The sequence below is a fragment of the Ixodes scapularis genome, unplaced genomic scaffold (genome assembly GCF_016920785.2).
Source record: "Ixodes scapularis isolate PalLabHiFi unplaced genomic scaffold, ASM1692078v2 PGA_scaffold5__190_contigs__length_132052651, whole genome shotgun sequence".
Taxonomy (NCBI): Eukaryota; Metazoa; Arthropoda; class Arachnida; order Ixodida; family Ixodidae; genus Ixodes; species Ixodes scapularis.
The window spans coordinates 59,786,434-59,858,522 of NW_024609880.1; the positions used below are offsets into that span (position 1 = coordinate 59,786,434).

The following is a 72,089-nucleotide window of genomic DNA, read 5'->3' on the forward strand; positions in this document are numbered from 1 at the left end:
ATGGGTGCTTTCCAGTGAAAAGTAACGCCGGGTTCCCGAAAGTATTTACTGGGTCCGGTGAAAAAAAAATCCAATGATAAGAAATAAGTTCTGGAAGTCAAAAAAAGTTGTAGGTGAGCAAAAAAAATTTTCGAGGACATGTTAAGTGCCCACAGTGTCATAGATGGATAGTCCATGCAGCAGAGTGAGGGCAAGTGAGGCAGACGCCCATTGCTGTGTTTCTATATTTCGCTTTCCCCAATTCTCACTTGATTGTGAAGTGTTTCGTACGGTGGAACCGGTGCATCAGGGTGTCTACCTCTGATTTCAAATCCCTTGACTTTTCTAGAATTTACCTTAACTATTTTGATGAAAACTTTCTGACCACTTCTGGGTGGAGCATCATAATTCTGAAACGTTATTCAGCATAGCCGTGCCCATGCGCAATTGTCAAGCTTTGTTCCGTATCGCCGTTCCACTTTCCGAGGTCATTTTCCCCTGTGAAGCCAAATTTTGACGATTTCCCAGAGAATTTCAGGTTGGTAGACACCCTGATAATGTATCAAGTTGCAGATGGACACCATAAAAATGCAGACCATTGAATTCAAAATTATTTTAGCCATCAGGAGGAGCCTAAAATATTCCCATTGAGAGAGATAGAGTGGAGGGGCGGGGGAGGCTGCTGCTACTATTGTCTACTTCTTCTTTTAAAAGAATATCGATTTAAGGCTCAAAGGGAACGTAAGTAATAAATCAGTAAGTGCACTGAGAGCACTTGGAGCATAAGGGGCACGGTCCTTACTGAGGAAACAGGGGAGGGTACTAAGTCTAGCTGAACCTGTTCTGCAGCACCCTGCATAAGCAAGGTGCTAGGCAAGACTGGGGCTTATCTACTGAGAGTGTCTAGTGCAGTCAAAGAAAGCATTACAAAATTCTTTGCTGGGCAAGCTGCTTCGTGGCTGCAATGAAAAAAAGAGCACATTGAGACAAGGACAAGGTAGGAAGGGAAGACTTTTTTTCTGAATAAACTAGTTGGTAGTGAGCGCTTGCTTCTTCCTTTCTCGTCCCCGTCTTATTGTGCTCCCTTTTTAGTTGTAACGAAAGCAAGCCACGATGGAATTTAGAGAGGGCTTAAAGCTTGCTTTAACATCGGTGTGCATAAGGGAACGCTTCATGTATAGGGCCTAACACAAGATAGTAATCATCACAATTTTCCATCTGAGTAACAAAATAATGCATACCTGCAGTCCAAAGTATCCTATAACTTTTTGTGTGCTGTACCGATATAGGCATCTTTTGCATGCAGAAATGGCGGGACACTAAAACTAATAGTAATTTGGTTATCATCCTTGCTTAGATAAATGTTTCTGAAGTTTGGCAGGAAAGAACCGCCTTCCAACATGAGCCCGAATCTGGTCTTTGGTTTATTTTAAGTCATGGCCAACTACCTCTAATAAAATATTTAAATAACCAGTTGAGAAGACAGCAGATGATACTTATCTCACTTGGTCTCCAGCTTTACAAAAAAAAATATGTTTACAGATTGGCATAGCGAAGACGCCCTTTCAAACAGATTTATCTTAAACAACCATAGTTACATGTGATTTATCTTTAGCATGAGTAGTTACATCGACCACGCAAACGGCACGGCTTTCCTCCACTCTTGTCGCTTCCCCTATCTTGTTTTCTTTTGCGAAGATCGGCATTGATAAGAATACCGTAGGCCCTGACGACAGCAAACCGAGCTTGTTAGTGGTTGTCCGCACCAATTTAGTCATAACAGTCTAACCCTCTTTTTTAAGAATGCAAACAAAAAGATGCCCTCCTCCTTTAAAAAAAGGAGTAAAGTGGATTAGAGTATGTCCATAGCACCTCCATACTCACAAAGCCTGCCAGTTCCTGCTTTGTGAGTTTGTGAGTATGGCAGGTTTTGTGAGTATGGAGCCTGCCAGTTCGACGACGGAGTCGTCGAACTGGCAGGCGTTTTGAGTATCACCGATTGTGATACTCACAATCTGTGATACCTGTGAGTATCACAGATTTGTGAATATCACAAAGTGCCTTGTCACAGATTTGGAGCGTGAGGATTTGGTAGCACAGAGCATTAAAGATCAATTCCTCGGGGAACCTGGACGTCAGCACACATCTTTTACAGCGGCGACTCGCGAGGACCCGAAACATACTTTTTTCATGTTTCGCGTCCGCTGCGGCGAGACTTCTCCGTTGTATGCCACTCCACCTTTTCCATTTCGGCGACTGCTTCTCGTGGCAATCTGGCAGGTTTTGTCAGTACCGTGTTTATCCGAATATAAGGCGAAATATTTTTCCAAACTCCGGAGTCTCAAAGTCATACCCCGCCTTATATTCGAAGCTAAGTATAGCAATATGACGATTTTTTTGGGGTCCTTCAACTGTCCCCTCGCCTTATAATCGTGACCGCCTTATATTCGAATAAATAAGGTATAAAGAAGGCCATGGCACGACATATACTGGTGCTCTCTAGCGGGGTGCAATCCTGCTGTGTAATCTTTGGGCAGCCCCTTAGTCCACAGAACTCTGAGAATGTAGAGGTTATCTATCCTACCTGTGACATTATCTGCAACTCTCAAATATCAGTGCTGCATTGGATTGTTTACAGCAAGGGATGCCAATGAGTCATGTTTTTTTTTATCCGCAATACTTTAAAATGGCCCAAGTGTTTACCTCGGCAAAAACTGCACGGTTCGGGGCACAGCCACGCAGGCGGCAGGGCGTTGACACCAAGAGGTCCCGTTCTCTTTCCCTCGCTGGCTCTTGTGGTACCCTTGTCTCCGTCGACTGAAAGGAAAGTCCCTTCAGTGTCGTGCATACTTGAGCCTCCACTGAAGCAAAAATGATTCCATATGAGCCTACTTGCCATTAAAGACCAAAGTTCACTTCTCCACTCTTATTTTCTACCCACCTAATACAATGGTTTGTTAACAGGAACACCACCTTTAACTAGAAAACTCCTTCGTAATGCAAGTCCTCCGTAGTAAGGAATCAAATTCAAGGTCTAATTAAACAACAAGCATGGGCACTAAAGACACCCTCCTAGATGGGTGGGTATTAGTGGACCCGAGTCGGCTAACATTTGCGAGGCCTAGCTTGACAACATAATAAATGACATTGTTTCTGGTCACATTATTATTGTTTTAAAGGCCTTGGCATTAGTTCTGACCTTGGACTGGTTTGAGCGCACCAATATAATGTTTGCAACTTCGCCGTGGGAACCAAGAAGTTCTTTCAAAAATAAATAGCAAGCTTCAAAAGAAAATAACAAAAAAAGTTGTACAGATGCACGAATATAATTACCATTGTCTATGCCCGTACCTGCTGGTACCTGTTTCCAGAAAAATCAACAAACACCAAAGTAATGCACATATTATACATCGTGAAGAGGCCTGCCGAAAACCTGATGAAATGCAAAGAACGCATGCACTGTTAAGTTTTCCGTTCACTGCATGGTTCTCTAAAGGCCCGTTCACTCTTGCGACCTCTTAAAACTGGGTTCCTTAAAAACTCTTACAACGAAAGAACACACTGGCGCCATCTATTGGGTAGCAGTGTAATTTACGATTTCTCGAGCGCATTATCCTTTCTTTCATGGCTCGAAAAACTTTCAACGTTTTAAACAAGCCTTTCTTACATGTATTACACACGTTTGCCCTCGGAAATCCCGCTAAACCTTCGCTTCTGTAAAATGCAGTTCCAGGGTCACCGCATAGATGGCGCCAGAATGCCAGTGTGTACCCTCGTCCTAAGAACTTTTAAGAAGTTTTAACAGATCTCGTGTCTCTCGGTCGTACTCGGTTGCAAGAGTGTAAACGGGCCTTAAGACTCAAGTTTTTCCCAACTGTGTTCATTTTCTTTAATCTTGGAAAGTGCTTCTAAGATTGCAGTGCCCATGTATCCTCCCGAAGTTGCTGGGGCATGCTTGGGACACCCTCGGAAGCTTCTGCCGTTGACTTTGGAAACCTGTGGACGCATATATACTGCGGTTTCATCCTCCAGCCAAGGCTACCCGCTTGTGCTTGCACAGCTTTCGCAGTTAGTTCATGCTAAAGCGAGACGAGGTGTAGTGGCATTTGCACATTCAAGATAGCAAAACCCACCATATATAGGCTCCGAACGGCATGATGATGATACCCAAGAGCTATTTCGCGTATGGTCTATGAAACCTATATAATGCACGATGCTGAACCTTCCAATTGCTACATAGTTTAGAGCCGGGAACGTGGACATGCAGCAAGGCACGCACCTGCAATTGCATCCACTTTGGCAGGTGTAATGGGCTTCCTTCTTATGGCGCCATACTTTGTCACGCCTAGATGGTTGGCCTGTCACACTCCTATTGACCCGGTCCTCGCCCTTGTAGAGGCACCGGGAACACAGGATCAGCAGCGCGAGTCGAACTTGGCCTTACCTATGGCCCGGTCAAATTTTTCTTCTGGTAGGGAAACGCCGCTTCGGAGGTAACGCTGCAAGTGTAAACATAATCATAAATAAACAGGTGCTCAAACAAATTTTAGTACAGGTATAGTGCCTGGACGAATTCCCCATTGGTGCAATTGCCATCCTGTTCCGCCCATGTATTAAGAGTTGTCCCAAGGAAGCAACAGTGATGTTACAAAACCGAAAGTGTCATGCTGTCGAAAGTCTGCAGTTGGTCTTAACCTCTAGTGAATAAGACAAGCAGGCAAAAGTGCCGCTGTCATCATGGCGTCCCAACTTGTTACTGTAAAGTGACTGTGGACTGTCGAGGCACCGAAAAGAATGGTGCGGCAAACACACCGGATGGCTAACCCCGCCTAAACACCATTGACGAGTTTGTGCTAGTTTCGTAAGTGACATCAAAGCGTCTGAGCAGGAGGCCCGTGCAGGACTTGGAAGCATACGCAGTGTATAGCCCTGAAATGAGAGGCACTTGGAAGTGAGTGGCAGCACGGCACTCACTCGTGACACGTGTCTCTCGCTTGCAGACAATTAAGGCTGGACCGCATGTAAGCGATTTAGTGAGCAACAAGACGAATATCGGCAGCAGCGACGGAGATTTCTCACTGCCGCTTGTAACGCTGCTCGGTTCTTGAATTACTAGAAAACGTCGCTCATCGCATTGGTCGCTTGCTCCTGCCGCCTTCACGCAGTGTACCTCGTCGTGCGGCTGAGCGATAGCAAAAAGGGTCGCCATTGCTTGTCTCGTCGCTCCCTTCATGGTTGTCAGCGCTTGCAAAAATGTGAAGTGTGAAATTTATGTAGGGCTTTGTCCATGCGGCTCTCAGACTGCTGGCAGAACTTTGGGTTTCTGTCACAAACTCTGGCGCCGACCGACTCTCCTGCGAACTTTTTTCTTTGTGTTTTCGCGCGGCTCGCCGTGCCCCTTCGCCAATTTGCCTTTTCGGTGAGCCGCCTCGGGTGGCGGCGACACAAACAGGAAGACGAAAGCCAGTTCTGTTTGTTTCTTCTTTTTTTTCCCCCGGGGGGTACCCTCGACGCCGACAAAGGCGGGAAATACGCCGCCGAGGAGAGGGACGATTCGGGACGGTCTTCGTGGGGAGTCGGGGTAGTTTTTCGGGAGAGAGCTTTTTGGATCGTCAAGGGGACAGGACGTTCGTGGTTGCGGGGTTAAGTCGGCGGGAATGGCGGTCCGGCAACGCGATTTCTTCTGAGGCTTCTTCATCGTCACCGCCGCCGTCCTCCTGCCAGCTCACCACCGCCGAGAGCCCGACGATGCCCCTCCGACACCAAATTTGAGTGAGACCCGTCCGTACACTTCGGACTTTACTCTTCCGGACGTTTTACTTTCACTTGCTCTCCTTCCGTGGCTTGGGTCCTTTGTTTCATTGTCTTTATTTTGTATTGCTGTAGAGCGCCAACCGTTTCTCTATTGTTTCATTTGGTTTTAATACTGATTGAAGTTCCGTGTGGAGCTATGAGGTTTTCTTTTTTGTTGTGTATCGTTTGCCTTTGTGCCAACCTTGAATTTATATATCTTTTTCTTTCAAGTAAATATATTGTTCATTGGTCAGTCTATGTGTCCGCCTGAACTCATTCCGTTCTTCCCCAACTTGAGCACACGCACCAACCGCGCGGACTGACCGGCCTCAACAAAAATAAATATTGTTCTCAGTCGTTGTAGAGGGCCGGCGGACGAACCGTCAAGGGGGAATCGCGCCTCTAACCTCCAGGCGGGGTCGACTGTGACAGTTTCAGTGAAATACGACCACATGGTTTCTCACTTTGCTTATGTACTGAGGAGGAAAGCTGACGAGGAAAGTGCTGAAAAATCAGTTCATGATCTCTTGAAGAAAGTTGTTCGAAACACCTCGTTTTCTGTTGTTTTTCTGGCTGTCTACAGTGCCGTCCGACGACACTCCCCCCGCGCCTACAAATGCAGTCCGAAACAAAGACGAACAGGACATGTATCCCTGGGGAGCTCGTTAACCAACCCCCCGCATACGGTCATGCAGCCTCGCGGCAACAGTATGCGGCTGCTAATTACAAAACTATTAACCTACTTGGCCCCGTTGCACATGACGCCTCGCAGCGTCCAGCCCCTCTGTCCCATACTAAGCCCCGCTGTCCCCCAAGTACCCCTGGAAAGAGACGCCCATACCATTTTGTTAAAGGGGCCCTGCAATCATATTTAAGCGCCTACCTTCTTTGCGGTCTCCACGTCTCTTGGGGTTCGGGCAAGCCAGCGGGCATGAAGAGAGTGACTAAATATCAGTGAGTCATATTTTAACCGGAAGACGCGGAAACCTCCTCCACCTACGAGGGCGACCCGCGCTGCCGAAAGCGCGCAATATGTGACGTCTTTGTTCCTGGGCTTACAACTGGTCAGAGCCGCTAAAACCTTTTTTTTTAGTAGAAACACAAAATATAAGTGTCCCGAAGCGCTTCAATTATGTGTGAAAGTAGTTTTTGTTCGGTAATTTAGATCAGAAAAGAAACAAATGCAGTTTATAAAGTACGGAAACAAGAAAAGACTCGTCGACAAACCCGCCACCAAGCGGCGGAAAAAACGGCACATGCTAGAAAAGGCTAGTGGGATGAGGCTCCGACGAACACCGAGCGTAGAAAGGTCCCAGATGTACGCGGCGGCGCTGCGGTCGTATACCGGCTCGAGGGTCCGACCGGTTCCGAGCGTTCCGAAGGCTTTCGGCGTTGGCTTGGCTGGCGATTTGGCCATTTGGCGGTAAGGCAGCGCGAAGTGGCTCCCGTTCTGAACTGATCTTTACACCGTGTTTGCTGTAGTTTGTGGTCAATAAAGTGTTATGCCAAATTAGTCCTTAATCGCGCAGCAAATGCAATGCAAGCCGCACGCCTCATACAGCCTATCCAACACGTGCTTTAGTGGCGCCCTCTCGAGCCGTCGACACGGAGTGCGGAAGCTATGAGCGCTCGATGAGCTCACTACTCCTCTAGTTCACGGCCACTCAAGCCAGGACCTACGACGCCATGAAGGAGGTTATTTTTTGTTTGTTTTTGTAATTCTAAATTGCCTGTAACTTTAAAATAAATAGAAATTTGAGAAAAAAAGTTTTTTTAAGCTACTACGTTCAGTGTGCTCAAGTTCGGTGTAAATTAAAAACCAGTCAAGAAGTTGTTACAGGGCCCCTTTAAGCAAAGTTTCGTCGACAACATCCTTTTTTTCCCCCAGTATTAATGGTAAAAAAGAAATGACGTAATAATCGCCTAATGCCTCGACGAAACAAAATGTTCGAGAAAAAGATTTAAAAAAGTAAGCCCACACTGTGGATCGAACCAAGGTCCGCTGCCTATGAGGCGAGCTACACTACAATTTCCAATAATCTACGCCACAACTTCGAAAAACTCGTTTTGGCAATTCGCTTTACATGAGACATTCGGACGGCACTTGAAGACGCGAGTGGAGTGCCATTGCATGGCACGTGAATGTTCTGCAAGAGTGCCGTCCGACGGTACTCGACATATATATATATATATATATATATATATATATATATATATATATATATATATATATATATATATATATATATATATATATATATATATATATATTTTTTTTTTTTTTAACTACTCAATGCGCGTTTTTTTCCCCCAAACTTCACAATAAACTACAGCCAGAGGGCTAGCAAATAAGTGCAGCATATACAGCATTTTCTATAAAACGTTCGCGCCCTAGTCAAAAAAGAACTCTTCGCAAGTAACATCATCAATGAAGAGAATCGAACCTAAATTCGAGCACACGCAGCGAAAGCAAACGGGGTGCAAATACGAGCGCCAGCACGCAATGGGTACCTTTAGCAGTCAAGGGTTCCGCGAAACACACCGCCTAGTTAGGTGGTACCAAGGCGCCACCCGATTTGTAGAACTCGTCTTGTCCAGCGATCCACAAGATAAAGCTCCCGATACACTTACAAAGTCCCGTCCCCCCCCCCCCCCCCCTCCGGCTTCGGTGGGACCTACGTCTCTGTGTGCGTTACCGCAATCTGACTGCTCGCTCAGTGACAGGTCGGTTTGCGGGACTTCCTTGGGAAAAGCGCGAAGGTCACCCCATGCGCAAAGCACGTGTGGGACAAGGAGCCCCACACGTTCGCCTTCACGCTTCCTGCACACACACACAAGGACACTTTACATACGCTCCGAAACGAAAGCCCTGAAAAAGTCCAGCGAATAGGCGACTACTCACCAAGTAGACTCAAACCCACAGCTGGTTTCATGGGCACGCTGGCACCTGGGACACTTTTTGTTTTTCGGAGAACGTTCTTCGATGTTTTTTTTTGAAAGCCTAAAGGCCTGAAACCACTCGAAAGTTTGCAGCTTGCTTTGTTTTTGATTTTGGTTACAGTGGCGATGGCGATGCGTCCGATGCGGCGGCGTTTGCTGGTTACGACAAAACACATTTGATGCAACGTGAATGTTTCTGTTTTAGTCGACATGCATTATAACTTTTAAACGTAAAAAAAAAAAAATTGTTTTAAGATTTATCTATTTCGAAGTATGTTGGTTGTATACTAAACTGAACCTTGGCCTGTCTCAGCTTCGTTGGGTACTAAACTGTAGCTTGGCCTGCCTCAGTTTGGTCTTATTTCAACATGGCGGCGACAATCCTCTGTGTGTCAAGGAGATTATAAGTACTAGGAGGGAGCACGTTGCAATATTGGCGAAGCCTAGTCATAAAAAGTTTGAACGATTTTGTGCCCAGCGTGACCGCAGATCTCTCTGACGATTGGTGCGCGTGACATGTCACGTGTGAGATGGATGGTTGATTGTAGAAGGACTCCCAGCAGGCTTGCGCGCGCTCCGTGCGGTAGGTTTTATCAGATCGAAGTCTAGAATGTCGTGTATTCTAGTACCCTATAGCCAGACGAAGGCTAGCTAAGGTCACGTGATGTGGTCACATTGGCATGGTAAGTGAAGAGAGTAAAAAGGAAAATGAGAAAGGGGCGAGGCGTCATGGGAGCATGGCTTGTGGAGGCTACGCGGCCGACGTCATGCCCTCTCCCACACTTCTATCCTCCTTGCTGTGCGTGCTGTGTCGTGCTCAAACTATTTCCTGTGTGTTGGTTGTCCTATTATCCACCTCCTGCAATCCACATCAGCCGCAAGCATGCTGTCTAGGGATGTCGCGAACCACCCCAGGTTCGATTTCGAAAGGTTTCGATATTTGCGAAGCGAACTAGGTCCGATTTTGAAAAATTTCGATATATTCGTACCGACCGAGGTTCGAATTCGAAAAATTCGTAACTTTCGATCACAGTGGAGTTTCGAATTCAATAAGTTCGAAGCTTTCACGGTTTATAAAATTTCGGATTCGAATGTTTCGAATATTTTTTACTTCAGGTTCGATAAATTCGAAGGTTTCGAAATTCTTTGGAAATAAAGTTCGAAAACTTCGAACGCTTCGAATTTTTATAGACATCAAGTTTGAACAAATCGAAGATTTCGAATTGATTTCAGCATAAATTTCGAAAAGGTCGAGGGTTTCGATTCTCTTTTAACGATATATTCGAGAAAAAAAAAACTTTGGCGATTTTCAATTTCTTTTTCGGTTTTCAATTTCCTCCACAGTTTGTTTCAAATAACGTTTTCAATACTCACTGGTTTTCACAAAATCAAGTTTAGAAAAGTTAGGGTGTGATATCTAGATTCTGCGAAGTTGGTCAGGCAATTAAATGAGACGACAAGCGTCTCGGATGTGCTAGAATATTTGCCAGTGCAGACCATAGATCAGTAATTGTGACAGCCAGCCCGGGGGGGGGGGGGGGGGTCTTTAACCTGCATCATGCAGTAGTGATCACACGAACACACCGTTTTACGAGACTCATCCAGTTTGAAATGGCCAGGGGCAAGCAGGAGGTTGAGGCTGGGAAAAACCTTGAAGCGATCTGGCAAACTACTTCGCCACCCCTTGCACGCTGGTAGTAATACGATCGAACGCCACCCGAGTGACGCTGGCATATAGTAAGCTAAGTTTGTAATTGTCCTGGAGGTTTATTTTCTGGGACGGAGGAATCCCCTCGCAAAAAGCCGACACAACTCGAGGTCGAGGAGCGTTCTACCATACAAGTGGCGTCGGAAGAGGAAAACGGTTGAAAAGAGGGTAGCGGGGGGGGGGGGGGGGGGGGGGGGGGGGGGGGGCTTCAGTTTCCTTCCTTCCCTTCCAGATATTTCGGACTGTTGAAGAAAATAATACGGGGAAAGAGGGCGTGGTCGAGTTTATTTTAATCTGAAATTATTTATGCATGTGTTTAGCAACTGTCGCTCTTCACAGCATAAAAGATTGCGTAGATGGTCATTGTTAGAAACTCGTTGTCAGAAGGCACTACTCGTCACATGCTTACTGGTTCGGAAGTTCAAAGCTTTGTCTTTTCGACCTAAATACCTATGCCAATAGTAAAAAAAAAAAAAAAAAAAGAATAAATGTGGCAATAAAAAGCTGGAAAAAAAGAAAACTATCAAGAATTCGCCGGAAGTGTTGTATTCTTGAATATTAAGAGGTTCAGAACTTCGAAACAAGTTTCTTTTACCAAAATGTGTACAGGCTAAAAGAAACACGTCCCAGGAAAGTGAAGCGAAAAAAAATGTTTTCTTTTAATGACGTGCTGAACTTGAACACTATTAGAAATCTTCTCCCATGAGTCAATTTACTACTTAACGCGAAAAAGACAATAAATACATTATTTTTAATTCTGCAGATGGCAATGATATGTACTGTTTGTGGTGTTAATTTAAATGCGATACCTCAAACAACTTAGAGATACATGTTTGGACATTTCTTCGAAACTCACGTTGAATAACAATACTCACATCTTAAGACGGGACTTCCCTAGGCTGTACATAGATAATTTAAAAAAAAAGTATAACATCTTTACCACAAATAGCTTGGGCTACAGCGCGCTTCAAATCAGGCACAATCGATAATCGTCAAAAATCCGTCGTGCTTCCTCGATCCTTCGGGAATTTAGTTCTTTAAAACTAAGCATGCCAAAACATTGAAACAAACGGCATTGTCTTTCGCAAGGAACGCAGCACCGCGTGTAAAAGTTCGAAAAAAAACAAATTGCGAATGTACCTTACTAATTGAATTCAAATGAAACCGTCCGCTGATCTTTCGAAGTTCGACGAACGTCGAACATTAATCCTAAAATGTCGAAGTTCGTCGAACTTCTGACTTTTCAGGATTCGGAAGTTCGCTACTTTTTGATTTATTTTGATAAATAAGTTCGAAAGTTCGAAATTCATTGAATATTTTGGTCAGTCAAATTCGGAAATTCGACAAGCATCGAACTTTGCAGCGCAATAAGTTCGAAAGTTCGAAAAAGATCGAATTTTGTAGCGTAATAAGGTCGACGGTTCGAAAAGCGTCGAACTTCTTAGCTTAACAAGTTCGAAAATTCAACTTACGTCGAATTTTACTTTGTAGGCAATTATAAATATCGAAAGCTTTCGAACCTTTCGAACCGCTTGATTCGATCATCGAAACTTCGATTCGAAAAAAGTTCGCGGCATCCCTAATGCTGTCGGAGTATTGTGTGTCCGCCGGAAAGAATATACAGTCTTCTCGGAAGCAAGGCTGCAGCGACTAGGGCTGCTCGAATCGTGGCTCGGACGTCGTCGGCTCCCACGAACCGCGCCCGCGAGCCTCAAGTCGTTTGCTTGGTTCCTTTACGTTTTCGGCGATGAATTCCCCAGCCTTGGCCTTTGCCTCATCCCTACAGGACCTAGCTGGTGAAAAACAATCTACGACAACGCGGCGTTTTTGGAATGCGATTACTACGATCAGTGGCTCTTAAAGCCACAGTGGCCCCCCTTTCAATTGTGAGCTCGCTGTGTGTGTGTAGGCGTTGTAAAGAAAGCTCTTCGGTGTGAACGCTCTTACCTGCACAGTGTGCAAACTCTTCGAATGGTTCTTCAACAGGCGGCGCTGCGAAACGCGAGCCTTCGGTGTTGCTTCAACTCGCAGTGTGGTGGTGTGATTCTCAAAATAGGCACTTATACTCTTTTTCATACATAGCGTGCAACGCTGTCAAAGGTACTGAAGTGAGGCGCATGAAAATACAGAAAAAAAAAGCGTCCCTGCGCGTGTTTCGTGGACGAGTGGTAGTGCTGCTCTGGCGATACCGACGTCTCGGCGGCAGTGATTCGAACCCACTAGACGCGGAGTTTTTTTTTTTTTTTTTTTTTTTTTTTTTTTTAGACATACTTTTTTGTGCAAGATTGTGTGCATTGCGGAGCTGCATATTTCAATTCCTCCTTTCTTCTTGCTTTTTATTTATAAGTCGCCGAGAGGCCACATTTCTACCATCTGCTCTGCCGCTTTGCAAGTGTTATTTGTCTCCAGCACCGAGTTACATTTTTTCTTGCGTGCAGCGTATAATGAGGAATCTCACTGTTAGAAGCCTTGCCCCAAAATTTATAATAGGACGTTGATCGACAATAGTTGTGGCCTGAACAGTTTATTTTCACATAGCTGTCAAGGGTAGGAGTCCCCCTGTCGGGGTATTTGCGACGCCCCCTTCAGGTGAATGGCGTTGTGTGAATTCCGCATGCTTGACAGTCCCCGTGCTCGAAACTTCTACATGGCGAGGTCTTCATTTCGGGGACGCCATATTGCCAGATAGACACTGCGCCTTGTACTTCGCGACAGTACGGGCGCACACTCCGGTGTTGTTACTGACCGTCTCCATGACTTCACGACCGACTTCTCCGGGAATCGCGCTCTTGTACTCGCGTACATTTTGGCGATCACCTGCTTGCACTCTTTCAAGGTCTGCGCACAACGAATCCTCGAAAATATCCGACCAGGAGATATACTTGAGCTTGTTGCGTAAGACGCCATCTTCTCAAAACCAGCCGGTGCCACACAGCCCGAAAACCCGCAGCGGCTGCCGCACGGACGAAAACGAAAACAATTTAAAGTAGTTTACATTATCTTTTCCCTTTTATTGAAAACATTTGTGCCCCGTCGAATTAATAACCCCGGTATCAGTTACAAGCTCCAAGGAGGTACATTTTTTTACTTTTTTATAAGTGTTTTTGCAGGGGACTCACTATTTTATGGGGTGAACGTAGACACGGTCGGCGATGCAAACCGGTGCGCTAGCTTTGACTGCGTTGCATGCTATGTATGAAACGGAGTATAGTCTTGAATAGGCTACTGCACCTTCACTCACTCCCAGAGACGCACCCCACGACAGTTCTAGAAATATGTAAAATGCAGGTGCAGGATTCGGTTTCGAATAATATGCACGACGCGAAACTTGTTGAATCTCGTATATAACGAATAATCAAAAGGAGCACTCGCAGGTGTAGCTATGTGGAAAGATGCCCGCATCATACGAAGCGAACCCAGGTTCGATGCAAAAAAAAACATACGTTCTTTTTTTTTTTTTTTTTTTTTACAATTTTTCTTAAGAAAAATTAATGTCGACGAAACTTCGTGCATATTTTTCTCCTTTCATTTTTTTTTTTGCACAATTATTATTGAAAAAAAATTATGTCGACAAAACTTTGAACTAATTGGTATCGAACTCCCTTTCTAGAGGTGCATAGGGAAACGGCGGGGTATGGGTCGCCGGCTGGACGCCGCGAAGCAGCATTCATACTGTTTTTTTCAGTAGGGCAAATGCTGCTGACCGGCGACTCTCGTTGAAAAGGGGAAGAGTCAAAACAGAGTCACACGAATCATTGAATATGTAAGAGAGTCGTGAAGTGTCAAAGGGAGTCATGGAAGCAGCGACTCCCTTTGGACTCCTTTTATTTTAAGAGTGTATGCTTCTTCGTTGGCGGCAGTTGGTGTCGCGACCGCTTGCGCCATCTCTTGTCTCCTGTGCGAAACGGCGCCGTGTTGTTTGTTCACACTGTTGTTTGTTCCCACTGGATAAGTTCCCAATCATCCAGTGTGAACAATATTCGAGGCGCCACAACCTTGAGGTGAAGGGAATTCCAAAGACTAAGACGCAAAGCATCACGGATCTGATATTTCAGATCGGAAATCTAATTGGAGAGCAAATTACCTTGACCGACATCAAAACTTGCCACCGCGTTCCGATTAGGGAGATGACGAAAAGTAACTGAACATAGTTGCAGTTGCGCATACGGGGACAAGGAAAGAGAAGAGGAACACGCAGACGACAGACAAGGGCTAGTTGGTATTTCACGAAATACCAACTAGCCCAGCTGTCTACTCTACTAGGAAAAGTAACGTCATAGTCCTATTTCAAAGACAGCAAAAACGAGACGCTGTTCTCGATAAGGCAAGGACATTATTACTGTTGATTGGAGTCATGAGCTGCGGTTTAATCATGTGAATGAATGCTATGACATTTTCTAAAACGAGCTGAAACTTGCCTACGGCACAGCGTTTCCATATAAAACAATTTATGTCAACAAAAAGTATTGAAAGCCATGGATCAGGAGACAGCTCTTGAAACAAATTAAAAAAAAAGTTTTCTGTATAATTCCTTTCTTAAAACTCCAGACGAAGTAAAGTTACGTGAATTCAAACAGTTTAGGAACTTCGTAAATACGCTGTTAAAACATGCAACACAACGTTATTTTGCTGCCAAATTTGATGAGTTGTGTTTTAGGCAGCCCGAAATTATGTGGAATCGTTTGAACTCCCTAATGCGGAACCCGAACCAGGACGGTATTGAAAGCATGATCATTAATAATAGGGAAGTATCCGGTACCAAACGTAGCAATTCACCTACTATTTTGTAGGTGTGGGAAACAGTACTTCTAACAGTGCAGTCATAAATAAATTTACCACCTGCAATGAAACCGTTTTTTTTTTAAATGCTACTGATAAACGCGAAGTTTGCTCCACATTTATGAACATAAAAAAATAGCCGTAGTCATGACTGTGAGGACTCCAAATTGGACCTGTGAAATTTGTCTTGGTTTGATACTTCCATGCTTAACTCATTTGCATAATCTTATATTATCATCCGGCATATTTACAAAGAGGATGCAGGTGGCTAAAGTTTCTGTTTTTTATAGAAGTGTGGATAGGAATGATCTGAGTAAAAACCGTCCGACTTCCATCTTTCCGATTTTTTCGAAGCCCATTGAAAAAATCATGTGCTCTCGACTTTTCAATTTTCTGGGCAAATAAGCCTTATTGAGGGAATCGCAATTCGGCTTTGTGAAGCATACGTCCGCAGAAACAGCTTTCATCGCACAGAAAGAATTAATATTAGACAATTTTGAGAATGAACTTTTAACTTTAGGGATTTTTATAGATTTTAGGAAAGCGTTCGATCGAACAAACCACCAGACTCTTCTTGACATGTTAAAAAGTTACGGTATAAGTGGTATTTCCTTATCACTTCTTGCGTCCTTCTTGCGTCAGATTGGAAACTCGTCATCCAACATGCAGCGCATTTTCTCTGGGGTTCCACGGGAAAGCATAATAAATCCCCTGTTGTTTATTATTTAGATCAATGATATTGCAAAGATAGAAACTTCCCCCAAGCTGATTATGTATGCAGATGATACTAGTATCTTTTTTCTGACTCAAGATATGACACTCACTTCCAAAGGAAACTATTTTTTACGCAGGTTAAATCACTGGGTCACCATAAATACCCTGTCTAATGACCCATCCAATACAGAGGCAGTCCTTTTTAAATGTCCAGGATCACGGATTGCATTGTCCAGTGATTTGTACTTTGGGCCAAATTTAGTAGAATGCTTTGACAGCGCAAAGACCCTCGGCGTTGTGTTCTCAGAACACATGTCGTTGAATCCCCAGGTTTTTACATACATAAAAAAGCTTTGTAAAGTAGTAGAGATAATGAACAAATATAAGAAAGTATTTCCTGTAACTATAAAAAAAATTACAATTCCTTTTTTCATTTAATTGTTTGTTATTGCCATCTGGTCCGGGGACAACACCAAAAACGAATCTTTGACAGGTTGAGGTTAATGCGAAAAAAAAGAAAGCAATAAGGATAGTTGAAAATGTCCCATGTGATTATAGTTCTATTCCTTTATTTATAAAGGATAAAATACTTGCCGTATCTAACACGCACTCTAATTGATTAACTATCACACATAATCGTGCCTTAAGAGAATATATTGCAGTGATTTTTGACTTCGCTAAACTTTAAAATAATCTATCATTACATCTCACACGTCATTGCCATCCATGTCAAATCCCATCATCTAGAACTAATTTTGGCTTCCAGAGGTTGAGTTACAGATTACCGTCAGTCTTCAACACCTTACATTCCCAAAAAGTTGATTCACCTTGATTAAATGCCCATACAACTCAGGCTTTCTTATATTGAGTGAAAATGTTTGTTTTATGCTTATCATACCTTCTACTTCAGTCTATCTTGAGGCGCAACCTGTTTTCAATGACACTTATTTTATAATCTTATATAAGTTATCTTTATTGTGTTTTTCTTTCGTGTCTGGAGGAGATGTGTTGGTAAACTTTCGTTAGATGTCCGTAAAACTTAAAATTTCCTGTAATAAATAGAAACTTTGTTTTATGTTTGCTATATCTATCTTTTTAAATCTGTATTGAGAGGATACTTATTACACTGCAATATATAATGTTATGTAAGTTATTTTTGCCGTGTTTTTTTTGTTTGTTTTGATGACAGTGCCGCTCTGCCCTGTGTTTTGGAGGGGGGGGGGGCAGGAACCCGTCAAGCTGCAAACCTGCAGATATTTTTTTTCCTGGCGCCCCTTGTCACATATGTGTAAATGCGCTCTGACAAAAATAAACTGATTCTGATTCTGAATATAAACCGTTCAAGCCAGGCACGCAGGCAGGATTTCGTTTCGGGGGGGGGGGGGGGGGGGGGAGGGGGGGGGGGCCGCCGATGACAAAATGTTATATGAAGGGAAGGAGGAGAGGAGGTACCAGCAAAATGAAAAATTTCGGAGGGGGGGGGGGCGGGCCCCATGGGCTCCCCTCCCTCCCTGGCTACGTGCCTGATTGGAGCGCACTTCAATGTTGAAACCCGTTTGGGCAAAACCTTCAAGTTATAAAAGCTGTCCTAAACTACGATCGACAAAATACCGCCGAATAACCAAGTGTGTCAAAAAATATGTATTTGCCTTATCCCTGTAGATTTATTTAATTTTGAATTATTTACTTTTTTTAGCTCGTTTGGCCTTCATTACTTACAAGGTATATATATAGATATATATGGACGTATGTATGTATTTTGTGAATAATTCTAGATAAATCTGGTTTGTCTAGTTAGGAGGATATGTCCTATTCGCGTCTCCAGCTCGACGCTCGCCCTCCCGCGGCGGAAACGGGGAGCACTCTAATGAGGGTCCCCCAATTCTCCTGCTCAGCGGGCACGGCGGAACTGCTCGCGATCATGGCTCTCGAAATGTCATTTCCGAATGGAAACAACACTGTTCACTGTCCCAACGTAGTGCTGCAGCCGGTATGAGATTGTACCTTACTGGAGAGTTTTAGTATTGCGCGTAGAAGCAAACGCAAGCGGTGTGTGTTGCGTTAGAGTTGCGTGCCCCACGTTGTGCGTGCGCCTCATCGGCGCCATCCAAGACCGCAATTTTGGGCTCCGCTCACGCGCAGTGCAGAATACGCAAAGCTAACGCAAACATAGCGCTTCCGTTCGCTCGTGTACGCAATACTAAAACTCACTACTGTTTCACCAGCGTCCAATGCCAACGAAACGTTCTGCAATAAGCAGACGTGCAAGCAGGTAGGCGTTCATTCGAACTGGAAAGGTTGGGACTGTCAAAACGTCGGAGCGTAAAAATGAAAGTAACTAAGCGTTATGTAAAAATTGGTAATTAAAAAAGTGTTTCATTTTTTCTTCTTCTTCTTCTTATTATTTTTATTATTTTTTTTTTTTTTTTTTTTTACTTTTGGGCATTTGGTCGGGATATTGTCGACGATTTGGGACGTTTGGCCGATTGACAAAGGTCGCGACTTTGATAGCAAAATATACTCTACCCACAATTAATGTAATTTTACATGAATTCCTCACATTAGCCAGAATGTTTTAATTGATTTAAGACTATTTTTATTTTATTACTTAATTACAAATGCTGCGATTGGCACCTGTGATGATAATTAGCACACTTTTGATTGCCATACTTTTCGCGCATTTGAAATTAGATCATTACCAACAAATCATATTAGAGCTTGAAAAATTACGTGGTAAAGTATATTATTTTTAATATTATTATTATTAATACAGGTCGCGGCAATATATGCTCCAAATAACGCCATTTAAGCATAATAGTCTTTCCAGAAACGTATAATTTTGTTTTCTTTTTAGCACGTATAAAAACTCTGGCATCTTTATCAAGAAAGACAAACAGTCAAACAATGGATGTAGTATTAATCATATGCGTCGTGCGTTGCTGTAAAACACACACACACAATTAGCTGTCGGACTCTGATTCCGTCATCTTTGGGTTGTTGCAGTGAGACCTGCGTTTGTGACTTTATACGTTTTCTGGACATATTGTAATAATTAAAATTATACTCTTATTGTCGTGCTGGCAATAATGTAAACCAATTTGTCGTCTAAATACCCCAAGACCCACTATAAGGCCTGCAGTTCATCATTTCCCAGGACAATTATCTGATCGAGGAAAGGCAGCGAGAACGCACAAATATCAGCGCTGATTTTTTCAACAGCTACAACTACAAATATCGGTCTGGATCGAACACGTATGTCATAAAATAAAGTTTCCGCGAACAACTTCTTTAAGTAATTATGATGTGAGACACATATTGATTTATGAAAGAATATGAAATTAAGACCTATATCGAGAAATTAAATCCAAAATAGAAGTTAGTTTCGGTTTCGCTCCAGAATTAAAACGCGCATCATTACGTAAACATTACGCTAAACACCGTTCTTGTTTTCAGGGTAAGGAGGTGACCTGCGGTCATAACACCTTAGCTTCCTGGTATTACCAGAAATAATTTGTGCCGCTCAGTGAAGCCAGCACACTAGACAGGCTCAACAGCGGCCACGCATCTCCGACCCTCACTACAACCGCCATTTTAAAAAAAATGAGTGGCGCCACCTATAGTTACTTAGATTCGCGAATAGATACATCCCTTTGCGGTGTAGTCTATGAATGTCATACCTTTAAACAATGAGGAAGTTTGTGCAAAATCCTGTTAACCTTATTACGTATAGACATCTTTCAGATAAAAAAAAAAAAGAAAAAAAGGCGAGGATAAACATAAAGTTCATTTCCTGAACTCGCATTCAGAATTGTAATTTATGAAATCACCATGTGAGTGGCTTTTGAAGCATTTCTCATCGGCTTGCTATTTTTCGCTTAGTTAACATTTGTCGAAGGTTCTAGATATATCATTTATATTTTGCTTAAGAAAAGTACAGACAAGTAATTGAAATATGTAATGATATGCCACGTATGAAAAGTAAGGTTTACGTGGCGAATAAGCTAAACCTTGAAAAACCAGATTTGCGAACTGCCCTTGGTAAATACACTAAACAAGCGCATCATCTTCCCTCCTCATAGCTGAGTTTAAAATCGTGCAACTATTTGAACAGGTGCAGTCTAAATTGCTATAGGACACAGCCCTCTGAACGCATACCTTTCCGTTCGCGCCTTTAACAGTTTACTACGATATGCGGTTTTATCAGCACTGCAATCTGCTTTTCCCTTCACCGATTGGATTACGCTATTGACGGTAATGCTTTAAAGGGCGGGTACAGAATTCTTGCTTTGGGGCGGTGTATATAAGGCATTAGTCCCTTCTACACTGCCACCATTTCCACTTAACTTCAAGAGGAAAAGTATCCACCATGTTCTCCAAGGTGGGAGAGTCTAACACAAGCTCGTAGCTGCCTTGGATTTCAAAGTTGTCAGCCTCTTACTCGCGTTTTCTGTGACTGGAATAACAACTCCCTGTTTACTTCCAGATCCTTGTGTGCTGCCTCTTCGCCTACGTGGCTTGCGGAGTAGTTGTGGAACATGTGAGTAGGGCCGGGGAGTGCGTAGCATTTTGGAAGTGCCTACTGAATTCCGGAATACCTCTTCGCACTGTCGATATTTGTTTATATAGATTAACGCAGCTATTGTAACAGGAAACGCAAATTAAAATCTTGCATTTCGCTTTTATGCACTGAGGTGGATATTAGGTTGCCCTCTAAATGTAAGCAGCGAAGTCATAATTTAATATAATTCAATGTAAAATGCTTAGGGAATATAAAATAAATGTGCACGCCAGCTTTCAATTATTACGGACGAAGCGTCTGAGCTGTTCAAATCTTAAACGCGCTTCCAAAAAAAACAAATTTTTTTCTTTTTTTGTGGCAATTACCGTGTTGAATTTTGACGCACCTGAGACAGAGGAAAATGAAAAGTCCCTTTATTGCCGAACGGCAGGCGTTCGAATTTAAGGCGTTCCTGCCAATAGTTCAAACATTTCGCCGGATATAATTTTTATTCTAGTTATGCTTAAACCATTTACTTTAGTTTTCTTTGCCCAACACAGTTACGTCATGTTTCAACATGGCAACCGTCACACGAAAAAGTTCTAAAGTCTTAGCTGTTTCTCGAAGGCTACAATATTTAGTAAAATCAGCGCGCTTACTTTTATGGATTGCCCAATGATTTATTTATAACCAATTTGTCTTCAAAAGCTAGTGAACTCAAATATCTTGAGCGTTATACACGCTTTTGTTTTACTTAATATAAGTATTAATGAGGTCTCCTTGTGCTTACACTTTTCCTTTTATTTAATCGCAGCACCCACCCCAGCCATACAGCTTCGGCTTCGACAACGTCGACGAGTTCGGTACCCGCATGACCCGTCAGGAGACCGGAGATGAGTTCAACAACAAGGTCGGCTCCTACAGCTACGTCGATGCCTTCGGTGTCAGTCGTGTGGTGAAGTACGTCGCCGACGCCACTGGATTCCACCCGACCGTCGAGACCAACGAGCCAGGAACCAAGACCTCGGTCCCAGCCGACGCTCCGTTTTTCTCCAGCGCCGTTGAGGGCCCACACCCAGTCGTTGTCAAGGCTGCCCCAGTGGCCGCTGTTCACGCTGTGCACGCTGCTCCAGTTGCCGTGCGCGCCGTTCACGCCGCCCCGGTGGTGCACGCTGCTCCCTTCGCCTACGCCCACCACGCTCCTCTCGCCTACGGTCTTGCCAAGGACTTATAAGATATTAAAAAAGAAATCTCCAATTAATCGCTTGGCACTCCCTTTTTGTGGGCTCGGTTTGAGATATTTTTGAAATAACTTCCTGCAAGGTAAAAGCTGCTTATAAATTTCGCAATTCAATCCTAGACGTCATTTTAGAAGCCCCACCTTTATCGCGAGCTTTCTGCCCTGTTATTACTACTGTGAGCACGCAGGCACGCGCATCCAAGGGACTGCGGGAGGCAGCCTGCTCGCACTGAAAACGGAGCTTTTAGCCTCAGCTTATGGTTGAAGAGATTATATTCACGCGCAGAACTTTCCTCTTTGTTTGTTTATATTAGTGAAGTTTAATATTAGCTAGAGAGATATTCATTGTCACTTTAAAATGAACCCGTGCGTCTACTTTCCCATAAAGAAAGAGCTCATGGATCCAAGTAGACTGACGTAGACGGGATTCGAGCAGTGACAAGCCCCCCAAGAAACGCTTAAATCCGATTGACGTCTGTGCTGTCACTTAATGTGACACTTCATAAACTCATGCCAATCCCCATGAGATCATTTCGCAGTGATTGGCTCTAGGACTACCATGGGCAGAACATGAGCCCATTTGCATTTTTCAGTGTTCGGCGTTAAGCGGTGCATTGAAGCGAACACAAATATTCAAAAAGTGTCCGAACGTCTGCATTATTTTACATACCGTACATTCAGCGAATTAAAACTTCGGGACATGTTCAGTGAAATTTGAGATACAAATATCAGATTGGCTGAAAAGCTCGATCTACAGGGTGATTCAAGGAGAGCCCAGGCTCTTTAAATCGACCGCAAAATTCGGTTTCTTAACCTATCGCGCTACAACTTTCTGCAGCGTTGCCCACAGATGGTGCGTTTATTTTTGTAAAATTTACAAAAAGCGAACGTACCTGAGGAGAAGGCGAAGGAAGAAAAAAGTTTACCTCCTATGGAAACGCAGCGACGCCACCGGTCTTCAAACAACACGGCGCCGTTTCGCACGGGACACAAGAGATGGCGCAACGAACGCCGCCAACAAACGAGCATACGGCGCCGAGACCCGGCGTGTTTAGCAGACGATCTTTTCGACTCACAAGCGGCGCGCGTTCCGCAGGCGGCGACAGACGCAGAAACGAAAATAGGCGCGGTAAAGGCTCTGTTATACTCCGACGTAACGCGTGCGCGCGTTTGAGCGCGTCACAGCGACGCCACGTCGGCAAAAACCAGACGCTCTATACTTCGGCGTCTTGGCGTAACCGACGCGACCGGCGGCGTTCGACGCAGCCTAACCGCCTCGGCGTCAAAATGGAGCACGCCGTATTCCGCGCCGGCCGCGCCAGCGACGCCGGACCAGGATGCGTCACGCGCTGGCTCCCAGTAGCCCTCGCGGCGAATACGAGCAATAGCAGACGACGGGAGCACCACTCCGTGCGGCGTCATGCTTGAAGAATCGGACGTCTCGGTCGTAAAGAAGCTGATTGTGGGAATTCGTCTTCACCCGTGTGTCTACGACACGAGGAAGCTTGAGTACTGTCGACCGTGCGCTTGTTAAAGATGTACCGTGTGTACATTGACCGCCTACGCTTGCGGCGCAGGCGGTGCACCAGCAGTGGAAGCGCGAGTTTTCGTCGTGCAAGGTACGTCCACGCCATCGCTCGATTTTGGCGCCCAAGAAGCGCGAGAATTCTCGTCTGCTATTCGAAACGAAAAGGAACTGGAAATTGCGAACTCTCCCAGGAAGCGCGCCCTCGTAGCCAGATTCTGCGCATGCTCCGCGCTGGCGACCCACCGACGCGCGCCGCGGGAGTCGCCAGGGCCGCCGGAGAACAAAGAGGGCGAATTTTTCACGCGCGCGGCGTGACTGACGTGACGTAACCGACTTTGGCCAGCGTTCGCTTGCGCGCGCGTTACGTCGGAGTATAACATAGCCTTAACAACAATGAACTGCAGTTCCTCGTCTGCTAAAGACGCCGGCTCTCGGCGTCGTATGCTTGTTCATTGGCGGCAGTTGGCGTCGCGACCGCTTGCGCCATCTCATTGTCTCCCGTGCGAAACGGCGACGTGCTTTTTGTTCACACTGTTGTTAGTTCACACTGGATAAGTTCATACTTATCCAGTGTGAACAATATTCAAGGCACCACAACCTTGAGGTGAAGGGAATTCCGAAGACTAAGACGGAAAGCATCACGGATCTGCTATTTCAGATCTGAAATCTAATTGGAGAGCAAATTACCTTGACCGACATCAAAACTTGCCACCGCGTTCCGATTAGGGAGATGACGAAAAGTAACTGAACATAGTTACAGTTGCGCACACAGGGACAAGGACAGAGGAGAGGAACATGTAGACGACAGACAAGGGCGAGTTGGTATTTCGCGAAATACCAACTCGCCCCAACTGTCTACTCTACTACAAAAAGTAACGTCATAGTCCTATTTCAAAGGCAGCAAAAACGAGACGCTCTTCTCGATAAGGCAAAGAAAAGAAGAATTACATGCCGGGACCTAGGTCTTCCAGATACCACGCCTTTTTACGTTAGCAAGCATTTATGCCCCACCCTGAAAAGACTACTTGGAATGGCAACGTCACGGAAGCGTGAGATGGAATGGCGATACGTTTGGGTGCGAAATGCCAAGATACGTGCTCGTAAGGCAGGCAATGCCCCCATCGTTACCATTTCCGATGAAAGAGATCATGATAAGATCTGCTAGCCGAAAGCTTATGAAAACATTGAAGCTTTATGAAAACTTCAATATTTTATTTTTTTTCCCGATATGGCTGGAAATCTTGGAATGGTGACACTATACTTTGTCTTATCCTACGATGGACTAAAGGTCAAAGCCACAGCCTGCCAGGTCCAATCACATTACACGTTAATCTATCACATGCCTAACATTATTAGGCGTGGACGAATACTGCTCCAAATAAAAAAGTGCTGCATCATTTCTGTAGCTTAGGCACTGCAAAGTGCCTGTATGTTGTGGCTTTCCTTGCGATGTAAACAGGTGAGTCACTCAGAGCTCTTCATTTCGAACCACTGTCTGCCCATCCCAATTAGACGCGGGCACCGACACGTGCATTGAAGCCAAATACTAGGCATTTTCTAAGTGGCTCGTGATTGGATCTGGTGGTCCGTAGCCTTTGCCTTTAGTCCATTCGTAGGGTGAGACGAAGTATAGAAGTCCTAAACCGATATTTAAAACAGCGGACTAATAAATCATTGAGCTTATTTCCCCTAAATGTGCAATCCGCCTGATTAAAAGGCGAAGGCCCACGTTGGTTTTCAAGTGACAAGATACTAGGGCTGGGCAATTGATCGATTAACCATCCGATTAATTGATTAAAGCTTTAATTTCGATCATATGTTGCAACCGGTGAATTGGTTTTTTAATCGGTACTCAAAAAGAAGTCAAATGGACGCACGCATGGCTTTATCCTGGTTTTCCGTACCCAGCCAGGTGCTATGAGCAAGGTTCAAATCTGGCGCTCGCGAAGCGTCACGTGTTCGAGGATATTGTCACGGGTGGTGACCAAAGGAACACTAAATAAACAGAAAGAAAGAAACGTTTAATGTGGCGAACGTGTGCCAAAAACTAAAAGGGTACAAAGATAAAAACAGAGCGTCGCGGGCGTCGAAGTCGGCGTAGCAGCACAGTCGAACGCTGGGGCGAAACTGACTCCGTTCGCCTTGCGGAATTCCTTATGTACCCTCGTGGGTTTCTGGATCGTTCGGCGTAGAAGGTTCGGCGCGTAGAACATTCTGACCTCGAACAAGCAACATGGTTCTCGAATTTACCAGAACATTACTTTACAGAGTCAACGAAAATGCGCCTCCGCGGCCAGGAATCGAACCCTGGCTTTCAGCGTGGAAAGCACGCGCGATAACCGTTAGGCCACGCGCGCGCTGCCTACTTGGCCAGCTGCGCGCGCGGCATTACTCCCCCCTTTAAAAAAGTGCATCGTCCCGATGCAACCCAAAAACAAAATGAAGCAAATAAAACAGAACGGTAAACTAAAAGAGTCACATAAGGTTCACAGTCCTATCGAGCGTAGTACGGCTTCTGTCGCACGACGTGGACGACTTCCGGTCGTGGAGGGCGGCGTGACGAAGTCCTTGTTCCGTCGGGCATCACCTCGTAGTTCAGATCACCGAGTTGACGAAGTACTTTGTAGGGTCCGAAGTAGCGCTTTAGGAGTTTCTCACTGAGACCACGGCGGCGGATCGGTGTCCACACCCCCACCCTGTCTCCGGGCTGGAAGTGGACGTCCCGACGACGAAGGTTGTAGCGGCCAGCGTCGACAGGTTGTTGGGCTTGAATACGGTGTCTGGCGAGCTGGCGGACTTCTGCCCGTTGGACAACCACCTGGGCGTCGTCGCTTCCGTCGAGAGCCGGTTCGTGGGGTAACATCGCGTCCAGCATTGTCGTTACCCTGCGCCCATGCACCAGTTGAAAGGGTGTCACTCCGGTGGTCTCTTGTACGGCCGTGTTGTAGGCAAAGGTGACGTACGGCAGCACCTCGTCCCATGTCTTGTGCTCCACGTCGACGTACATGGAAATCATGTCGGCGATGGTCTTGTTGAGTCTTTCCGTGAGCCCATTGGTCTGCGGGTGGTACGCCGTGGTGCGACGATGGCTGGTGTGGCTGAGACGCAGGATTTCTTGGGTCAGCTGTGCCATGAACGATGACCCTCGGTCTGTGATCAGGACTTCGGGGGCGCCATGCCGGAGGACGATGGACTCGATGAAAAACTTGGCGACTTCCACAGCAGTCCCTGAAGGGAGGGCTTTCGTTTCGGCGTACCGCGTGGGATAATCTGTGGCGACGATTATCCAGCGGTTTCCCGATGTTGACGGCGGAAAGGGGCCAAGTAGGTCCATTCCGATCTGCTGGAACGGTGCGGTCGGGGGAGCAATCGGCTGCAGGAGACCGGCCGGTTTCGTTGGCGGTTTCTTACGTCGCTGGCACTCGTGGCACGATCGGGTGTAGAGGTGGACGGCTTTGGGGAGCTTTGGCCAGTAATACTTTTCACGAATACGGGCCAGTGTTCGGCTGTAACCGAGGTGTCCCGACGTCGGGTCGTCGTGACATGCTTGAAAGATCTCCTCCCGAAGGTCGGTCGGGATTACCAGCAACCACGGTGTGCTGTTGTCGCCGAAGTTCTCTTTGTAGAGTACACCTTGTCGAATGGCGAAGGTCGGCAATACTCGTGAGAAGACACGTGGCACGGTACCCCCACCCCCTTCCAGGTGCTCGATTAATGCGCGCAGCTCAGGATCGTCCCGTTGACGTCGTGACATGTCGTCGGCGTTTACAGCTCCTAGGAAGCTCTCGTCGTCATTGTCGTCGCTGCAGCCGGAAGGGGTTTCGACGGGGGCTCTGGACAAGCAGTCGGCGTCGCTGTGCTTCCGGCCGGACTTGTAGACCACTGTCATGTTAAACTCTTGTAGTCGGAGGCTCCATCGAGCAAGACGTCCGGACGGGTCCTTCAGGCTAGCAAGCCAGCAGAGCGAATGGTGGTCCGTGACTACACGGAACGGGCTCCCGTACAAGTACGGGCGGAACTTCGTGATTGCCCAGACGACCGCAAGGCATTCTTTTTCAGTCGTGGAGTAATTTCGCTCCGCCTTGGACAATGTCCGACTTGCGTAGGCGATGACTCGCTCGGTGCCTTCTTGAACTTGAACCAGTACCGCGCCAAGTCCTGCGTTACTTGCGTCCGTGTGAATCTCGGTTTCCGCATCCTGGTCGAAATGTCCAAGAACAGGAGGCGTCTGCAGTCGTCGCTTCAGCTCGTCGAATGCCTGCTGCTGCTCCTCGGCCCATTCGAACTTCTCGGCGTCCTTCGTGAGGTTTGTGAGTGGTGCGGAAATCCTTGCGAAATCTCGAACGAAGCGCCGATAGTAGGCACATAGCCCAAGGAACCTTCGCACGGCCTTCTTGTCTCTTGGCACTGGAAATGCTGCGACCGCGCGAGTCTTCTCTGGGTCTGGACGAATGCCTTCGTTACTAACCACGTGATCTAAGAACTTCAGTTCGTCATAGGCGAACCGGCACTTTGACGGCTTGAGAGTGAGCCCGGCGGTCTGTATGGCATGGAGAAGCGTGCGGAGTCGTCGAAAGTGCTCGTCGAAGTCAGCTGAAAATACTACGACGTCGTCCAGGTAGACGAGACAGCTCTGCCACTTCAGCCCTGCCAGTACGGTGTCCATGACACGCTGGAAAGTTGCTGGCGCCGTGCATAGTCCGAAGGGCATCACCTTGAACTCGTAGAGTCCATCCGGCGTGACGAAGGCTGTCTTCTCTCGGTCCCGTTCGTCGACCTCGATTTGCCAGTAGCCGCTCTTCAGGTCCATCGATGAAAAGTATCGAGAGTGGCGCAGCCGGTCTAGAGTGTCGTCGATGCGGGGCAGTGGGTAGACGTCTTTCTTCGTAACCGTGTTGAGCTGCCGGTAGTCCACGCAGAACCGAAGAGTTCCGTCCTTCTTTTTAACCAGCACGACTGGAGAGGCCCATGGACTGCTTGAAGGTTGGATTATGTCGTCATTCAGCATCTCTTGAACTTGCTGCTGGATCACCTCCCTTTCCTTCGCGGAGACTCTGTACGGTGATCGATGCACAGGGCGCGCGTCGTCCTCGGTAACGATGCGGTGCTTGGCAACCGCGGTCTGGCGCACCTTCGACGACGTCGCAAAGCAGTCGCGGTATTCGGCGAGGAGGTTAACCAGCTGACGTCGTTTAGGGTCCGGAAGCTTAGGGTCAATGTCGAGCTGCGCTGGCGACGTACTGTCTTGCTGGGACGGTGAGAATTCGTCAGTAATCGCGGTGATTTCGGCGGGGTTTCGGAGTTCCTCGACGTGGCCCACGGCTGCACCTTTCGTGAGGTGTTGCGTTTCGTTTCGGAAGTTCGTCACGAGGGCCACAGTCCGCCCATCCTGAAGTTCAGCTACTCCCCTTGCGACGCCTATGCCTCTTCCCAGGAGCAATTGGAGGTTTCCCTCGAGAAGAACTTCACCATAGGAAGCTTCATCGATCCCGACAAGTATGAAAACACTCGACCGCGGTGGTAGGTTTACGTGGTTTGCGAGGACTCGGACCGTGGGTGACGTCGCTTGGGGTTCCTCCGACGGTGGAGCAGGTTTTCGTAGCGTCAGCCGGTTTGTTCCGAGGTCGATGACGGCGCCATACTCGCAGAGAAAGTCCATTCCAAGGATAACGTCCCTCGAACAGTCTTGTAGAATGACGAACCTGACAGGGCACGTTTCACCGTGGATCTCGACGCGAGCAGTGCATCTCCCGAGTGGTGTAATGAGATGTCCTCCGGCGGTTCGTATTTGGGGTCCTTCCCACGGCGTCATGACTTTTCGAAGGCGGCGGGAGAGCCTCCCACTCAAGACTGAGTAGTCTGCTCCGGTGTCCACGAGTGCCGATGCGTCGTGGCCGTCAATGACGACGTTTAGGTTGTTGGACACCGTTGCAGGGGCGTCGTAGCGATGCGTGGCGTCGGGGGAGTGGGAGCGCTCCGTTGTTCTTGGAGGCTCTTTACGTCGGTCGTCTTCGGCAACTCCACCTCCAGGGGTTGCCGCGCCTAGTTTCCCCGGCGAGGAGCGAGGGGTGACAGGCTTTCACGTCGGGGTCGGTGCATCAGCGAAGCTGGACGTCGCGGCGATGGCGACCGGAACTCTCGGCGGGACGCAGGCTCGGGGGACTGGGGTCGTCGCAGGTACTCGTCGATCTCCCGAGGGCGTTCACCATACCGGGGGCGCGGGTCGTTTGGGTGGAACCCGCGCAGCCCGAGTCGTCGGTATGGGCATCGGCGGTACACATGGTCGGGTTCCCCGCAGTGGTAGCAGAGCGGGCGTCGGTCGGCCGTTCGCCACACGTCGGTCTTCCTCGACGAGGGTTGCTCCGGGCGGACGTCCTGGACTTGCCCTTCCTGGCGTCGAGGATACTGTGGCATCGGAGGGTCTCGTCGGGGTGGCGCCGTGGCCTGGCGGTTAGCTTGCGGTGGTCGTCGGGCCATGGCGGCGTAGCTCAAAGTCGGCTCCTCTGGCGTTGTCATGTTGATCGGAACCTCAGGTTGGAAGGCCCGATGAACTTCATCTCGCACGACCTCGGCGAGCGACAGGGAGGACGGGCGATCCATAGCGGGGAGCATCTTGCGGATTTCTTCCCGGACGACTTCACGGATGATGTCACGGATGCCTGGGAGGTCGGTACCAAGGTTGTATCCGGATGTCGCCAGAGTAGTCACGCCAGGGTGTCGCTCGTAGTGCCTGGCGCGTGCTAGTAGGGCACGTTCCATATTCGTCGCCTCCGTGACGAACCCGTCCACAGTGTTCGGGGGATTGCGAATGAGACCTCCGAATATCTCGCTTTTCACACCCCTCATCAGGTGTCGCAGCTTCTTCTCCTCTGTAGCCTGAGGATCGGCGCGGGCGCTCAGGCGAAGAACATCCTCGACGAAGCCGGTGACGCTCTCGTTGGGGCCCTGGGTTCTGGTTCGCAGTAGGTCCTCGGCTCTCTCTCGGCGGTGGTGGTTGCTGAACGTAGGCTTGAGATCGGTCTTGAACATGTCCCACGACGTCAAAGAGGACTCATGATTCTCGTACCAGTGCTTGGCGGTACCCTCAAGCGAAAAATAGATGTTGTTCAGGCGCTGCTCGTCGGTCCAGCAATTATGGCGGGCAACGCGTTCATACTGGTCAATCCAGTCTTCGACGTCTTCGTATTGCTCGCCGTGGAATGGAGCAGCCGTCCGCGGTACGACGGGCAGGTAAACGACGGCTGGAGCGGCCGGGGTCTCCGACTGGTTGGCCATCGTCGTCCTCCTTGTTTGCCTGGTCCTGGGTGGCAAGGGTCCTAACTCCGGGGGTAGGCCAAGGTTCCGGCGACTTAATCGGATCTCGGTCTGGTCCTCGTTGGGTTCTTGGGGGCTTGTGTTCGGACTTGCACTCCGAGAACTCGGAGGGGAGCGCTGCACGGGCATGCGGTTACCCCGCACCTCCACCAAAATGTCACGGGTGGTGACCAAAGGAACACTAAATAAACAGAAAGAAAGAAACGTTTAATGTGGCGAACTTGTGCCAAAAACTAAAAGGGTACAAAGATAAAAACAGAGCGTCGCGGGCGTCGAAGTCGGCGTAGCAGCACAGTCGAACGCTGGGGCGAGACTGACTCCGTTCGCCTAGCGGAATCCCTTATGTACCCTCGTGGGTTTCTGGATCGTTCGGCGCGTAGAACATTCTGACCTCGAACAAGCAACATGGTTCTCGAATTTACCAGAACATTACATTACAGTGTCAACAAAAATGCGCCTCCGCGGCCAGGAATCGAACCCTGGCTTTCAGCGTGGAAAGCACGCGCTATAACCGTTAGGCCACGCGCGCGCTGCCTACTTGGCCACCTGAGCGCGCGGCAATATGCATTACAGTTCTGCCGAGGCCAGACGAACAAGCCGGCTTCGTAATTGATCCCCGCGCGACCGCGAAACTTCACGTGCTGAGGATCTATCACACATCCTGCCGAGGCAAGACAAACAAGCAGGAAAACAAGCTGGAAAGCTAACAACGCCATGGTGACCTGTTCCAGTATTCGGTCCGTAAAAATGGACAAGTTCACGAGTATGAAAGGCAATCTCGCTAGAAAGTTTGGGTTTAATGTAAACTCCATTGGTGAAGTTTTTAACTCGAAAGAAGTCCACTGGATCATCTGTAAAAAGCAGGTGTCGTACATTGGCAGTGTAAGTTCGCTTCAGTATTACCTACGACGAGGGAAGCACCCATGCACGCCGCTGCAGCAAGGACCATTCGCCAAAACGCAAACAACAATCAACGCCTCATCGAGGCCCCCTTCTCTGAAAAAAGAAGAAGCCCTGACTTCTTGCCTTCCTGTCGGAGAATGTAGACAAACTTCTTTGCCTTCGGAGCTCGAGAAAAAATATGTGTTTGAATATTTGAACTATATGTATCCTCAATTCTAAATATCCTTTGAGCCGTGTAACAGAGAGTAAAATAAGTATTCGAAGGCAGGACGAATTGATGCCATTCGTTTTAATATATTATTTATAAAAGTCAACGCAACCGATTAATCGATTAATCAATCAATTAAAGGGTAGCGATTAACCGGGTAAAAATTGTTAATCGACGCCCAGCCCTACAAGATACCATTTTTGACGTGGTCATGCTCACCGGAACGTGGTACAGAGACGATGCTTTCTTTGTTCTACCGGGTTAGTCATTTTGTCCTTAATCGGGGTTACGGTCGTGGTGGCGGTGTTTCATTGCAGACTAGTGTTTCTGGATTTGAGCTGCTCATAATTATTCTATTGTGACGCCGGACTATGAAGCACTTTGTATAAAAAATCGTGATATCTACTCAGTTTTATACCGCCCACCTACTGGAAACGTTGCGGCCTTTATTAGCTTCCTAGAAAATGTATTTTATTTGGTCAATGATAAAAGATATCAGATGTTCCTCGGTGGCGACTTCAATATAAACATTTTAGAAGACTCTCGCTCCAAAGATGAATTGATTGTTTCACTGATGTCTAATAGTTTTTGTAATGAGATTATACCGCCGACACGAATTAGAAGCTCATTATCAATATTGATTGATCTTTTTGTGACCAACCATGATGAGAGCAATATCACTGCGGGTGTTCTTAGTTATGGGCTTAGTGATCACCTTCCAATATTCATGTTTGTTAATCAAAGTATCCCACTAAAAGAGACCGTAAGACCTACTTTAATATTACAAGACATAACACATAACAAATTCAAAGACAACATTATTACCATTGATAGGAGTCATGTGCTGCGGTCTAATGATGTCAAGGAACGCTCTGACCTTTTCTTAAACGAGCTGAAACGTGCCTACTGCACAGCGTTTCCATACAAAGCAATTTATGTCAACAAAAAGTCTCGAAAGCCCTGGATCAGGAGACAGCTCTTGAAACAAATTAAAAAAAGAAATTTTTTGTATGACTCCTTTCTTAAAACTCAAGACGAAGAAAAGTTGCGTTAATTCAAACAATTTAAAAATTTCGTAAATACGCTGTTAAAACGTGCGAAACGAAGTTATTTGGCTGCCAAATTTGATGAGTTGTGTTTTAGGCAGCCCGAAATTATGCGGAAGCGGTTGAATTCCTTAATGCGGAGCCCGAACCAGGACGGTATAGAAAGCCTGAGCATTAAAAATAGGGAAATATCCGGTACCGAACTTAGCAATTCAATGACTATTTTGTAGGGGTGGGAAACAGTACTTCGAACAGTTCAGCCATAAATAAATTTACCACCTGGAATGAAACCATTTTTTTATATCCTACTGATGAAGGCGAAGTTTTCTCCACATTTATGAACATAAAAAATAGCCGTAGTCATGACCGTGAGGGTCTCCAAATTGGAGCTGTGAAATTTGTCTTGGTTTGATACTTCCATGCTTAACTCATTTGCATAATCTTATATTATCATCCGGAATATTTACGAAGAGGATGCAGGTGGCTAAAGCTTCTGTTTTTTATAGAAGTGTGGATAGTAATGATCTGAGTAAAAACCGTCCGATTTCCATCTTTCCAATTTTTTCGAAGGCCACTAAAAAAATCATGTGCTGTTGACTTTTCAATTGTCTGGGCAAATACGCCTTGTTGACGGAATCGCAATTCGGCTTTGGGGAACATAGATCCAGAGAAACAGCTTTACTAGTACAGAAATAATTAATATTATACAATTTTGAGAATAAACTTTTAACTTTAGGGATTTTCATAGATTTTAGCAAAGCATTCGATCGAATAAAACACGAGACTCTTCTTGACAAGTTAAAATGTTACGGTATACGTCGTATTCCCTTATCACTTCTTGCGTCCTACCTACAGTATTGTCACCAATATGGTCAGATTGGAAACTCGTCATCCAACATGGAGCGCATTTTCTCTGGGGTTCCACAGGAAAACATATTAAATCCCCTGTTGTATATTATTTACGTCAATGATATTGCAAAGATAGAAACTTCTGCCAAGCTGATTATGTATGCAGATGATACTAGCAACTTTTATCTGACTCAAGAGATGACACTCACTTCCAAAGGAAAGTACTTTTTACGCAGGTTAAAACACTGGGTCACCAAAAATTCTCTGTCTAATAACCCGTCCAATACAGAAGCAGTCCTTTTTAAATGTCCAGAATCACGGATCGCATTGTCCATGATTTGTACTTTGGGCCAAATAGAGTAGAATGCGTTGAGAGCTTAAAGACCCTCGGGGTTGTGTTCTCAGAACACATGTCGCGGAATCGCCATGTTCTTTACAGACAAAAATACTTTGTAAAGCAGTAGGGATAATGAACAAATATAAGAAAGTATTTCCTGTAACTATAAAAAAATAATATATAATTTATTTTTTTATTCGATTCTTTGTTACTGCCGTCTGGTTTGGGGGACATCAACAAAAAGTAACTTTAACAGGTTCAGGTTAATGCGAAAAAAAAGAAAGGAATACGTATAGTTCAAAATGTCCCACGTGATTATAGTTCTATTCCTTTATTTATAAAGCATAAAACACCTGACGTATCTAACTTGTACTCTAGTAGAGTAACTTTCACATATCATCGTAGCTTAAGAGAACATATTACAGTGATTTTTTACTTCGCTAAACTTTAAAATAATCTATCATTATATCTCTCACTTCATTGGCATGCATGTCGAATCACATCAACTAGAACTTCTAGAGGTTGGGTTACAGATTACCTTCACTGTTCAACACCTTATATTCTCAAGAAGTTGATTCACCTTCATTAAATGCCCATACAACTCAGGCTTTCTTATATTGAGTGAAAATGTTTGTCTTATGTTTATTATATCTTCTACTTTAGTCTGTCTTGAGGCGCAACCTGTTTTCATTGACACTTATTTTATAATCTTATATAAGTTAACTTTATTGTGTTTTTCTTTCGTGTCTGGAGGTGAGTGTTAATAAACTTTCGTTATATGTCCGAAAAACTTAAAATTTCCTGTAATAAATATAATCTTTGTTTTACGTTTGTTATATCTATCTATTTAAATGTGTATTGAGATGATACTTATTATATTGCAAAATGTCATGTTACGTAAGTTATTTTCGCTGTTTTTTTTTTTGTTGTTTTTCTTGTTTGTGTTTCGATGACAGTGCCGCTCTGCCCTGTGTTTTGGGGGACAGGAACCCGTCAAGCTGCAAACCTGGAGCTTTTTTTTTTCCTGGCGCCCCTTGCCACATGTGTGTAAAAGCGCTGTGACACAAATAAACTGATTATGATTCTGAATATAAACCATTGGAGCCAGGCACGTAGCCAGGATTTTAAATCTCTATGAAGGGGAGGGGGGAGAGGAGGTCCCAGCAAAATGAAAGATTTCGAGGGGGGGGGGGGGCGGGCCCCATGAGCTCCCCCCCTGGCTACGTGCCTATTTGGAGCACACTTCAATGTTGAAACCCGTGTGAGCAAAACCGTGAAGGTATAAAAGCTGTCCTAAACTAGGGTCGACAAAATGCCGCCGAATAACCAAGTGTGTCATCAAAAAATATGTATTTGCCTTATCCCCGTACATTTATTTAATTTTGAATTATTTAGTTTCTTAGCCCTTTTGGCCTTTATTACTTATACGGTATAGATGTATATGTATATATATATATATATATAGAGAGAGAGAGAGAGAGATTAATGTATGTATCTTGGGAATAATACTAGATAAATCTGGTTTGTCTAGTTAGGAGGATATGTCCTATAGGTACATTCCATTGCTGTGTCGTCTACGAATGTCATACCTTTAAACAACGAGGCAGTTTGTGCAAAACCCTGTTAACCTCATTACGTATAAACATCTTTTAGTCAAAAAAAAAAAAATACCGGCGAGGATAAACATTACGTCGATTTCCTGAACTCGCATTCAGAATTGTAATTTATGAAATCACCGTGTGAGGGGCTTTTGAAGCATTTCTCATCGGCTTGCTATTTTTCGCTGAGCCAACACTCATAGAAAGTTCTAAATATATCAATTTTTTTTTGCTTAAGAAGTGTACAGACAAGTAATTGAGATATGTTATGATATGCCAGGTATCAAAAGTATGGTTTACGCGGCGAATGAGCTAAACCTTGAAAAACCAGAATTGGGAACTGCCCTAGGCAAATCAACTGAAAATGGGCATCATCTTCCCTCGTCATAGCCGAGTTTAAAATCGTGGAACAAATTGAACAGGTGCTGTTTAAATTGCTATAGCATACAGCCCTCTGAATGCATACCTTTCCGTTCGCGCCTTTAAGTGTTTACTACGATATGCGGTTTTATCACCATTGCAATCTGCTTTTCACTTCACCGATTAGATTACGCTATTGACGGTATTGCTTTAAAGGGCGGTTACAAAATTCTTGCTTTGGTGCGGTGTATATAAGGCATTAGTCCCTTCTACACTGCCACCATTTCCACTTAACTTCAAGAGGAAAAGTATCCACCATGTTCTCCAAGGTGGGAGAGTCTAACACATGCTTGTAGCTGCCTTGGATTTCAAAGTTGACAGCCTCTTACTCGCGTTTTCTGTGACTGGAATAACAACTCCCTGTTTACTTCCAGGTCCTTGTGTGCTGCCTCTTCGCCTACGTAGCTTGCGGAGTAGTTGTGGAACATGTGAGTAGGGCCGGGGAGTGCGTAGCATTTTGGAAGTGCCTACTGAATTCCGGAATACCTCTTCGCACTGTCGATATTTGTTTATATGAACTAACGCAGCTATTGTAACCAGGATACGCAGATTAAAATCTTGCATTTCGCTTTTATACAGTGAAGTGGAAGTTAGGTTGCCCTCCAAATGTAAGCAGCGAAGTCATAACTCAATATAATTCAATGTAAAGTGCTTAAGGAATATAAAATATATGTGCACGCCAGCTTTCAATTATTACGGACGAAGCTTCTAAGCTGCTCAAAGCTTAAACGCGCTTCTAAAAACAAACTTTTTTGTGGCAATTATGGTGTTGAATTTTGACCCTCCTGTGATTAGGGAAAATGGAAAATCCTTTTAATTGCCGACCGGAAGCCGTTCGAGCTTAAGGCGTTCCTGCCAATAGTTCAAACATTTCGGTGGATATACGTTTTATTGTAGTTATGCTTAAACTATTTACTTTAGTTTTTTTTTGCCCAACACAACTACGTCATGTTTGAACATGGCAACCGTCACACGAAAAAGTTCTAAATACTTAGCTGTTCCTCAAAGGTTGCGTTATTTAGTTCCAGCACCGCACTTAGTTGTAAGGATTACCTACGGATATATTTATAACCAATTTGTCTTCAAAAGGTAATCAACGGGGATATCTTGAGCATTATACAGGTTTTTGTTTTACTTAATATAAATATTAATTAGGTCTCCGTGTATTGAAACTATTTCTTTTATTTAATCACAGCACCCACCCCAGCCATACAGCTTCGGCTATGACAACGTCGACGAGTTCGGCACCCGCATGACCCGTCAGGAGACCGGAGACGAGTTCAACAACAAGGTCGGCTCGTACAGCTACGTTGATGCCCTCGGCGTCAGCCGTGTGGTGAAGTACGTCGCCGACGCCACCGGATTCCACCCGACTGTCGAGACGAACGAGCCAGGAACCAAGACCTCGGTCCCAGCGGACGCTCGGTTCTTCTCCAGCGCCGTTGAGGGCTCACACCCGGTCGTTGTCAAGGCTGCCCCTGTGGCCGCGGTTCACGCCCTGCATGCTGCCCCTGTTGCCGTGCGCGCCGTTCACGCCGCCCCGGTGGTGCACGCTGCTCCCTTCGGCTACGCCCACCATGCTCCTCTGACCTACAGTCTTGCCAAGCACTTCTAAGATATTAAAAAAGTAAACTCCAATTAATCGCTTGGCACTGCCTTTTTGTGGGCTGGGTTTGAGATATTTTTGAAATAACTTTTTGGAAGGTAAAAGCTGCCCGTACATGCTGACTTCAATACTAGACTCCATTCTAGAAGCCCCACCTTTAGCGCGAGCTTTCTGCCCTGTTATTACTACTGTGAGCACGCAGGCACGCGCATCCAAGGGACTGGGGAGCCAGCGAGCTCGCACTGAAAACGGAGCTTTAGCATCAGCTTATGGGGGAAGAGATTATAGTCATGAGCAGAACTTACCTCTTTGATTGTTTATATTAGTGAAATTTAATATCAGCTTGGCAGATATTCATCGTCACTTTAAAAAGAGCCATGCGTCTACTTTCCCATAAAGAAAGAGCTGATGGATCCAAGCAGACTGATGTACATGAAGGTGGAGGACTGACAAGCGCCAAAAAAAAAAAAAAAAAAACGCGCTTAAATTCGAATGACGTCTGCGCTGTCACTGATTGTGACACTTCACAAACTCATGCCATTCCCCATGAGATCATTTCGCAGTGATTGGCTCTAGGGTTATTCTGGGCAGAACCATGCACCCCACTGCATTTTTCAGTGTTCGGTGCTAGGCGATGCATTGAAGCGAACACAAATATTCGAAAAGCGTTTGAATGTTTACATTCTTTTACAGACCGCACATTCAACGAATTGCTGTAAACTACGGGACATGTGCAGTGAAATTCGAGATGCAAATATCAGATTGGCTCAAAAGCTCGATCTATATGTTAGAACTTTGAGCACCTTAAACACGCACTAATCCTGACCACTTTAAGTTATGGAGTCAAACATCATTACCATCTGATCCTTCAATGGATGCCCATCGCTGGTCGCATTAATTTGCTACGCGGAGAGGTATGTGCGGAGGCATTTTGAGATGGCGTTATCCAACTATACTCACTGACGTCCTAAGAAATGCAGTGCACGGCTTATACACTTTTCCGATCTTGCCTCGCAATGGGTTCTTCTACATTCTTATCGGCTAAATCCACAATATCATTGGCTGTGAGCAATAATATGATACTGGAAACTACCCACATCCTTGTACTGTTTATAATACTGATATAATACTCTATATAACGCTGTACGCTCTCAGAAATAGAGGGGGTAGTACTTAAAACCGCTTGTCCCATGTAATATAACCCAAAAGCTTCAGTTCGGCGTACCGAGCGCTGACGTCAAACCGAAGGTACCAACTTTAGCGAGCGGCTTGATATTCGAGTGGTAAAACTTATTAAAATAGCTAATGGGCCTGCAACTCTATACAAAAGAAAAAAAATTGGAATTTTCTTGGTCCTGCAAACCCCGAGTTTTTTTTTTGTAGTTTTTGATACATACTTTAACTGTCTTATAAGTTATATGGTACCGTAATATAATCTATATCGCCATTGGGGCCGTCAGTTTGACGGTAATGTGCTGTTCGTTGGACTTAAGTTTTGGAGTGCGTTATATGGGGCAAATTAGTGTAAGGCTACACACATTTTTAGAGTTTATATCAATCTGATTTGCAATTTTATTTCACTGAATTAAACAAATGTACATTAGAAGTGCATGCTGTGTGCTCTTGGATGTTATTAAAGTACACGAACTAAATATTTCTGATATACAGTGTGTAGGATATGTATTGCGCTGTGTAGATCTGTAAATGTTTGGTGGACGGGACTTGATGTCTAGTTGCGGAGCAGGCGAAGGCACGGCGTCAATTAGGCTCAATAAATAAGTGGGGACGCTTGATTTTCCTTTGATGTGTCGAATGTCTGTCGTAAACTTTGAAAAGACGGCTAGACGACGGATCTCTCAAGTGAATAGAGAGAGCTAGAGGTGCGGATGGCGTAGGTGAGAGGTTTATGGTCCGTCCAGATGACGAAGGGGCGACCTTCTACAAAGTGTCGAAGGTGCCGGACGGCCAAGTACGCCGCGAGCTTTTTTTTCTCTTCCAAAGACGATGTAACGGGTCTCCTTTAAGGGCAGTACGGGCTTGTGGAGAGCTTTCATCGCCAACTCCGAGTCGGGAATACCAAATCCCCATTCGTTACGGAAGGCCAAAAAACTGCCACCCACGTGTTCGTCCGACAAGATCATCACAGGCAGACACGTCGATCGTTGTCTCTTTCTACGGCCTCACCTTAAATAATGTCGTAGGATCTCGCGGCTCCCACGAATGTTTAGACAAGTAGAAATTACACTTTGGTATTGAAGGATACCTTTCCCTGTACCTTCAACGGCTTAGCGATATTTCGTGAATATTTTATCTAGATAAGATTTAGCCTAAATGTTTAGTCAATGACTTTTAAAGTTAGATTACAGGAACTAATCGTCAGTCTTGTACACGTTACTGAAAAAAAGTAATTGATTACAATTACTATTACTCTTGGCTAAAAAGTATTCGATTAGATTACTTGATTACTCGACGGCAAAAGTAATTGGACATTACTTAAAGAAGTAATCGTTACTTTTCCGATTACTTTTTTGTGTGAAGACACATCTTTACCGCTCATAACGATGAACTACTTCCAACCTATATTTCACATTTGCACAAGTATTGAAGAAGAAAAACTGGCTTCCTCTTCGTGGTCGTTGCACCTTCACAATGCGGACACAAGCGTAGAATTCGTTTGAAGACGTTTAATGATTTGGGCGTTCACCAGTATGTGTGTGTGTGTGTGTGGGGGGGGGGGGGGGGAGAAGCGGAGGAGGTTCTAGATCATGCTAAGCTTGAGCAAGGGTTGTCGCTCAAAGTTTGCGTGGCTCATTTTATTATTCACATGTGGATGAGCTCGCATGTTATACAAAAGAGCAGCAGCTCCAGGATTTGAAACGGATCATGTGTAGTATCCATTAGCGGAAGAGATCGCCCCGACCACTTCTCAACTCGAAACATTGCTTGTCACAAAGACCACGTAGGGGAAATGGGTAAATATTTCAACTGCCTTTGTTATATGTTGCATCCGCTTTAGGCATTCTTCGGTTCTGGTTCTCCTACGGGCTGCGAGCAGGTACCCTAAGCAGTATTTTTTTTTATTTTTTTTTTTATTTCTGTGTGTGTGTGCGTGAGGGGGCTAGTTTGAACGAAGGACTTGCAAAGCTACATTCAGCTTCCTCAAACTTCGCCCTGAATGGCCTTTTTCACGCACTGTGGCTTCCCTGGGACTTCCCACTCCCAGTCCCAGCTCGAAAAAAAACGGACATTCCACAGAAACTGTACTTAGAAAGAGATTGACCTCGTTTCCTATAGCTCCGCAAAAATCTTTATTTTTTCCGTTCGAAAAAGAAGAAAAAAAAAATTATATTTTTGTCATTTCATAAAAAAAAGGCATGTGCCCGGGGGGGGGGGGGGGGGGGGGGGTCCCGTGGACAAATTGTAACGATTACAAGTAATTTTATTACTTCAAAAAGTAATCAGATTACTCTTGTGATTACTGCCTAATAAAAGTAATCAACTGATTACAAAATTACCCCAAAAAGTAATCGATTACAAGTAATTTGATTACTTGTAATGCGTACGGTACAAGTCTGCTAATCGTTGACTTTCTTACAGTTTATCAATTTATATCATAGTTTGGAGCTTGCGTAACCTATTTTATCTCACAAAACGTCGCTTTGTTTCCTATCCCCTTCTTTCTGCACGTCTTATCTCTCACGCTTTTTGTTTCTTGCACTGCCCCCCCCCCCCCTTGGTTGCTGAAGCACTCAGGTTTCTGTAATGAGACATATAAACTTGACTTTACCAATCAATATGGCAACTGAGATTTGTGGGGAAAACAACTTTTTAATGCAAAAAAAAAACAAAAAAAACTAAGGCGTCTTCAAGACAATTAGCCCTAACCACATTTATAAGATATATGAACCTAAAGAACTTGTCATCATCATCATTTCATCATTTATTTTTCCTTGAGGGCCCCAGGGGGCATTATACAAGGGAGTGAGCACAATAAAAACATCAACAAAAATATTTAATAAAAAACACGCTGTAACCTATACTTGTATTTCAGAAAGAAAGAGGTTAACGGCTGCAGCAAACTTGTTAGTGTCAGTCATGTAGGAGAGTATTAGGCTAGAGAGTTCATAGCATATCTCTACTTTGAATTTTTTTACTGTAATCGGATCCCAAGAGTGTGATACTTAGATTAAAATAAATGTGAATATATGTTTAAATACCGTGAACCACATTTTTGAATCTCTAGGTTATTTAAACACCTCGTAAATTGTTGAAGCACTATCTTTTTTGGGGGGTGCAGTGCTTTCTGTCGTTTCAGTACATTCTGCATATAATTAATCCCTAGACGTTGAAAACCTCTAAACACGCATTGGAGCATTTATCCATGAAATGACAATCGCAGAAATATACAAAAACAAGCAGACTTGGTTTACTTATCTCGTAGCGAAATAAGTCACACGTGGTGCACTGTCTTTTATATGCCGCCAATTTATTATCCTACAAACACGCTGGCGTGGCAAGTTACAAAGGGCATGCTCAACTCCTGTACAGTGTTAGAGTTCGCCCATTTCCGTGACCGCAGTGATTTCACCACCAAATGTTCTACGACACGTAGATTGTCACAATACGCATTCGAGTACAATTCATTAGCCGTATTCCACTTGTATTTGTGTCTACGTGGACGTCCCTGTAAATATGTTACCAAATTTTACGCAAGTGAAACTGAAACGAGACACTTTTTATTCTAGAAAGTGCACTCTGGCAAGAAGCTTCTATAGTGCTTGCAACTGAAGAAGGTGGGGCGGGTGTAAGATGGACCGGGGAGGAGGAAGCAGACGGAACGCTGGAGAAGAGAGGGGGAAACCTCCTTCCCTCTTTAGCGTTCCGTCTGCTTCCTCCTGCCCAGCCTCTCTTACCCTCGCGCTACCCTCTTGAGTTACAACGGATTATATGCGATTTGCATTGTCGGCGAGAATGCATGGGGGACACAAGTGACAGTAGGCTCTGTGTAATGTAACCAACAATCCTATCTAATGTCATTCCACTTCCGCTTTATGGGCTCCCACCTGGGGAATAACAAGAGTTTGAGAAATTCCGTCGCCTCTACTTTCTGAAGAACAAGATGTACCAACTGCAATCTATGAAGTGAGGTCGGCGAATATCAATGCCAGAAATGTTTTCCCATATGCAACAGGAAGAAATAATGCGATTTAATACTGACAATAATATTGAAGTTTAGTTCAAAATCATTCCAAGCCCCGTTATTTGCTAAGCTCGCTTCAAAGGTTTCGGAAATAAAAGTAGACGGAAGGACATTTTGACAAAACATAAAGGAAAGGGCCGACCGCGTGTGGCAAGAGCTGCACTTTTGATTGCTGGAGGTATCTTACATTTATGGCCACTGAGTGTAAAGACGAATTTCTAGATCACACGTCTGGCACCAAACATCTTACATTTCTGGAAACAAAGTGCTAAGACGAATTCTCAAACCATGCAGCTGGCTCTGTGGGAACAAATGTACCTAACATCACCCAGAGCTTCTTTTGACAAAAAGCGTTTAAGCGGTATGCTTAAACCCGGCTTGAAACAAGGAACGCAAAAGAATAAAATGTTTTTCATGCCATGCTTTCGTTTTGTCAGCTCAATATATATGTATTTTAACTGATAATAATGCCAACAAGTTCAACACTCGTTTCTGTTAATGCTGCCAGTGGCCAGTTCGTGGTTACCAGCGCAGATACAGAGGCAAACCATATTCATTGTCATAGGTACCTACATAAACTCAACCCGAATTTTCTTGTTTGAATATCAAGCAGCAGTTTGAAAAGCAAAAGGTAGTTTCCCCCTCTTGAGCGTTCTAATTATACAACATTTTATGCCAGTTATGACAGAAATTCATTGTTACGGGCAGATTCGCCTTCAAACCTTCGCCAAGCCTGACTTCCTTTTAAAAGCAATTAACCACGAACGCCAGATATAGTACAACACAGGCAGAAGTTCAAAAACGTGATTTAGAAAAAAAACATTTACGGCAAAAATAAAGCTACAGATTCAGCTTCACTCATCCAACTTAAACTTAAGGTGTTCACCATAGCCTTAGTTCTAGGATATTTGTACTCCACAAACGCCGTACAATTCGCAAAAATTCTGGCTAATTTAATTGATTATGTAAGACCCATGGCCCAGTATAAGGCTGCATACTATCCTGCATCAGTACATCAACACCGTTATTAGAAATGTATTTCTTGAATTCAGGTATCTATCACTCTTGTAAATGTATCCCTGTATAAACCTGCCTCGTATCCGCTTACCAGGCGATGAAGCCTGAAAACATCATAGCCGTTGACGTGTTATCAGAATAAATGGCAAAGTCTATAAAATAATTACTAGAATAATTGGGATTTGACCCAGCGAGAGAGTGGGTAAATTAAATATAATATTCTGTGCCGCAGCGAAGATAAAATTTCTAGGTCCAAATAAATTTCGGCCACATCAACCACAGAAATTGTCTTCACGCTTCTTCTGCGTAAAAGTATGCGCATGCTCATGGGGAGTTAGTGCAATATACATTTTTGAACTTTGAAAAGTGAAGAAGCCAAAAAACATGCCTCCAATTGGGTTGTGTTAACGACTTTCCCAACAGCATGGTGAGAAAATTTCCACTCTACAAGTCATTATATTTCATTTAGAGCACGTGATCTCATAAAAAAAGATTTTTGCCAGAAATGTTATCCAGTACGAGCCATTGGCCAGAGATCTCAAAATCGTATATCTTGGAACGTGCTCTCAGAGCAGGCAGGTGTTCCAATTTTAAAGTGCGCTCCTCATATGCTCAGCAGCATGATTGGAAAACAACTGATATGACTTTGAGCGTCAAATTTTGAGTATTTGTGTATTTTATTGCTAACATTATTAGTGCAGCGAAATCAGAAAACTAGCCAAATATAAAACAGCTAAGTCAAAATAAATAGTCATTTTTCTATTCTAATACTGTGGCCGAAAACAAAATTAGTTGTTTCTATAGCTTAACAGTACTTGCCCAGGTAGCACGACAGAGGAATGCCCAACTTGGGCAAAGGTCTGGCAAACATAAGGGCCCAACTTTGGCGCAGTTAGGTTTTTGCACCATGGCACTCATCAGTGCCAAAGTACGGTGCCTAACTATAGCCTTAGTTGGGCGATCCTAGGGCATGCCAAAGTTTGGCTCTCCTCTGGTACGCCAGAGGAGTGCCAAAGTTGGTGCCATACTTGAGCCATAACTGCCATAGTAAATCCTAATCTGGGAATTCGGGGCATGCCAAGGTTTGGCGTTTCTCTGGTCCGCCAGAGGAGCGCCAAAGTTGGTGCCATACTTCAGCCATAACTGCCAGAGCAACGCCTAATTTCGGTATTTGGGACGTGCCAAGGTTTGGCGTTTCTCTGGTCCGCCAGAGGAGTGCCAAAGTTGGTGCCATACTTCCCCAGGTAGCACGCCAGAGGAATGTCCAACTTGGGCAAAGGTCTGGCAAACATAAGGGCCCTACTTTGGCGCAGTTAGGTTTTTGCACCATGGCACTCATCAGTGCCAAAGTACGGTGCCTAACTATAGCCTTAGTTGGGCGATCCTATGGCATGCCAAAGTTTGGCACTTCTCTGGTACGCCAGAGGAGTGCCAAAGTTGGTGCCATACTTAAGCCATAACTGCCATAATAAATCCTAATCTGGGAATGCCAAGGTTTGGCGTTTCTCTGGTCCGCCAGAGGAGCGCCAAAGTTGGTGCCATACTTCAGCCATAGCTGCCAGAGTAACGCCTAATTTCGGTATTTTGGACGTTTCAAAGTTTGGCTTTTCTCGGGTCCGCCAGAGGAGCGCCAAAGTTGGTGCCAGACTTGAGCCATAACTGCCATAGTAAATCCTATTCTGGGAATTCGGGGCACGCCAAGGTTTGGCGTTTCTCTGGTCCGCCAGAGGAGCGCCAAAGTTGGTGCCATACTTCAGCCATAACTGCCAGAGCAACGCCTAACTTCGGTATTTGGGACGTGCCAAGGTCTGGCGTTTCTCTGGTCTGCCAGAGGAGCGCCAAAGTTGGTGCCATACTTCAGCCACAGCTGCCAGAGCAACGCCTAATTTCGGTCTTTGGGACGTGCCAAGGTTTGGCGTTTCTCTGGTCCGCCAAAGGAGCGCCAAAGTTGGTGCCATAATTCAGCCATAACTGCCAGAGCAACGCCTAATTTGGGTATTTCGGACACGCCAAAATTTGGCGTTTCTCTGGTACGCCACAGGAGTGCCGAAGTGTGCCATACTTGAGCCATAACTACCAAAGCAACGCCTGATTTCGGTATTTCGGCCTCGCCGAGTTTGGCTTTTCTCTGGACCGCCACAGTTGTGCCAAAGTAAGTGCCAGACTTGAGCCATAACTGCCGCAGTAAATCTTAATTTGTCGATTCGGGGCATGCCGAAGTTTGGCTCTTCTCTGGTTATCCACTGAAGTGCCAAATAAGTGCCAAAAGTGGCAAAGAAAGCCGAAAGGCCAGCCCAAGTTTCAAATATCTCTGGTGTGTCACAGAAGTGCTCTTTCACGCGTCCCAGAAGAGAAATAAATTAAATAAGCGTTGGAAACACGATGGTAAGATGTCCTCACCTCCGTTCCCAAGCAGCACGGCAATACTTTGCAGTATCGTACCAGTGCCGGCCGAAAGTCGGTTCCAATATCGCTCAACTGTCCAGTTTTGCACCACCTTTTGATACCCGGCAGGTATTGCCGTACAGCTGTTTCGCCCCGGCCTAGCGTTCGCGCAATATTGTGCGAAATCTCTACGATGCGTCTGGTTCGTATTGGCCGAACGTCGTGCAAGTATGTGTACGTTGCATGTCATTTGTTGCATATCCAACCACTTATACGGACAAACAAATTTTTTTCGATCGCTCCCAGAAGTTTATTAAACAACTATCATTACACACAGTGTATTCTCAACATATTTACAAAGGTCACACTCCTCTGTAAAACGAAAAGCAAATTATAAAATACAATTAACACTGTCCTCATGCCAAGCAAAACTCATCACACAAAAACCGCGGTGATTGAGAGGAAAGCAGGACGACTATCAGAATCATGCTTGCAGTGCACTTACTGATAAAAGAGCGATATCATGTAATCCTTGATAGATGCATAATCCAACTCAGGCACTCCACAAACACATTCGAAGATTCGAGGACTGACGTCTCGTCGTCGACGAAGAGCAGTTTTTGTCGAAGTGTGTCCAACAAACACATCACAAGTATTCCACGAACTCCGGTGCAAAAAATGGCTGTTACCGAAAAATTGGCATGAACGTATTCCGACCGTTTACGACGAAAAAACACAACCGCGTCTGCAACGCACGAAAGCAACAGAACACTGAAGAGCAGTTCGAAAACCGGACCTACGTGGCCCGCTTATTTCTATAACTAGGCAAACGGCGAAAACGACAGCCCCAGAGATCCCATCAACGTGACAGAGAAAGTCACGTGAAAAATTTTCGTCCAATCTTTTTTGTCCCACGCGTCCTACGTAGAGAGGTCACGCTTGGTCACGCGTTTCGCTTCACCCTTTTGATTTGAAGCGGCTGTCGCGCTCGCTGGCAGCCACACGGAGACACAAAAGCAGGTGGGGAGGATTTGCAAAAGGCGAGGTCGAAGGGGAATCAACAACGCATAAAAGGAAAGGCCGCTTCTGCCGGTGACCTTGTCGCCTTGCCTAGTCTGTCAGCGTTCGGCTTCCATTGAGGGCCTCAGAAAGATAATCTCCTTTCTTGAGAGCGAAATGGACGGGGTGGTTATGTCTTTCGGGCATGTCGCCATCCGATAGGCCTCAATTATTTCTGTCCCCACTCGCTCGCAGTGGCCTCCCATGGCTGTCGTGCCGGTGAAATTAGGAGCGCAAAAATACTCCAGAAGCCGGGCGAAGACATGATAAATGTAATAACAAAAACGGCTTGACATAACAAAAATAACAATTTAATTAAACGTTTCGCCTCCCATGCCGGAGGCATCTTCAGTGGAGCGCAGAGCGAGTGAGAGTCACACAAAAAAGTTCGGCTATTTAGGCATAAAGTTTGTGTACACGTCCGGCAGGGGGCCACGGTTCTTGTTTACCAGCGATGAATCACTTCCGCGTTTGTCGTTCTGGATGAACCAAGATTCCAGCAGCTTCCTCGGTCCCCACCTTTTATCCCTCGCCTTGTCAAAGTCAAATTGGTGTCCTGACGTCCATGCGTGGTCGACGAGTTCGGACTTGAAGCGGGTGGCGTTCGTGGAATGGACTTCTTCCAAAACCGACGCGCCCCATCGCGGCGAAATACCACGCAGTGCACTCTGGGAACTAGTTGGCCACTCAGTTTCGGTTTCGACTGAGCAGCTTCATCTCATGCTGTCACGCCGCGACCGAACGCGCTGCTTCCGTTTTCGATTATCTGACTTTTCACGAACGTACAATACACTCATTATCGAGCGATACAAAACGAAGACCGGGGCACTTTCCTTGGTACCCGAAACACCAGATATTGTGCGTGCGTATGCGAACGTAGTAAGTCGTGGCTTAGTCACCACACCCGACGAATGCATCTTTGAGCTCAATGTCAGTAATCCCGTCTAGTACCAGTCAACTACAACTGAAATTTGTTCGTCTGGAGCCTTACACGCAATTTGTTTGCCAAACGTCCGCTTCTTGTTACTTCATGGAACGAAAAGCAAGCCGCATCCTCACGGGGTGTCAAAGTTGAGGACAGCGTTTACGCATGAACTTTTAAGGAAATGCAATAAATTCGACCTCACTACTGCACAGAAGTTACTACGATGTCTTCCTCGTGTCATCACATATATCCCACTCAAACTTTATGCTGATAGAAGATTAACTTTCAGCAAACGCTGAGATCGGCTAGCTACGACGGAGGCCCTAACAAGCGTCCCCTACTCCTCGCTAAGCCTTTTTGTACGAGCTTTTACTGACGCCCGAGATCTGTGCCGGGAACGGTGTGTCTGAAATTATCTCGGCATACTCAGGCAGGAAGAAAGCAAACACATAACAAAGATAATGGCCATTAGCAACCGTCAAATACGCTTTGAATTCGTTCGAGCACTTGTCTGAAGAATGTCGCACCGTGCGCCGGACGGGCATGAACCCCAATGCGGTGCGCATAGGGGTTCATGCCCGTCTGACGCACTTCCGGCGAACGGTGCGACATTCTTCACAGAAGTGCTCGACGTTTGCATTCTTAAAACGGTCTGTATGCGCAAATTCGCCTATATGATTGCAGAATAACTCTATGCGCATACGCGATGTTGAATATTAGTGAAATGCAAGCGGGTGGGGACTTCACTTCGTGCAGTGCTGCGGGTGCAAATAAGAGATAAGAAGTGTGTTAAAATTGAGCTTTTCAATGGCACCTCCGAGTTTTACCTCGCATACTCAGGCACATTAAGAAAGACAGTAATTGCAAAAAGTTATATTTCGTCTATGGACGCACGAAGCAAACAAACTTCCTGATCAACAACACTAATGTAAAGGCGCGAGCTCGATGTATGCATACTTATTGTTTGCTACAGCTTGTTGATTCGTTCACAAGCAAGATCCCCGAGCACCCGAGCTTCGCAGCGTCGAGACTCCCAGCACTGGCTCGTCCACATACCTCGATTGGAACGCTAACAGGATGGCTCAAGTACAAAAATACAACAAGCATGTGTTAAGACAAGCTATACATCTCGGGCTTGTGCTAAAGCCTCGAGGTCTGACCATTTAGGTTAGTTTACAGACCACAAATGACGCTCTCGGGACCAGAAAACAATCTCTTGTCGACGTGTCGATCGAAACCGAAACCATGACACCCTCCTCCCTGACCAACTAGTTCCCAGTGTGCAACGGGCGCCGTGTTGCATGCAGGGCTTTATGGAAGTAGTCTATTGGCGACATCCCGTGCGTGTTCTTTTAGTCTTGTTTTTCTTTTTCGTTCCGTCTCTCCAATGTAGGAAGCGTCACATTCCTTGCACTGCACCTGGTAGATCACGACCCTTTCTGCCTCTGGCGGGGTCGGGTCTTTTGGCTTGGAGATAACATTGGCCATTGTTTTGTAGGGTCTGTATACAGTTCGTACCCCCAACGGCCTAAGGGCGCGTCCCAATGCCTCCGAAACCCCCTTAACGTACGGGATGCACACTACGTCACGTGTTCGTTCGGCTCGATCCGGGCGCCGACGGGACATTTGTTTCTTAACGCGAATGATAAACCGGTCGGGGTAGTTACGTTTCCTCAAAGCTTCCCGCACACGGCTAAGTTCTTGATCGCTATGTGTTGAGTTAGATGGGACTGTTTCTGAACGATGAAGGCAACGATCTTACAACTGAGCTTTTGTGTTGAGTTGGGTGATGAGAGTGGTAGTCAAGAAAGTTTTGTCTGTCACATGGTTTACCATATACGGATGTCTCCATCTTAAAGAAAGATTCACTAGTTCTATGGACACGTACATATGAAAATGGCAAGGTACTATCGGTTTCATGTTCGCAGGTGAACTGAATTGAGGGGTGGACACTATTCAAATTGCGGTGAAAATCGGTTACGTTCTCTCTGTTAACTATTACAAAAGTGTCATCGACATAGCGACGGTAGAACTTCACGGGGAAATCAATGCCAGACATTACATTTTCCTCAACATATTCCATGACGAGATTCGAGACGGTTACGGAAACTGGACTCCCCATAGGGCATCCGCTGACCTGATGATATATGTCCCCATTAAAACTAAAATTACACTGGTTGAGACAAAAACGCAAAAGGAGTATAACGTCATCAACAAGGAGGGTTGTGCGAGTGGACAACGACTGGTCTGCCAGCAACCGGTCACGGGCGACATCAACCGTCAGGGCGTTAGGGACATTCGTAAATAATGAAATCACATCAAAGGATACCATAGCCTCGTGCGGTAGCAGGGTCTGAGCGCGTATAAGTTCAATAAAGTCACGGGAATTCCGGACGCTAAACTCATTGTTTCCCGTAAGAGGGCTCAGAATCATAACCAGATATTTGGAAAGGCTGTAAGTGGATGAAACAATAACATATACAATCGGGCGTAGGGGGCAACCCGGTTTGTGAATTTTGGGGAGTCCATACATCTTGGGTGTCACGGCGTCAAAGGAGAAGAGACGACGCTATAGGTCGTCACTGATGCGTCCCTTCTTTTTCAGCTCTCGAAGGTGGTCAACTAACTCTCTTTCGGACTTAGCAGCGGGATTTCTTGATAGCCTCACGAAATAGCGACTGTCATTTATAACTTCATACATCTTCTTCATGTAGTATCTCTATCAAGCACAACGGTTCCTTTTCTTTTGTCGGCCTTTAAAATCGTGATGGATCTGTCTGACTTCAACTCACTAAGAGCAATGCGTTCTTGTTGATCTAAATTTGACCCGGCCGGTTTCGCATTGTTCAAAGCACTGACAACGCGGCTTCTCGCGAGATTTACCCCTGTGACATCGTGCACATGTCTGAGTTTCTCTTCAATTTCAATTATGAAGTCACGTTTTGGAACGTACCGTGGAGCAAGGGCATAGTCCAGTCCTTTGGATAGCAGAAATTGCAAGCCAGGGTTGGTAATAGTAACATAAGGTACGTACGGCAGAATTCCCTGCCATAAATAAAATGATTTGGCTAACGCCAATGTGACGCGAAATAGGTGCAAAGAGTTTTGCGATAGGAAGCGTAAACCGAAAAAAAAGGAAAAAAAAAAAAGAAAGACTGAATGAAGGAAAGGAGAAATAAAAAAAAAATCTCTGGTGGCGTGGCCAAAAAAAAAAATTATGTTCATGTGATTTTTTTTGTCACGTGACCAAAAAAAATAAATAAACGAAATAAAAAAAAGAGAACGAGAAAAAAAAAAACATCCCCTGCCCGGTTTCGAAACTAGGCCCTTTTGATCCTGAAACTAGCGCGCTGTCCGTTGCGCCAACACAACTTTTTTTTTTCTTTCTTTATTGCAAGTTGCGCCAACATAATTCTGCCTGTAATGCTCACGCATTCTCCCATCATAGGAGAAAGCTTAGTTGCCTTCGTAGTTTTTCATGCATGTGTTATTTTTATTTGTGGCAAGAGTTCACGTCCAGAATGCTTTTAGAGTTTTCGGTCAAAACGAGTTTCTTCATCCGAGTCACCTTCTAGAACCAGTAGACCGCACGGGGTCGTCCGGCTAGTCAAGCAGTTTTTTTCAAATTCTCTGACGTGCCCGTCCTCGGATCCGAGGTTGCCGTTTGACAAGCTTAACTTTCTTCCACCTTTTAGCCGGAACGCCCACGGCAGCTTTGTTCCGTCCCCACTCCCTCTCGAGAGGATGGCTCGCCCCGAGGCTAATCCTATTCTCTAGACGCTCTTTCAACCCAACGATAACCCTTTCCCTCCCCGTCCCCCAGCTTCGGGAGAGAAGGTTCTTCTCTGCAGGACGTCCCGTTTGTACAGCGGCCTTTAAAGTTCAGATTGTGCTGTCTGTATCGTCCCTTTTGTGTCTCCACTTTTAATGTTTAAAAAGTATCAACACGCTAAAATAGTACAATTTCCGGGATTTTACTTTCATTCCCCAAGTGTGATGCGGGAGCCGCGCCACGGAGCCCCGGTCGTTTCCGCTCTTTGTTATTGCTAGGATTTGACAGTGCTCAATCACAAGGCAAGACACGCACAGAGCCACGCTCGCTTTTGCAATGCGCCGCCTAATAATGATATCTCTTGTGGAAACGCGCGTAAATCCGTCTTGCGCAGTGTTAGCTCAATGGCAGCACTTTCTGTAAAGGCGGATTCACACCGGGGATGTAAGCAGTCGCGCGATCCAACTAAATCGCATCGCAAAAAAAAAAGAATAAAAGTAATTAGTTGGTCAGTTTGGCGTGCGCGATGAGCGAGTCCAACGCCTTCGTTGGCGAGTCGCTTCTCAAAAAACTCTCGCTCCGAACGCCGTTGGTTGGCTCGGCCTTTCCGCGACTAGAGTGCATCGCAAAAAGTCGGGTCAGCAAGCGACTGCTCAAAACCCGTCACTTTTTGCCCACGATGGTTGCTTTTGCGATGAAAGTTATGGCGCGACCAGATCGCATCGCCATTGTGAACGCGCCATAATGTCGAACCAGTCTCACGGCGCGTCCCGATATTGGCTTGTGTACCTACGCGCGAGTGCAACATCTGGCACAATTTGCGTTTGCAAAGCCTGCTCCAGCCGCGCCAAAACATTCAGCCAACCTTTGGACTGCAGAAATCAAGAGACACCCAAAATAAGATAAAGTTGCCAACCGAATAAAACTTGATTTCTATTTAATTAAGATCAAGACCACCCGCGTACATCAAATACCTCATCAGCCGAACTCCAAGGCAGTAAGCCTAGTTCTGGCACTTGTTTGGCAACTTTGGCCCGCAGCTGCCAGATCACAGCCAAACTGTCGGGAAGCGAAGCCTAACTTGGGCGCTCGTTTGGCGACTTGGGCCCAAAGATGCCAGATCTCAACCGAACTACAAGGTAGTAAGCCTAACTCTGGCACATTTGTGGCGATTTTGGCACGAATGTGCCAGGTGACAGCCGAACTGCCAAAAAGTGAAGCCTAACTTTGGCATTAGTTTGGCGATTTTGGCCCGAAAATGCCAAAGCTCTGCCGAACTACAAGGTAGTAAGCCTAACTCTGGCACATCTGTGGCGATTTTGGCCCGAATATGCCAGTTGACAGCCGAACTGTCAAAAAGTAAAGCCTAACTTTGGCATTAGTTTGGCGATTTTGGCCCAAAAATGCCAAAGATCTGCCGAACTACAGGGCAGTAAGCCTAAATCTGGCATTTGTTAGGCGATTTAGGCCCGAAGATGCCAGACGAGAGCCGAACTACCCGGCAGCGAAGCCTAAGTTTGGCACATGTTTGGCGAATTAGGGCCAAGATACCCAGACTGTTGCCAAGGGAGGTCAGGTTTGGCACTACTTTGGCTTCTTCGGGCTTTTTAATGCCCTAAACTGCCAGACGCAAGCCAAATTTTGGCCCAGAACTCGGTGCTGCCTGGGTGATGTTCAGAGGCCTACTGTACACTCTCACTGCGTGTATACACGCAATTTCAATTGCGCTGAAAAATAAAATTCATGAGATGGTTGATAGTACAGGAGCGTTACTGTTTATTAAATTAATTATTGGAAAATGTCGCGCACAAAATGCCGCTTTTGCGTAGATGTACATAGATGTTCACATATATGTACATCTATGCAAAAACGGCATTTTGTGCGCGACATTTTCCAATAATTAATTTAATAAACAGTAGCGCTCCTGTACTATCAGCCAACTCATAAATTTTATTTTTCAGCGCAATTGAAATTTGAATGCAAATATAAAGTTATAATTTTTAAATAAAATATTATATTGCTTATAGTATCGAGTTTTACAAAAATATGGCTAAAAGAAACACGATCATATGAATGAATCTCCATATAACTAGAAGCATCATGTACTTTCCATATAGCCGCTGTTTGGACGTTCCGCCAACTACCAAGGCTACTTGTAAGCCAGAGCGAGCAATAAACCCTCCCTTGAATTCCTTCGCTATACACCAGTCCACGCTTAGGTTTGATATAATCTAAGCAACATACTTGTCCGTTTTCCGTATTATGTGATGGTTTCTTAGGTGAACTGCCTTATGAAAGCGTGTCTGGAATATGCTGCTCCAGGTATATAAGCCCATAGCATCTCCCTATGGACTGTCTACTTTGCCTCGAAGCAAGAGAAAACGAACACATCATGTTCTCTAAGGTACGAAAATTATAATCAAAGAGCGACGGCGGTTAATGATAAACTTCGCAGTTGAGGGTTATCCTTGACGTTGAAGAGAATAACAGATTCTTATTTTCTTACAGGTTCTTCTGTGCTGCCTTTTCGCCTACGTGGCATGCGGAGTTGTTGTGGAACACGTGAGTATGGGTTGAGTGGGCACGTTAATTATAGTTCATGAATAAAGTCTTCTTAAATTGCCCTTCCTTTAAATTATTATTAGTCGGTCATGCTAGTGCGTTTACTAAAAAAAAACAAAAAACGTGTTGCCGTAGTCCTAGTGACACCGCTGAAGACTGTTAATTCATGTGCTCCGTATTCCCTCACAAGAAGATCATTCGCCTAACTTTATGATTATATCAATATTTTATATAGGAATACAGAATTGTTATTTGGAAGTTTGTATAGACGAGTTATATCACACGTAATTAAGTTGTGGAGCATCTGATATAGTATTTGATTAAGTTTTGCAAACATACTTTTTTCTCGTGTTGAACAGTAACTTTGTGCATTCATATTTTAAATAATCTTTCAAAAGATAGGTTACAGTAAAACTGCTCAGTAAATAGAACTGAATTGGATGGCATGACTGGCCAACCTATATCAATTAGACAATTATTTGTTGTTTTGTTTGTGCCAGGCTTATAATTAAAATGTTAGATGCGAGGTCTTTTGACCGCAACGCGTTACTCAATGGTAAGAAAGTGATAGCTAAATTTTGTGCTAATATGTTTCTTCTTTATTTCAACGCAGCACCCGCCCCAGCCATACAGCTTCGGCTTCGACAACGTCGACGAGTTCGGCACCCGCATGACCCGCCAGGAAACCGGAGATGAGTTCAACAACAAGGTCGGCTTCTACAGCTACGTCGATGCGCTCGGTGTCACTCGTCTGGTAAAGTATGTCGCCGACGCCACCGGCTTCCACCCGACCGTCGAGACCAACGAGCCAGGCACCAAGACATCGGCCCCAGCCGACGCTCCGTTTTTCTCCACCGCCGTCGAAGGTCCACACCCAGTCGTCGTCGGTGCTGTTCACCCAGCTCCTGTGGCCGTCCACGGTGTTCACGCTGCTCCAGTGGCTGTTCGTGCTGTCCACCCCTATGCGCACAACGCTCCTCTCGGCTATGCCCTCGCTAAGGCACTCTAAGTGGTTAATAAATTATTGCTTTTGTATAATACTTATTCTCTCGCTTCTGATATATGCAAAACGCGTTGAATTCAGAAAAACATAGAAGATAATGCATCGTACTTAACCAATATTGAAAATTAATTGGAGGAGAGATAATAGGGAAATTAAAAAAATTCACCTTTTCATCTGATTGTTATCAGCAAGCAAAACACGGCTCTACATTAGTACTCCCGCGTGCTTGAAGTGTAAAGCAGCCCTTCAAAAATAAACAGTTCCATGCCGCTAGTTCTGGAAATAATGTCATTCAAGCCCGTTGTAATTCATACAGTGTTTTGTGTTTAATAAACTAAAATTATGCGCCTATAAACCATTTTATATATAGTCTATCAGTGGCCTACATTTCCTTAAGCGTAGTTATAAAGTCGGACATTTCTTCCGAAGCGTGACAAACATTCAGAAAGTGGACAGCTTTATCTCAGTGAACGAGAAATGGCTCCACTGAAATGCTCACCGATTTACATTCTCAGTCTTGACATAACCATTTTTTAGAGCGCAGCTCTTAGGGGCCCGTTCCCGGCTTGAGCGGCGTCGCCGTCGCCGTCGCCGTCGCCGTCGCCGTCGCCGTCGGCGTCGCCGTCGCCGTCGGCGTAACCAAGGTCATCCCAAGGTCACGTGACCCCCAAGGTCACGTGACCCCTCCAGGTCACGTGACCCCTCCCAAGGTCATCCCAAGGTCACGCGACCCCACGTGACTCCCAAGGTCACGTGACCCCTCGAGGTCACGTGACCCCTCCCAAGGTCATCCCAAGGTCACGTGACCCCAAGACCCCACGTGACCCTTTGAAGGTCACGTGACCCCCGTCACGTGACCCCTCTGAGGTCACGTGACCCCCGAGGTCACGTGGTCTCCTCCCCAAGGTCACGTGGTCTCTTCCCCAAGGTCACGTGACCCCTCCCAAGGTCATCTCAAGGTCACGTGACCCCCACGTGACCCCCAGGTCACGTGACCCCTCTGAGGTCACGTGACCCCTCTGAGGTCACGTGACCCCCCGAGGTCACGTGACCCCCCTCCCCGAAGTCACGTGACACCCCCCCCCCCCCCCCCCCGAGGTCACGTGACCGCCCCCCCGGAGCATATTAAAGAATGAGGGGAGGAGGAGGGGTCTACCCTCCCCTCAGTACCCTTCACTCCTCCTCCTCAAGAGCTGCGCTCCAATTCGGCGTTACAGGGATTTGTAAACGGCTTCCACTTTTTTTTTTCTCCACCTAATAAAATTTGTACATTTTTAACACAAACAGTTTGACGCAAATGGGGACGCTGACCAGGACGTTTATGTTCTGAAAATCCGGCAGTCGTTGCATCTCGACGCGCAGATAGTATACATGTTTCTTTATGAAATATTTTACTGGCCATCGTCCCGGCCCATACCGTTCTTGGAAAAATCCTCAGCAGAACAACGGTGAATTCTGGCTTCTCTCACAATGCGAAAAAATTATTCAGAACATTCCAGTCATGTAGGGCATTCTCAAGCAAGGTTTGAGTTGCAAAAAAAAGACATTTATTATGAGTTATGTCTCGACAAAAACACCGCTCTAAAAGGGATTAGTCAATACCGGAATGTTGAAGCGGCTGTGTTAAGTTATTAGAAAAGCTGTTATAAGGCGCCCTATTTCAAGATGAAGGGTGCCTTCTAACTTGTGTGCATTTAGGTCACTGTGAGAAAAACCACCAGAGGTAATTACCGACGAATGCGATAGGATATATCGCTAAATTTATCAGGGAACTTTAAGTTTTCTGTAGGTCCCGTGACGTCAGGGCACGTGGCACCAATCTTCCTGCCAAATTTAGCGGGGAAACTGAATTTGGGCGTATGTCAAGTGACATAAATCCTTCCGCTAAATTTAGCCAGAAAACTGAACTGGTGCCTGGGTCACGTGACCTAATTTTTTTTCTCAATTTAGAGGGGAAACTGAATTGGTGCATATGTGGTGACGGCAATTTTGCCCCCGAATTTAGCGGGGAAACTGAGTTGGGTCGCAGGTCGGGATCAACGACCTTGAGTAAACTTAGAGCGGTAAACCAGCGGTGTTTATAAATCGAAGTAAATCGAACGCAGCTTTTATCTCACTCCTGGGTGAAGTTCTTGTACCCGTTGCGTTCGAAAACCTACCCGCGTCCAGCGTTGCTGCATCTGTCTTGTCACGTGACTTGATCCGCCGGAATAACTCGGCGTCATTCGAGTAAGATTCGAACGCAGCCCCAGAGTGCCCATCTGCTGATCGCGATCTGGCCAATCTGATCTGGCCCACCTCTGGCCGCAACCATCTTAACGTCACGTGATCACTAATGTGGCAAACAGGCAAGATGGCGGCAACCGGGGGGGTGCCACTTCCGCTGCAGGCAGCGGGTTCCGGTTTACCGCTCTAAGGTAAGACTCAAGCTCGCTGGTCGGGATGTTACTTTTTGGCTAAATTCACCGGAGAAACTGAATTTGTGCATAGGTAACGTGACTTAAATTTCCCGCTAAATTTACAGGAAAACTCGAATTGGAGCATAGGTCGTGACGACAACTGTCCCGCCAAGTTTAGCAGGAAAAATTAATTGATGCATAGGTCGTGACGCCAACTTTCCTTTTAATTTAGCGGGGAAACTAAACTGGTGCGTACGTCACGTAACGGAAATTTTTCGCTAAATTTAGCAGGAACCTGAAAACACAGCCAGGAAATCCCTAAATATTTCAAAATCCGGAGTTGTAGCCACATAACGTTATCGCATCAGAACAGATTCATATGGTTTGTGTTTGGCGATTTAATAGGCCACAAAAACACCTAGAGACGCTTGGAATGATCCCCGGCAAGCATGAAGCTTGACGCCTTTAATTCGTCACTGTCAATATTAGATGACATGGGCAGCAAACAGTACATTAAAGTTCCCCATAGAACCGTATTTTGAATTGCGGCTTAATATTGTATGTTGCAAATAGGGTAAAGGATATCGCCTATCGGAAATGATACACACAAAATTCGTTACTTCAGTGGTTTCTAACTTCGGTTCGTCATACTATAGGGGAGTTGGTGGTTCAACGTACGTCCGTCAGACGGGCGAAGTTGCGTCTCAAGCTGCGCCACCCCCCAAAAACATCGCGGCGCAAACAACGCCTCACCCAATCACTGGGGAAGGTGAAATGACTCACGGTGTTCTTCATAAAATTCTCTTTGCGCCTCGGTTAAACAAGCACTTTTTTGTTGCATCAGGAAATGGGTTTTTATATTTCTACTTCAAGACCAAGGGCAGAGCTTCTGATGTACATTTCCTGTATTGCTTGTTTTTACTATTTTTTGTCAAGTGAGGCACCCTTGCTGAATAATAGTGCCACGGCATTTCTTTTTGAAGAACAGAAACACCGTAGTTAGACACAACTCAAGAAACGCATGGCGTGACTTATTATTTTCGTGGTTCCCTGCACCCTGTTTCATTCTTGGGCGTTCTCATTTGATAATATCCCAATCTTTTTGGCTGCGGATTAATATTAAAGTGAACGGGTCTCGTCACACATATGCGTCTTTATACTGTCAGTGAGAATAGATTGAAGAACACAAGGGTTCTAAACGAAGTATAGCAAAGGTGCTTGCGAAATAAAAAAAATATATATATCGAGAATAAATTAAATTCCAATTACAAAAACAGTCAGTTGCATACGTTCAAGAATAACTAGAAAAGATAATTTTGTGATCGAGTATTTTAGAATTGTCAAACTCTTCCGAAAAATTTTTTTGGAAACATTTTTTAGTAGTCACTAGCAGATGCGCTCACACGGGTAAAAAAGTAAGTTAAAATGCAGTGTCAAGCACGAAAATAAAATTACATGGTTACGGCACATCTGTATGCTTAAGCGAGCAATCTTTTTTTTTTTTTACATGAATAACTATGGAAGGCGAACATTTCTTAAAACGAGGGCGAAACTTCTCTATCGATGAACAAAAATATAAAAATTTAGACTCATGTGCAACGATATTACAAGCGCAGATTTCCATTGAATTACTGAACAAATGGGGGCTGTAATAACATTGCACCATATAGCCCGCTACTAATCTCCTTGATTGTGCAATTTGTTTAATAAAATGAAGATAACTTCGTGCACAAAGACTGCAATATTGGAACCAATGAGGCTGTGGTAACCTAGTTCACTCCTGAACTGCCTGCCGAACACCGAAGAAAAATGTTTTGTAGGGTTATGGACGGGATTATTCAATAAGTGATTATTATTCTTAGATTATGTCAAAATATAAGTAAATGTGGTAATTGAAGACAACATATAACACCTGATTATTTCCTCTTATTTATTTGTGTGATTCAAAATAATATTTGCCTTTTTTGCACCCTTGTACCTCATCATCGAATAATCCATATTCATAGCTTTAAAAAAAATGTAACGTCTTGCGGTTTTATGAGTACGTACTACAGCTGTCTATGCCCTGGTGTATCTAATCCTCTATCAAGGTACCAGCTAGTCGTCCTTTTAAGCACTGTTCTTTTCGAGTCTTTCGTGAATTTGGGGTTATCTCCGATTAGAGTATTGAATAAGTTTCCTCCTGCCCTCCTTATTTTCAAAAGCAGGCTCGAGTAACATTGCATTAAAGGTCAAGAAAGATATATTTGTTTTTATATAGAGTATGCAAATATCGTTTGGGATCCATTCACTCAGGAAGATATCCGGAAGTTCGAGATGGTGCAACGTCGAGCGGTTCAGTTTATTTACGGAAAGTATAGAAGGCTGGATTCACCATCTCAACTTATGCAGGCTAACGGAATACAGACTCTTCAGTCCAGAAGGAAACTAGCGCGGTTGAAATTCTTGTTTCATCTTCAGCAAGGACAGGCTCGCATAGACCCATTGCAATATATTTCCCCTTTAGCGTCAAGAGCTACGCGGCACAGACATCAGTTTTCACTAACACCCATTTTTGCGCGTACTAATATGTTTAAGTTTAGCTTTTTCCCTCGCACTATTAGCGACTGGAACGGTTTACCTTTCGAACTGTTTATCGACACCAACTTTGTAGAAGGTCTCGAGCGTCTTGATAACTAGCATGTTTTGCTTTGCACATCGCTGCACCTTCATCTTTTTCGCATGGACATTAAGATCGTATAAACCTTCATACTACATCTGGATAGGTCATCTTGTATTAGTGCATGATGGAATTACATACTGCTTGATGCTTGCTTCTCGCCTCCTCCCCTTTTTTTAAATAATATATCCTGTATATTAGCTAGTTAGTTGTAAACCTTTTAATGTCGTGTTATTTGCTTTCGTTGTATGTGTGAATGCATATGTTGTATCCCTCACCTACTTGGGCCTTCAATGGCTTGTAGTATCCTTTATATAAAAAAATAAAATAAATAAAAAATATTCGGAGTCATTTGCGCCGCGCGTTATGGTCTTGAGTTTGAACACTACAGCTATGTAGATAACGTCATCGTTTGATTCCGTTAGATAAAAATTAGATCTTATGATTGCTTTTTTAATAGTAAAGAATACGAATTCTACGGATATTTAGGATAAGAGCCGTACTCACTAGTCAGCTTGGATATGACGCCGCTACCGCTTTGCATTTATGCAGTCTTTCTGCACGTGCGCACCAGACTCAACGAGCCGTTTCGTGAACTGTCTCCTGCCTCCTTGGCGCAGTGGACTGAAGTTATGGCGGAGTTCCGCACTGGGTCAACCATTAGTGAAAATAATCTATAGGGTATATCATAGAAGGTTTTTTTTATGAATTTGGTTATAACATAGTGCATTCATAGGATCCCGATAGCATAAAGATATATCCTTCATGTTGACTTGTTTTTGGCAAGAATTCAGTCCCTATTTAGTATATATAATTGCCCCTAAATATCAGAAGGAATTAATTCATTCTTTCTAGTGTGTAAGTTTATTACCAAAGCGGTCAACAAAGTATAATTGCCCTCTTTGTTATGTTATCTTTATATCTGACATCATTGTGTTTATTTATACGCATTAATCGCTAAGAGATCTACTGAAGCAGTAGAGAACCTAGATATAACACGGATTTCTAGTAGAACAAAATGGGATATGGTCCTAAGGGTATGCGGAAGAAAGATGATTTATTCGGGAGGTTAACAAACCGAGGAAAGCTTTTTAAAGAAAAAACAAATCTATCCCGCTGGAACAAACGTGCCGAAGCCTAGAGCACTTATGAACTAGGCGATTTATGCAAATATATCGGAAGCCAGCACAGAAGTTTCTTTTGTGCAAGTTCCCATCTTCCGCCTAATCGATCGCAATAAATAAAGTTGTTTGTTGTTTGCTATTAATTTTTTATCCGACAAACTGCCGTTGTTACGAGTTAAAAATGTTCTTCCTACTGGAGACACTTAGCTATTTTTGTGTTTGTGCGCTATTGCCGACAATTTATCATTCCTGTGCCATAACCTTGGTAAAATACTCACGCCTCTTGGTCAAAATAGCAAAAGACAAGGCATCTTGTTCATAAATCACACGAAGGTTACCGGCCTTATCTTTACTCAAAATCTAACTGAACGTTACAATGTTGCTGGCAATGTCATTGCCGCTTATTTGCCGCATACCTTTCCCTGCTCATTTTTTGCGTACTCGGGAATTTATTGGAATCAACAGACAAGGAGTGTCTTATTTTCAAAGGGAGCAATTGGCTTAAAGAAGCGAAGGAAGTACGGTTAGACTGCTTGGAATTTGATTTCTTGGGTATATAAGCCGCAACAAACACCCAGCAAACCATCATTGCGACTTCGAAGCAAAGCAAAATCATCAATCATGTTCTCCAAGGTGCGATTACTTACTTCAACGGCTCTTTAGCAAATACATAGAGCCAAAGTGGTTGTATTGCTATCGTGAAGGATTGAACATTGCCTTGACCTTTTTTCAGGGTCTTCTCTGCTCTCTTTTTGCCTTTGTGGCCTGCGGTGTTGTTGTGGAGCATGTGAGTATAGAAATAGCAATAGGTATTGTATAAACATTTCTAAATATTGTGCAGAAGTGACATTATATTGTAGTGTCTAGATTACGTATAGAATTGCCAATATATCGTATATACGTTACCACGTGTAGAAATGATCCCATAATGATTTAGTTTTCTAAACACGACAACTTGAATTATGTATGCTATGCTCATCGAACTTTCCAAATAGATCAACCTCTCACTTCAATTCCCGTATTATAAAAAAATAATTTAGCGCAATCACAGAAGCCCAGGTAAAGTACTTGTCAACCAACGGTACGAGGCGAATATACTCACTGACTGTCAAATCTGTTATTTAATTTCGCTCAGACCATATATATATATATATCTCAAGCTGTGAAATAAATTGTGAGTAAATTACTGACAAGAATACAAAAGTGCACAAAAAACTGATAATATAAAATACGTATGACGCAGTCTTTAAAATATATTATAGTGCACATATACTCGTGGAAAGTGGAAACAGACCAAAAACTCGATCCTTGGTTTGTTTCACCTTCTCCAATGCACTGAATTTTTAGGTGGAATTTTCACATCTCGCGAAATCTAAATTTCAGTTAATCTCGAAGATCTCTAACAGTCTGCCCGTGTCTCAGTGAAAATATTCAGTGAGCAACGATCAAACTTTTCAAGATAAATGCGTCAATGACCGCGCCGTTCTTTCTTCTTTATTTTTCAAACAGCCACCCCAGCCATACAGCTTCGGCTTCGACAACGTCGACGAGTTCGGCACCCGCATGATCCGTGAGGAGACCGGAGATGAGTTCAACAACAAAGTTGGCTCCTACGGCTACGTTGATGCCTTCGGTGTTACCCGCCTCGTGAAGTACGTGGCCGACGCCACCGGCTTCCACCCGACCGTGGAGACCAACGAGCCAGGCACCAAGACCTCGACCCCAGCCGACGCTCCGTTCTTCTCCACCGCCGTCGAGGGCCCACACCCGGTCGTCGTTAAGGCTGCGCCAGCAGCCGTCCACGCCGTGCAGGCTGCTCCAGTTGCAGTAAGCGCCGGTCATGCCGTACCAGCCGTGTACCCTGCCGCTGCCTTCCCCTAGGTCCGTCATGATCACCTCACATAGGGCCTTGCCAAGCATTTCTTAGATATTATTAAATTATTGACATATGGGAATTGAAACCTCATTCATCAAAAATATTTTTTTCCGTTTCCACTGACAATACAGTGAAACTGTGTAAAGCGCAATACACCACACAATAAACACACCGTACACACTAAACATCGTAACACCCTTGTGGGTGTAAATGACTTGTCCTATAACTAACACCCATTTGGGTGTAGCAAAACGCCCTAAACAAAGGGCGTTATTCCTAACGCCCCTAACATAGGGTGTTTTTCCCTAACACCCTTAAAGGACGGCGTTATTCCGAACACCTTTCAATTAGGGTGTGATTCCACTGTACACCTTTTTATTAGGGCGTTATGTCTGCGCAGTACGCCCTCTAAATTGTGTGTATCACCACCAGAAAGGAAAATAAAAAAAGGCGCGATTAGCAACACCCATAAAGTTGCGCGTAATAACCCAAAAGAGTGCACGAGAAAATGACTGCAAATGCCTGGTTCACTTTTTATTTTTTAATCAAGGTTCTAACAGGTTCTACAAAATTCTCTATAGACGATTGCAAGCAGGTCATCTGGCCGCAGCCATGTCTCTGCTTATGCGGACAAGTGCGTGCAATTACAAGCGTGCCAAAGGTCAAAGCTACGTTCACGCGCACGTCATCAAGCTTGGCGAAGGCAAGACTGAAAGAAACAGTTCTTTTTTATCCTTGCAATTCCACCACGACCGAGACGCTTCTAAACCAGTGGCGGTCCGTGCGTGTAAGGTCATAAATATTTCAACCGGATATTGTTTCATAACCACCTTCAAATTCTACAACCGAAGGCCCTAGTTAAATCTCCAACTGTACTTATCTTGTGACGTTTATGCTTCCTTGCACTGGTGACGTGGACAAAACTGACAGGCTTGCAACGACGGTACGACCGGGAATTGCTATAGACGTAAGCGGCAGTTCATGTTTGTAAACCGTAAAATGGTCTATTGAAACGGAAGCAGGGAGCCTATGTTCGACAAATGCTTCCTTACTCCTAAAAATAAACGGAAGTGGCGGAAGTGACGATATCGCGTTTAATTGGTTAGAGGTTCAAATGATGAAAGTTACCTATTTTCGCCCCTTGACCTTCCAAAAATCAAACGCGATATCGTCGCTTCCGTCAATTCCGTTTCTTTTTGGGAGAAATGAAACATTTGTCGAACATAGCCCCCTTGGAATACAATCAGAAGCATGCTTGCAGAGTACTTACAAATAAAACAGCGATCTCATGTAATCCGTGATAGATGCATAATCCGATTCGGGCAGCACAGAACAATCCACAAACACAGTGTCGAAGATGAAGGCGGTCGGTCACATTCAACGGAAGTCTCGCGGCCACCGATGAGCAGCTCTTTGTCGAAACGCGTCCAACAAATACAGCACAATAATTCCATGGACTCCGACGAAATAAACGACCATTTCCGAAAACTTGGCATGGATGTATTCCGGCCGTTCACGACGAAAAATCACGGCCGCGACTCAAACGCACGAAAAACAGGAATACACTGACGGGCGCCCCCCTTTTTGTAAACCGGACCTACGTGGCCCCTACAACTCGCCATAACTTGGCATACTGCAAAGACTACGGCCCCAGTAGCCCATCAGCGCGTCAGAGCGAATCACGTGACAAATTTTCGTCCAAGCGTCCTTGTCCTACGGAGAGCGGTCACGTGTTTTGCACCACCCCTCTGATTTGCTAGAAGTGGCCTTCGCACTCGCTCACAGCAACGCGAAGACATAAAAGAAGGTTTCGAGGCTTATCAGAAGACGAGGTCAAAGGGGGTTGGACAAAGCCGCTAATTTCCCTCTGCTGCTTTGTATTGCCACCTGCCCTGCCCAGGGAAGGTCGCGAATTCGGACTCGCCAGGGCTTGCTTTGCGTAGTACAACCTTGAGCGTCTCAAACTGCCACTGCTGTAGACGCGCATGATCTGGTGCGGACCGCGAGATCACAAGATAAATACAAAAAAAAAAACATTTTTAACGCCGCCGAAGACGCGGTTTCACGTGTACCAAAGAAAAACCGAAAAAAAGCGTCAGAAAGCTAGATATTTTGGTGTCATTACGCAGAGATAAGAGTCCCGTCCCTGGGGGTGTCCTTAATCCGGCACTTTCGATTGTCTTGCGACATTGTTCCTTCGGAGCTACACTCCAAAATAAAGTATCAGTGAAGGTGCTATAAGGAGTGCGAAGCCCAGTCAGGTGAATTTGTAATATCCGAAATGAGGGCGCCACAGTTTGTTCAAGTCTTCAGCTGAAAAGGTCTTTCTCAGGTTAAAAGTAAGCAGATTCTATTTCGGTTAATCTTGCTTTGTATTGTTTTTTTAACGTCGGATTTTAGACAGTCAAGGAATAGAAATACCTCGCCGGCATAGCCGATTCACGCAGGACACTCTTGACAGTCAACCAAAAACGGCGCCAAGTACAGTATGTCAGGACAGCGTCGGTGCGACCCATCCCATTTTTCAGATATTGGCTAGACCGAAATAATATCGACACAATCTTTCCGATTTAATTCCGTAACAGCGCAATAGTGTGTGCTGCCTAGGTTGTATATTTACACGTCTTCATTTTTTTTTTTTTTTTTGCGACGGAGATGATTTTTTTTAGGCTGAACCGATAAAACTGATGCACGCGCGAAACGTAATTTTAGGCTTGTGTCGAACGAAGAGTTCAATAGGAGTTACAAAAACTATTCTCTAGCACTTCCTCATCATACGCGACTCCGTGTGGCGATTAATTATACTCGATGTTTGTACCGCCGTACATCAACAACAGTTTCACAAAGGCAATAAATATTGCTTTGTATTGCAATAAAGCAATATTGCTTGCATTGTAAACGGGTGATAGGACCACGTCAGGCAGAGATAATCTGCCTTTTGTCCTGTTACCCTTGACCTAGTGTCTAAATAAAAACCAATTCAATTCAATTCAATATGAACGGCTATGAAATCATGGCTGTATTTGACAGCATCACCGTTACGCCCCTTTCACACCGTGTGAATGAAGGGCGTAAAACTCGCCCATACACCCTTTTTACATTATTCCAGCCACCATCGTTGCAAGTGGGGCGTAAAGAGGGTGTGTAAAGGGTGTAAAACGTCAACACACCCTTTTTACACCCAACGATATTAAGAAATCGTGTAAAAAGCGTGTAAAAAGGGTGTTTTTCCTAACGTACACCCTTCTTACACCCTTTTTACACGATTATGGGTGTTACAATGTTTAGTGTGTAGTACCGTAATGCAGGTATCCCACCTGTATCACTTATAGCTCCGTTCAACTAGAGCGACAAACAGCAACGAACGACAGCGACACACGACAACCAGCGAGAGACGACACCGACAGACAGCCTGTTTTTCAGAGTCCGCCGTCCAACCTAGTGGACACTGCGAAGAATACGGGGACAAGGAAACTTGTTTCCTAGAGTGACTGGAGTTGTCTACAAAATACTTCAAAATACGCGGAGAAACAGAGCCTGGTGACGCTGTTTGCGTGTTTTGCTTTTTGCGCGTAAAACGCGCCGACAGACACGGTGAAAGTGGAGACGATTACTTTATTTCTTGATTAAGCTTCCGCATGTCTTCATTTGCCGGTGGCTACTTACCGGAGACAGTCGTGACAATCGCGACCAAATTTTTTCCGAACTAAGATTCACAAATCGTTTATTTTTTTTGTGTGTGTGCGTGGGGGGGGGGGGGGGAGGGGGGGGGTCGTTCGAGGCATTCTAGGTCAGCGCCAGGGAATTTCACGCCGATTTTGGCGATGTTTATAACTTGATATCCGAATGGCCGAGGGCAGGCGTTTTCGGGGGGACGATACGGTGTCCCGATGATCACAGAACGTGATGACAAGTCCCTCGTCTGTCGGGATGGCGTGCCGCAGAACGTCGTGGCCTACTTCGTCATGAGCGGTCTTACTTTGTTCGGTCCTTAAAAATTGGTGTATCCATCCTGATGCAGGAGCGTCGACCTCGGTGTCTTAAAGAACCACCTCACGCACCAAGTTTTCGCAAGCAAAACCAGCCACAGCAAATTCTCTTTCGCAACACGACCTCCAGCAAGCATGCCGCGTCGGCGACCACTACGAGCAAAGTGGCCGCCAAGGACTTTTATGAAGGTCATGCAGCGGAGCGAGCCTCGGGAGTAATGGGATGAAGGATAGAAGGGTGGGAAGAGAGGAAACAGAAGGCAGAAGCAGGCGAGGAGGATAAGTTTGTTGCCGAGAGATGTTCCCCGGTGGGACTGCTTGCTACGCTTCAAGTCCAACGACAGACAAGAACTCACCCGTCGTCGATCGTTTGTGGACGCTTGTCGGTGTTTGTAGCGGAAGTAGCATCTTGCAGTGGGACAGCATCAGCGCAGGGAACTTTGTAGTTTCGCCGGAGAAATATTGGTGTTTGTCGCTCTACAGTGACGAGGCTATTACGGCATTCAGTTTAGGCGAATGTACTAGTACATACCATAGTGCTTTTAGTGTCACACGGGGCTCCCATTATTTAGTCTTACATTCGATACCAGTGGCATATGATTATATGGTGCTAATATCCCAAGAAAGATGAAGACGACGACGGGACATCAAGGGATCATCTTAAACAAACAAAGGCCAGCCTGCTTCCCTCGCTTCCATAAAGTCGTTATATTTCCATCGCATCGTTGTCCTGCTAATTGTCTACACGCATAATAAGCAAAGCACGCCATACAATTTACTGTATGCAGCACTATGCTTTCTAACATGCACTTATATTTATTGCCTACACAATCTGAGAAGAGACTGTACGGAAGACGGGCCGCGAAACGAATCATCTTGCACAAATATTTTGGTGAAAAGTAAGTTAGTAATATTTGTAATTGTATCGCTATCTCCCGCTATATCCCCGCTATTTTGACAGTTCCATTGAAGTGCATGCCAATTTATAACACGGAATATGTCATATCGCTTGTACGCCTAGCCATATCCCGTTGGGTGCCAGATGAGGGGAAGTAGAAGGGCCAACTGCCGGCCGAACACTGACACAGTGCTGGTATCCTCACTGATCGGACACCAGTGGCAGCCGAACCTCTTCCTCGAGTGCCTTCTTGTTCCACCCGGTGGGTGTAAAACCTGGCGGGTTCAGACATATAGAGGCGCTGCACTCTTGCCTATATCCAGCTGGCGACAGCCAGGCGGCGCCAGCAAAGTCAAAGCCCACGGTTATACCCCGACTCGTTTTAATTTGGCGAAGGGTGAACCATAAGCACCCATTGCGTTCCGACGGCTTCGAAATGCGCAGCGTATACGAGCGCAACGGACACATACGGGAGAATGACACATTGAAAAGCGTGACACTTCTTCGCAGTAAATGCGCACTTGGTAATATGTTGCCACGTTCCGATTGGCCCGTCAAGGCCGTAGCTTCCGACGTACTGGCATGGTAGGCGATCATGGCTTCCTGGCCTACCCAGTAATTCTTGCTAAGCGGCGCCATCGGAGTAAAATCTCACGTTTGAACAATGCATCTGCCACTACCAGGCATACCCAACGTTTCTTGCTTCCACCGCTAGATGGCGACGGACCAAACAGCATAGCAGCTCACCTATATCTGGGCGAGCCTTGCCTTAGATTTTGAAGATAAACAACGCAAAACTGGGCGACAATGAAGGAAATAAGACTTCTCTGCTGCAACAGGTTGAGGGAGTTTGGTGCGTTTGGTTCTTTATACCGCGTGCTGGAGCCAGGGCTCTGCTCGCCGCTGCCGCGTTCAGGTTATTCTTATTTCCGCTAGCTTCGTCTACTGCGTTTCACAATCCAACAGGCTTTGAAAAAGTCGCATTTACACTGCAGCCGCAGAAGATGGCACCCACAAGTAAGGCATCCACGGAGTTCTCACGCGCTTACCATGCTCGACACGGGGCCGCTTCATGCCATCCAGTCTCCACATTTCTACGGAGTTTCTGCACATTAACACCGCACATCCTGTGTTTCCGCTGCCTTGCCATGCAACTACGCGAAAGGGGCAGCATTTGTTTCTGTATTATGCTAGTACCACAGCATGTTGAATTTAAACGCGAATTGCTGCACAGCGGGCATTTATATTGATATTCGTAAGTAGTTTTAAACACTACGCGCAGATTGCATTTGTGTGAAGCGAAAATGCTCCGCATGTGGGAAAATGTTGTACTTGACAACATTAAATATACTTTTTGAGAGCTCTTGTTTCAATCATAGTAAACTAAAGCGGGCAAGATAACACTTCAAATAATATGTTCAAAATCTTCAAGGTGCGGCTTTTTGCGTGCTTTTTAAACGCGTTGCAATCAAACGCACTCAAAAGGTGGTTGACACACGTGATCATTGTAATTAACACGGAAGATACCTTTTAAGTATTGCCCATGCTCACAGCGCCACTTAACACTTTAATGCAGTGCTGTTTTTTGTTGGCAGAGCCTCAATCTAAGCCACGAACGAGCCTGCTTCGTCCAAAACGGTTAACTGCGTCAACCGAGGAATGCGGGTCAGCTAGTGTCATACTGAATGGTTTCTAGATGACTCCACGTTGACAAGCTCGGCTCGTTAAAACCGGTTGAGGCGTCAATGTATCGCTGATAAGTGCCACTTCGAGCAAACAAATTATTGTGTTGCCTTACACGTTTTTATTAGGAAGAAAAACACCCCTTGCATTCTAGTGCTGCGAGATAAGCGAACTTCTTCACGACAGCGTGGTTGACTACGAAAATGTAGTGTGACGTATAAGTGCCGTGGCAATATCCCAAGATATGAAAAATCCAGCACGCACGCAATCATACCGAAAGCTTTATTTCTATTTATTCTGCCCTTTCGCCCAATTGACCTAAATGGTTGTTGGATATGTCCGTTTTCTGGCGAAGTACTTCAAACTCCAGGTCATAGTGCTCGCGGGCAGTGCTGATCAGATTATAAGGATTTTTCACGCCTAACAATCCATGCCCTAATTCGACCCTCACGGATTCTGTGTTATCATATTATATAGCGGTATAATTCATCCAATACATTTTACTATTACTGTAATTTTAAGGACGCAGTGAATATTGCAGAAAATACAATTTCGTTCTGAGAGGTTTCAAACGAGACTGCGAATTAAACACATATTGGTAAGTTAATATTCTTCTGTATTTCCCAATATGATTGTCTCGCATTCCTTATGTTGTTAGGGGTGAAGATACATTAAAATAAAAAAAAAACTTACATTACCTTGCACACGCTTTTATTATAAAACTTAAAGTTTATGGGTGTGAGTGTTAAGGGAAGCAATTATATCTACAATTATCTTGAATATTATACGGTTTTACAAAAAATGACAGTATTGAAATTATGAAGAGCACTTAGTTTTCAACAAAAGTATAAAACCCGTAAACTTTGCCGGTCTACAAATGTCTACCTAGCTTAGAAGCAACATAACTAACGGGCAAAATGGTAAAAAAAAGCTTTGCTTTTTAAAGCGAAGAAACATTCTTAATTGTTATTATCGTGTATTACCAGTATTGAGAATATAGCAAAATACTCAGTTTAGAAAGTACAAAACAAAATGTGTTTAGTGTAGAAATACATGATTTACGGTTTTACGGGGAATGTAACTAAGCACACAATGTTTTAAAAGCTTTGATATTTTTGTGTTGTTGTTTAAAGCGAACCTTCCTTTTACAGCCCAGCTCTTAGGCGCTTGTTTCCGGCTTGACCAGCGTCGCCGCCGGCGAAACCGCGCGTTGCATTATGGAACGTTTCCCATATTTAGGTCACACGGGACGTCACGTGTGACGTCATGAGGGCAAAATTTTCGGCTATATTAGGCGTGAAATCTTTTGGCTAACTTTAGCAAAAAAATTTGGCCCTCGTGACGTCACACGTGGTGCCACTCAACCCGGGAAAAGGCTTCCGCTAAATATAGCGGGGAAATTTTCCCGCCAAATTTAGCGGAAACGTTTACCCTCGGGACTAACATGTGACGTCATATCAGACGTCAGCCTTAACGTCACGTGTGACGTCACGTGACCCTCCCCTCCACACCCTTACCCTCCTCCTCCTCAAGAGCTGTGCTCTAATTCGGCACTACAGAGCATTGTAAATGTTTTTTTTTTTCATTTCTTTGTACAATGCCAGCTTCCAACAGGCTGCACAATACTCTGTAAGAAAAAGAGATGTTCGCTTTCAAATACATACTTCACAGTTGTACATAGTACTGAATGCAATAAAAAAAAGAAGCAAGATTTCGAAAACAAATAGTATTTGTTGTTTTCAATTTTGAAAAAGAAAAAAACACTTCCGATTTTGTCCGTCATCCGCTTGCGCCCCCCACTGGGGTAGAGAGGCTCATTATTTCACAACTACGCAGACATTGTTAATTACCTACAAAAAAGACAACAGCAGCTATAGCAACTGACAAAATGTGAAAAATCGGACGTGTTCTTCAAATGTCCAACTTCCAGCATGCGCTGCATGCCTTCCTCCGTGCTTTGTCTGCGCCCGCGGGCTCAAGGTGCACGATATGCCGAAGCACTATCAAAGGCAGGAGCCTCGCGCTGGAAGAGGGACAACTTAAGCTCCTCCCTGCCGTTCTTAACTGGTTTATGACAG

General features: G+C 45.1%; 2 protein-coding genes across 2 annotated transcripts; both read left to right on the forward strand.

Annotated features, from left to right (window-relative positions):
- The first annotated feature begins 20,279 nt into the window (after positions 1-20,279).
- Positions 20,280-21,645, forward strand: LOC120840970 (cuticle protein 10.9-like). Its single transcript, XM_040211785.2, has 3 exons — positions 20,280-20,291; positions 20,397-20,450; positions 21,226-21,645. The coding sequence occupies exons 1-3, from the start codon at positions 20,280-20,282 to the stop codon at positions 21,643-21,645; spliced, it is 486 nt and encodes a 161-aa protein (XP_040067719.2).
- A 364-nt stretch (positions 21,646-22,009) lies between these two features.
- Positions 22,010-37,476, forward strand: LOC121838150 (cuticle protein 16.8-like). Its single transcript, XM_042294228.1, has 4 exons — positions 22,010-22,068; positions 23,249-23,270; positions 36,229-36,282; positions 37,050-37,476. The coding sequence occupies exons 1-4, from the start codon at positions 22,010-22,012 to the stop codon at positions 37,467-37,469; spliced, it is 555 nt and encodes a 184-aa protein (XP_042150162.1). The 3' UTR covers positions 37,470-37,476.
- Positions 37,477-72,089: the final 34,613 nt, after the last annotated feature.

Coding starts and splice junctions, on each gene's coding strand:
- LOC121838150 (XM_042294228.1), top strand. CDS start 22,010: ATGAACCCGTGCGTCTACTTTCCCATAAAGAAAGAGCTCATGGATCCA. Junction 22,069..23,248: donor ATGGATCCAAGTAGACTGAC/GTAGACGGGATT, acceptor CCAGCAGTGGAA/GCGCGAGTTTTCGTCGTGCA. Junction 36,283..37,049: donor GCGGAGTAGTTGTGGAACAT/GTGAGTAGGGCC, acceptor ATTTAATCACAG/CACCCACCCCAGCCATACAG.
- LOC120840970 (XM_040211785.2), top strand. Junction 20,451..21,225: donor GCGGAGTAGTTGTGGAACAT/GTGAGTAGGGCC, acceptor ATTTAATCGCAG/CACCCACCCCAGCCATACAG.